The following is a 72,089-nucleotide window of genomic DNA, read 5'->3' as shown; positions in this document are numbered from 1 at the left end:
ATATAGCATTTAAAAGGAAATTAAAGGAATTTCTTAATGGCAACTCCTTCTACTCATTAGATGAATTTTTGGATATAGTAAGTGGGTAATTTCCCAACCCCACAAAAAAAAAAAAAAAAAAAAAAAAATTTGAAAAAATTTAAAATATTGAGTGTCATGTAATATTTTGTCTAATGTAATATCTTGTATCGACACCTTTTATTAACCTGACACGTTCCACATCACTACGAAGTGTCGTATTCATGATCTATGGAGCAAGTACTAATCTAATCTAATCTAATCTAATCATAAGTAAATTGCTTACGGTGCATTTCTGCAATTTGACTTCACACGTTCTCCCCATTGTATACACTTCAGATTTATGTACAACAACAAATGTTGCGTCCTAAGATAGGAATTTGTGAGTATCCTTACATGATGAAATATTGTCTTATATGAGAAAAATATAAGCATTTACGATGAACTGAAGCCTGACATAGAAAACATAAACAGCGACTGTAACTTTATGAAAAGTATTTTTAAAACAGCAACAACAACCGCGAGACAAACAATCTTTGTAGTCGAAATTACGTTCGGTCCACGCTCGTATATATGTTAACTCCACATGCGACGGAGCAATACGTTATCGATCGGAGTTGGACGACCTAGTTGCACCACTTATTCCTAATCTTAATTGTGCTGTTTCGACATATTACGAACCTCGACTCTTTATACCGTATGCTGTAAAAAATTTACGTGGGTGCTGGATTCGCCGAACAATTAGAAACTGGTTAAAGATGGCTATAGGCGAATAGCGCAACGAAATCTCATAACGCACTCGTATTACGTTGTGGCAAGTTCCAGTAATAAAAACAATGTAATTCTAGCTCTCTCAAGCACTTCACAGCGCATGTTATACCCATTAGACATTGTCACGTCAATTACGAGGATGTGGTGAAAAGTAATGCCTCCTAATTTTTTATCTGAAAATTCTCATGACTTTTTAAATAAAACCAACGTTGTTATTATTTTACATCTTCATTCTTCATGTCCACACATTTGCAACCCTCTGCCACTAGAGGGCTCGTAATTGTAGTTTGTAACATGGCGCTGTGCGTGAGAAACTACGTTTTGTAATCGTATTTCTAATTCGAAGAGCTCCTCCACACGTGGATCGCCCTCTTCATCAGCATGGCAATGTCAGGTCACACACGAGCGCTGCGACATCTGAACCAAATCAGAGACTTGAGTTCAGTCTTCGAATGTCCCCCATTCAGTCCCGACTTGGCCCCATTTGATTTGATCTGTTTCCAAAACTTAGAGAACACCTTTGAGAACTGCCGCGCTGGATTAGCCGAGCGGTCTCAGGCGCTGCAGTCATGGACTGTGCGGCTGGTCCCGCCGGAGGTTCGAGTCCTCCCTCGGGCAAGGGTGTGTGTGTTTGTCCTTGGGATAATTTAGGTTAAGTAGTGTGTAAGCTTAGGGACTGATGACCTTAGCAGTTAAGTCCCATAAGATTTCACACACCATTGAGGACTTCACTTTGATAGTGATGAAAAGGTGCAACCAGAGACGAGGTTATGGCGTAGTCAAAAAGTCAAACACACTACAGTGATGCTATCAACAAACTGGTCCTTCATTGGGAAAAATATGTTCTTCGCCAGAGTGATTACAATGAAAAACAATTATGTAGGAATGAATAATAAAGATGTAGAATGTTAATAACGTTTGTTTTATTTAAAAATCATGAAGACTTTTCACATAAAAATCGGAGGCATTACTTTCCAGCACGCCCTCGTAAACACAGCTGCAATGAAATCCATATTAAATTTGTTTACAGTACTCGGAACTGTGACTAACTCTTTTTATCGATGCTGTTAAGTTCAGTTTAAGACTTAATTATGTGAAGTAGCTGTCCACAAAGGAAAAACTATAGCGATAAACGACTATAGTCGCTGTAAGAGATAATGCATACCACTTCTATAATCAAACTAATTCCTTGCCTGTAAAAGTAAAGGTAGTTCCAGCCTTACTTACTTTCCGCTGAGCTCCAGTAAGTCACTAACAGCAATGTCTCATAATTTGTTCACCGAAGTCTTACGATATGCCTCGTCCCCGACTCCTATTTTCTTATTTCTTTTTCTGTATTTTATGTGTTTATCCCAAAAGTTACATGCAAAGTGGATAGAACTTTATCTCGTAATTTCATTGGTTTTTAATAGACACACAGTTCCACGTATCGTATCAAAGGAGATGTACCTGGTCTGATGTAAACAGAGGGCCCAAATGGCGCAAGGAAAGCAAACGCATACACAACATTGAATTACATATAGGAGAGACCGGGGCAGCAAATTTTTGAGGTCTCTGGGAGGAAGAAACTATTTCGGAACAGTTCATTCGAACGTTTTTGTAACACAATTAACTAAAGAAGATACCATAATATATTTCGTTTGTTATATCAACGTGTACGGGGCGGAACGGACTCCTCCCCCTTTTTTTCTATTTCTTCGATGACACATAAATAAACTGGGCTTCATCGTCCTCACTATGTATGGCGCACACGAATTACGAGACCACTGGGTGAACTTCTGAGTGCAATTCAACACTCAGTTGAAGTGGAATATAATTCCTTGCAATATATGCAACCCTCCTCTTCGTCGTCTTCGGATGCTTCATTTCCTGCAGAGTCAGTTTCTCTTTCTTTTGCCTTTCTTTTCTTTGGTTGAAGATCTTTTCCTTTCACTTTTTTCTTCTCTTCTCGAACTAGCGGCCTGATATTTGCTCTATTCTCTTTAGCTTCTTTAGCTCTCATGTAGGTTTTGACCGCTTTTTGTAGGGCATTCATGTAGTGAGTTGCTGTGAGAATAGAGACTTTACCTCTCTTTCTTGTCTTTCGTTCCTGTCACGTGTAACTCTGGGTACTGGTGTAACATTTTCTGAGATAAAAGTAGGAAAGTTTGACCCAATGGAGTTATTGATGGATGCGTGTTCTTCGTGGACCAATTTTGCCTCTCCGGTTTCCATATACAATGACACAGCATTTGCAAATTAGAAAGACAAAACAGGCTGTACAATTCGTCAAATGAAGAATAAAAAGCGGCCGAGGCGAACGAACTCTACCGGTATACTATTGCAGCCCAAACGCATATCTATTGGGAAAATACTACCATAAATAATTTTTTCTCAACTGAAATGTATACAAAGATAGCTAAGAACGTGCTGAATTAGGTGAACTAAACGTTGATTGTGAGGAAGAGACTATGACAGACTTGCCTTAGTTGGAAACGGTCCGGTAAATCATAATAGAACAGCGAATTCGCTTACTTTTATAGAAGGAATACATAACTAGGCCACAACAGTAGCGACCTTACTAAACCAAAACAGATATTACAGATATTGGTTTGGTAACCACTTGTCAGTCAAATGGCACTCTAGCACCTCTAGACGAAATTAGACCACCGAGGCCGTGCTGTCCCGGTAGTTCAATCCGCCACTGTCATCCCTACGCTGTGATCACTGAACTACGATCAGTTCTACTAAAACTTGAGCAAACTACGACCAGTTTCGGGATTTTAAAATACCATCTTCAGGTGTATGAAATTATTGTATTTGGTAGCAAATAACAAGACGGCGCTTCCAAACCTCCGGTGTGGTCCTTCACACAGTAGTGGTTGGCGATTCCACAGTGCGGCTGCCCGGCGGCCAACAGTTACCGCCAACTTGCAATTATTGGAGCTCTGTCACTGACTGGCCCGTGTTACCAAATACAATAATTTCATACAACTGAAGATGGGATTTTAAAATCCCGAAACAGGTCATGAAATGAAAAAATGTTAGTACAACTGAAGCGGATCTCAGTTGCGGATGTCCTACGTACCAAATCTTGTACGACCAGTTCTCTAACATGCTGTACTCAAGGCTTCTGTCTTCTTCGCTGTTGCAGGTGCTGTAACAAGACGAAGTAGCAGCCTAGTGGTAGGGTCAGCTACACTACTGCGGTGGCAGCCTCCACTGTCTAAGTCGACATGTTGGGTGATCGATTGGGGCATTTATAACGATCGCTCAAGCACTCCACAGGATTATCATGTTATACGTTAGATGTGGTTGGGAGCTTGTGGAAGAAGCATGTGTTTTTGTTTTTTCGCTGTGTACTCTAACATAAAATTTGCAAAGGTAGAAATGGACCCTGCAGAGGTCTCAGTACTGTGACTTTTGAAGACCAGCAGTCGTGTAAGATCGAAACTCTACACGACAAAAACCCGACAGAAATGGTTCAAATGGCTCTGAGCACTATGGGACTTAGCTGAGCACTATAGAACTTAGAACTACTTAAACCGAACTAACCTAAGGACATCACACACATCCATGCCCGAGGCAGGATTCGAACCTGCGACCGCAGCGGTCGCCCGACAGAAATCTACAGTTCGTTAAGTGAAGTTTGTGGTGCGTTCACAGTGGACCGTAGTACAATTTCCCATTGGGTTATTCGTTTTCTTTGTGGCCCTGTGGGCATAGACGATGATCGAAGACCCGAAGGCCAAAAACTTCAACCGATAAACGAAGTCTGAAACTTGTCGCAGATTCTCTTGAAGAAGATCGCTGTGCGACTTGTGAGAAACTCTCTGAATCCACGGGAATTCCCCCGACATCAGTATTTCGTATTCTGACAAATATTTCGAAGAAGAGAAAAGTTTTTGTGAGATGTGTCTCACTCTATTTGACTGCTGAAGAGGAGCAAAAACACTTGGACATTGCAACCGTGGTCAAACAACGATTCGACCGTGGAGGTTAAGGATTCTTGAGCCGAATTGCCCCTATTGATGAAACGTCGTTTAGATACTTTGAACCCGGAGTTGAAATCAAAGTCAGTGAGTGGAGAGCTTCAGATTCTCCATGTCCAAGAAATTCCGACGCGCTCACTCAAATTTCAGGTAAATGAAGATATGATCACCAAGGAATCACCATCACTAATAGATTCCCATGTGGAACAAGTGTCTCAGCAGTGTGTTATAGTAACTTAATGCAAAACCTTGGCAGAAAAATATACAAAACCCGACCTCAGTTGCTCGAGACTGGGTCACTCATTCTCCACGACAATGCTATCCCTCATATCTGGAATGTTGTAGCCCAAAAACTACGCGAATACGGATGAGAAATGTTCCCGCTTCCTCGCTACAGTCCGGATGTGAATCCAACAGATTTCGACTTGTTCGCGAGGTTGAAAAAACCGATACGTGGACGTCGTTATCTTTATCTGGAAGAGCTTTCTCCCACCGCTACACGAGCCATTCGGCAGATGAACAGGGAGAAATTGAAAAAAAAATGTAAGTAAGGAAAAGTGCGCATCATTTATGAACTGTCCCTAGTATTTCAGGCATGATTAAAAGTGAAGTGAATCAAGATTTTTAATATTTTTTCAGAACGTCAATGCTGAGAAATAAATGAAGGTAGAGAAAAATGCTGACGTTCTAAAATCTTATGGCGGTATCATATGCTTTATCCAATGCCGTAAGGTATATCCTCACTAGCAAGGACAAAAGGACAGCCAGAGGCGCAGAGGTCTTACAACAGGCGTGGTGTTGACAAAAAGGGACAGAAAGAGAACTGAAACCATACCGATTACACTCATTGTTTACAACTTTAATGACAAAATCTTAGAATGTCATCAAAACAATATCAGCTTATTCCCAAGAATAAGCAGCCTACTCGGCAGAAATCCAACCTACGTTTGGATCGGACTTCAACTCTTGTGCAGAAAGGTGTGCAGAATACTGCTGCATCCATTTTCAATAAGCTACCACTAGAATTAAAAAATCTTAGCAGTAATCCACGCGCATTCAAATCGAAACTGAAGAGTTTCCTCATGGGTCAATCCTTCTATTTTGTTGAGGAATTCCTTTAAAAATTAAGCTGATGCTGCCTTTACTGAAACTTATGGCTTGACTTTTGTGGGGTCATAAACATTTTATTTTTTTCTGTTATTACTTTTAGGTTGTAATTTCATGTACTGACACTTTCCATGACCTTGGAGAATTGCTCCTCAATTTGGTCCTACGGAACATGACAAGTCAGCGCGGCAGAATGCCATGCAAGAGGCTCGGTTCGATTGTCGGCTGGGTCGCAGATCTTCTCCGCTTGGATGCTGAGTGTTGTGTTGTCTTCAACATCATTTCATTCTCATCGACATGCAAGTTGCCGAAGTGGCGTTAACTTTTTATACGCACCAGGTGACCGGTCTACCCGAAGAGAGGTCTTATCCACATAGACTTTTTTCACTGAGGTGGTACAAGTCATGGGATAGCGACAGGCACGTACAGATATGGCCGTGGTGTCGCTTTCACATGTATGAAAGGTCAGTACATTGGCGGAGCTCTCATTTGTACTCAGATGATTCATGTAAAAAGGTGATTATGACCGTATAAAGCGAATTAATAGACTTTGAACGCGCATCGGTACTTGGAGTTAGAAGCACGGGACATTCCATTTCGGAAATCGTTAAGGAATTGACAGTGTGCCGATAATTTCAAATTTTAAGGATTACTTTTCAAGACGGGAAACGCAGTAATACGAACGAGAGCAGTGGCGTTTGCGTAGAGTTATCAGCGCCAACAGAAAAGCAACACTGCTTGAAATAACCGCAGAAATCACTGTTGAACGTACGTCGAACGTATCCCTTATTAGAGGGCGGCGAAATTTGACGTTACTGGGCTACGGCGGCAGACGACCGACGCGAGTGCCTTTGCTAGCCCTACGACGTCGCCTGCAGCGCCTTTCATGGGCGTTTCATGGGCTCGTGATCCCTCTTAAGTAAATTAGAATATTATGGTGTCACCGGAAATGCTGCGAAATGGTTTGAGTCTTATGTAACAGGAAACAAAAGGTGTCGTAAGTGTGCAGTAAGCAGTCTTCATCTGTCTGGGAATTAATTACATGTGGTGATCCTCGGTTCCATCTTGGGTCCATTGATTTTTCTTGTGTACATTACTGACCTCTCATCTGTTACATTGCCAAATGCTAAGTCTGTTTTGTTTGTTTGTAGATTATATAAACAATGCAGTAAGTAGCAAGTCAAGTACTGATTTAGAAATAGCTGCTAATCAATAAAGGTTAAAATGGCTCTTAGCGCTGTGGGACTTAACATCTGAGGTCAACAGTCCCCTAGAACTTAGAACTACCTAAACCTAACTAACCTAAGGACATCACACACATCCATGCCCGAGGAAGGATGCCGTAGCGGTCGTGCGGTTCCAGACTGAACTGCCTAGAACCGCTCGGCCACACTGGCCGGCCTGCAAATCAATATTTCACTGACATTAATAAGTGTTTTAAAGCTAGTTCACTCTCATTAAACTTTGAGAAGACCTACTATACTCAGTACAGAACCTGTAAGAGATTTCCTTCCAGCGTTTGTATACCATATGAAGACATGCAGATTGAAGAACTCGACAGTGTTACATTTCTGGGATTACAACTCGATAATGAATTCAGTTGGGAAGGGCATACCACAGAATTGCTTAAGCGCCTCAACAGGTGTGTATTTGTAGTGAGAATGATGTCCGATGTAGGAGATATAAATATAAACAAAACTTGCATACTTTGCTTCATTTCATTCTAATACGTCATATGGGATCATATTCTGGGGCAACTCATCAAACCGAGTAAAAGTTTTTAAGGTGCAAAAGCGTGTGATAAGAATCATTTGTGGTGTAAATTCAAGAACATCATGTAGAAACTTGTTCAAGGAACTTTGTATTCTAACCACTGCTTCTCAGTACATTTATTCCTTGATGAAATTTGTTGCAAGCAATACATCTCCATTTCCAACCAATAGCTCAATACATAGTATCAATACTAGGAATAACGACAATCTACATAAAGACTAAAATCATTTACCTTGGTCCAAAAAGGGGTCAAATATTCAGGAACACACATTTTCAATAAATTGCCAGCAACCATTGAAAACTTGGTTACAGATAAAGCACGGTTTAAACAGACTTTGAAAGAATTTTTTATTGTCAACTCCTTCTACTCCATAGACGAATATCTTAATAGAGAATGTTAAGCCAGCTTACGTAAAAATATCTGTTAGATTTCAGTTTTTACAGCACTTGGTCACAAAAGTGAAGATTAGGTATTTTGTGTATGATAAATTTATTGATAGTGCATAACAATGTTTCACTCTGACAGCTTGTTAATTCTGTAAATATTAGCTGTTCCAGTTTGTATTCCCCTATTTTTACAGTCTCCTGACAAATTACCGGGGTACTAAGTATTATATTCAAATGTTTTACGTTTTTATGTTATACTTTCTGACCTCTTCCACGCCCACGAAAATCATATCATTTTTTGGGTCTATGGAACGCAAACTGAATCTAATCTACTCTAATCTAAACCTGTGGCCTGGTCAGATGAGTCCCGGTAAGAGCTGATGGCAGGTTTCGAAAGTGGCACAAAACCCTCGAAGCCATGGGCCCAAGTTGTCAACAAGACACTGTGCAAGCTGGTGTTGGTTTCATAATGGTGTGGACTGTATTTGCATGGAATGAACTGGGCGCTCAGGTGAAACCGAACCTGTCATTGATTGGAAATGGTTATGATCGGCTACCTGGAGACCATTTTGAGCCATTGATGGACGTTATGTTCCCAAACAACGATGGAAATTTTATGGATGAGAATACGCCATGTCACCGGGCCACAGTTGTTTCCGATTTGTGTGAAGAACATTCTGGTCAATTCGTGCGAATGATTTGGCCACTCAGATCCCCCGACGTTAATCCCATCGAATATTTGTGGGGCATAATCGGTAAGTCATATCGTGCACAAAATCCTGCTCCGGCGACACTCTCACTATTGTGGATGACTGCAGAGGCATCCTGGCTCCATATTTCTTCCAGCGACTTGTTTAGTCCATGCCACATCGAGTTGCTGCACTACGCATGGCAAAAGTAGGTCCGACACGATGTTAGGAAGTATTCCGTACCTTTTGTCACCTCAGTGTATTACTGTGCCTGTATGTTCTCAGAAGTTGCTAATTTTGCAGACGCAAAACTAGCGTAATTTTTAACTGCCGCAGACCGGGTTCTGTAATTTCGTCCCCTTCATCAATAGAAGGCAAACTTCGGCACAGCGGCGCCCTCCACGGCGCCAAAGTGGCCGCCAGTTGACCAGGAGGAGCTCGCTAATCGCCGCGCCTGTTGTGAACTTTAGCCCCGCGCCGGACCACCGCCTGCCCGCCTCACCCCTCTCCCCTCACCGCACAACCAGGCCGCCTTCACCAGCGCCAAATGTTGGGCCCTCCGCCTCGTCGCCGCCATAGCGCGCGCGAGCGCGCCGGTTAACTTCCAGTTCCCAAACAAGTCCACAAACTCAATTTGTAGCTGCAGGCGCGCCGCTGCCTGGAAAGGAGGTGGAAATTGGCGGATGTGCCGGGGAATTACACACGTAACTGGATAAAAACTACACTCCTGCACTCTGCAGGCGGGGGCGGCCGGGCGGCGGCGGGGGTGGACGTCGCGACTCGTTTGGCTGGGGCACAGGGACAGGGTTGAGCTGCTCCTTAATCGGCGCACAGGAAACAAATGATGGGAGGAAATCATTTTTAAATGCGAGTGCGAATCTCGCGAACCCGCCCCCACCTACCGCCCCCACACAGAGCCGCGCTCGCCGTCCCGACGCCCCATCTGGCGTCTGCGTGACCACCCTCTGAGCCCTGCTGCAGCTTTTTATTTTTTTTTTCCACCCTGGTTCTCCCCCCGCCTCACTCCCCACCCATTCTCCACTAGCCCATCCCTCCGGTTTTATTTTCTGCCAGCAGACTTTCAATTTCCCTTCTAGGTGATGGGGAAAGGGGAGGGGGGAGCTCCGTAAAATTCAATTTGCGATCTCATTTGGCCGAGATATTGTTTATGTTGATATTATAATTTCATTTCGTACGTCGTACGGCCGTGGAATGGGAGAGCAGCAGAGGTGAGCAGAAGGGAAGATGATTATGGGGCCTGTTTTTAACTACATATACATAATAAATTAATAGGCGCTGGACACTAATAACGCAGCGATGACGGTAAGTGAAGATAAGCGATTAAAGTATAACTTTTAGAAGATTAACCAGGCAAGCACGTCATTACTTAAATTAGAATGGAGAATAAAAAAGAACAGTTAATGAACCACACACTCACGGGGCACCATAGCAGCTTGTTGGGTTAAGAGTCCGACACCCATTCAACATCGAGTCATTAGATACTCAGTGCAAAGTCGTAATGGAACTTACTAGTCAGAGTACCGGTGAAGGAACCTTCCCAGTGTCTTACCAAAATGACTGCTAGAATCCTTAGAAAACATAGAAAAGAGAAGTTACACAGCAATAAACCCAAAACCTTTGCTGCGCTAAAACAGTTATTCAGGAGCTTATCGACAGCATCGATGTTCCGACACTTCACAGGGTCATGCAAAATTTCGCTATTTTTCTGCGCCACATCATCTCCAATGATGGCAGGCATATCGAACATGTCATAACCTAAATCCGAACATCTGTAGTGACGTTTACACGTTGAATAAATTGTGTGCTCGCCATAGTTTGTAACTAATTTAGGTTTTTTTTCATATAGTTAAGTGATTGTCACCCTGTATGTTGTTATATACACGGAAGCACTAAAGAAACTGGATGAAAACTTGTCATAGTACACTGCAAGTTTCCTTCAACCAATGGCCAAAATCGCGCGAAGTTTTTCGTTCAGTATGACTTCAGATTTTTTGACTTAATGTCTAAAAATCGGGTTGTTACCACACGTGGCTGTGCAAACACGTATTGGTGAAAGAGGCTGGCCATACATATACACCGAACGCTATCCATGGTGAAACTTCTCTGTAGATCCGTCGATCTCTGACCTTCGATTTTGTTGGAAAGGTACGTGAAGAGGAACGCTGCAATGAACTGTCGAATGAGAAAGAAGGAAAGTAAACGCCCCAACGACGCGTAGGTCATTAAAGACGTTTCTATAGCTCAGTTGGCAAAAGATAGAGGTTGGAAACGGCTTGAAATCAGCGTGTAACCTGGCTGATGGAAGTAGATAGCAAGGAACAAACTTAGATCTCGCTATTAACAAAGGAAGAAAAAATTTAAAAAAGGGAATGTGAGCTCGCGTTGTGGAGATATAGAGAAAGCCATCGACAATGTAAATTGAAAAAAAAAAGTTTAAGATTATGAGGATAAGGAGGATAATACAAGCGACAGACAAATAAGTGAAGACACATTCAGTAGTCTGCTTGGCACACTAACGGCAGACAATTAACGGCAACAACCTCTTGATAAAATAAGCATGTTCTCAACGCTGTTTTAATATGTACGTCAAAGAGGAAACTAAAGGTGTTAAATAAGTACAGAGTGGTACTGAAAGGGTAAGGAGCGCAGACACCAAAACTAATGTTCGAAGATGAAAGTTGTGGCTGAAACTGAGGACGACATGTGATAGCTGTTTGATAAATCTCAAGGAAACAATGCATAATTAAGAACGAAAGAAACTGAGGTAAATGTGAAACAAAATTGGAGACAAAAGGTGGCAACAGCATAACAGTCAAAACTGAATAAATTGCTGTGAAAGGACTGGAAGAACCAAGGTGCAGGTTCATACGAGGTGGCGAAACCAATAAGCTTATGGGTGTAGGTAGAGAAAGCTTCTTCTTCATAATAAAATAGAGCTAGACGCAGTTGAAGCTGTACACTTTGTGCTCAGATTGATAAAGATTCATGTGACGGTTAAAGAGCACGATGAAGATGTATTACAGAGAACAGGAAAGCATTTTTTAAAATGCCTCCTGGTGCTGTTCTTCAGGAACCGTGCGTTAGTATGGCGTCTCTGGCGATATATCTCCTTTGTTGTTGCATTTAAGTTATGGCTATTTGTGTAAGGTAAGCCACCCCAACTCGAGAAGGTCCATGGCTTATGGAAATCACAACAGTTTGGGATTAAGATCATAATCATCCGTGCTGGATCTGCGTTTATACTGCATCACCACGAGAACCATGATAATGCTGGCGAGCTGTAAGGCACTGCAGGAATTTGTCATAGAACTGGTTCAAAGATGTCCGTGAAATATCTTATCTCACAACTTTTTGTTCATTTAAAACTCCATCGGACTGATACCTGTGATGATTGTTAATTTTTGTCTACTTTCAGTATGGAACCGCGCGGCCGCTACGGTCGCAGGTTCGAATCCTGCCTCGGGCATGGATGTGTGTGATGTCCTTAGGTTTAAGTAGTTCTAAGTTCTAGGGGACTGATGACCTCAGATATTAAGTCCCATAGTGCTCAGAGCCATTTTTGAACTTCCAGTATGTCCATTAATTTACCTGTATGCATTTGTACTCGTAGCCCTGTATACATGCTACTAGACACAGAATCCCTACGGCACATCGTTGGCAAAAGTTGGTTGTACTAACACCTTCCGCGAATTGTCAATATTTGCCATCGGAGATACACTGATGATTCAAAATGTAATGACGACCTGCTTAATGGAGTGTCGGTTCACCTTTGGAACATAAAACAGCAGCTGTTCTGAGTGGCATTGATCTGACAAGTTCGTGGTACTTCTCTGGAAGTATATGGCACCAGATGTCTGCGTAAAAGCCATTCAGTTCAAGTAAATTTAGGGCCGGTGGATTGTGGCCGCCGAGATAGTGTCCGATAGCGTTCCAAATAGTTCCCAGTGGGTTGAGACCAAGTGAAAGTGGTGACCACGACGTCAACGTAAGTATCATGTTCCCTAAATAACTGCACCATGAATCCTGGCTTGTGAGTGGAGCAATTATCCTGCTCAAAGATGCCATCGCTGTCGGTGAAGAAGGCATCAAGCACGAAACGGGTCCAGGTGGTCCACAACAATTTTAATTTCTTAACAACTGTCGCGGTATTTAGATTGCTACCACAGCTCCCATGGAAGCACAGGTGAATGTTGCTCACCACGTAATATTGTTCTCACCAGCCTGGGCCCGTGGCACAGTGCGTGTTTAAAGCAGCCTTTCTCCTGGTTGACAGCTTATCTGGATACGACCATCGACCAGGTGTAATGTGATTCATCTGACCAGGTGACACGTTTCCATCGATCCACAATCCAATATCGACGATCCCGTCTCCAAATTAGTCATAACTGACAGCGTAGCTGGGGCAACATGGGAACACATACGGATCGACTGCTGCTGAGCACTGTGTTGGACGGTGTGTTCTGAACAGTGTACTCCGAAACTCTTGTGCCTGAACCAGCATTGTCTCCGTCGTCAGATGTGACATGGATCGACGCCTATCACAGGCAGAATATCCGATCTCAACGAGATGCCAACGAATCTTTGGGAAAGTCTAAGAGATTACACCTTGTCTTCTATTTGTGAATTCACGATTCTTCAACCACTTTTCCACAAAAGCTCCCAACCGTAGCAAACGAACAGGCGACCAGCTCGTCCCAGGCACCTGGTCATAATAATAACCATTTGTTAAAGTTGCTTACGTCATTTGATTTCCCCATTTTTGCCCGTATTGTCCTTGTTTGTTTCTACTCCATTTATATATTAGGTTGGTGCGTAAGTTCGTCGAGTTTTCGTTTTGCATGTTGATATTCCGGTTGCTATGTGCTTATTTATCGGTTGTCGTTTTTTTTTTATAGAACGCTGTTGCTATTTGACTTTACATATTGCCATTTGGAGAAGGTGAGTGGACGTTATAAAACTGAGTGCCAAGTGAAGAAATCGGAACATTTCCGATGTATTCTTCTGTTTCAGTTCAATAGAGAGGTGACAGTACGGAGACAGTGAGAAACATTTGCGTCGATTCTGGGCATAATTCCACTGGACAGAGCACGGCAAGAAAATGGTTTTCTCGATTTAGGGAGGAGCGTTTTGACGTTAGTGACTTTCCACGTTCAGGAATACCTTTGGATTTGAAGAAGGTCATTTAGATGCGTTAGCCGACAATTTTCCACATCAGAGTACTTGAGAATTGGCAGATGTGATATATTGTGATCGTTCCACCATTGTGCGACATTTGCATGCTATGGGGAAGGTTCAAAAATCTGGTTCATGAGTACTGCCCGCCCTAAGCCAAAATCACAAAAATGTGCGGGTGGCCATATGTGCATTTCTGATTGCTCGTCATCAGTTACCTCGTGAACAACACAGACCATTCCTGCTCCGTATCGTTACTGGTAACGAGAAATGGTGACTTCATGCTAGACTTGCTCGCATCCACAAAAGATAATGTTATGCATTTGGTGGAACAGCGATGGTGTGATGTACTACGAATTGCTTCCCCGAGGTGTAACCGTCACTGCTGGCGTTTAATGACAAGAACTGAACGTCTTACAGACGCAATGCTAGAGCACTAGAGCAACGACCAGGAAGACTGCGGAAAGTGAAGCTACTCCACGATAACGCCCGCACGCATTCTGCTAGAGAGACAAAAAATACTAGACAGGAGCTGGGTTGGGAGGGTTGGCAAGTCATTCCACACCTATCTAATTCACCTGATCTTGCTACCTCAGGTTTTTATCTTTTCCACTTATAACAATACCTCCACTAACAGTTAATTAGTTCAAAAATTATCACGTCACGCGCTCAAATTATGATCTTTTTATTGCGCAACTCAAAGGTCTTTCATGTGGTAGGTATTGCTACATCAATTGATTAAAGTCACTGAAGAAAATTAACAATAATATTCCCCATATTTGCAATCCAACGACGACCTCACTATGGCTTTGGCTCGTAATTAAAAATGTTGTCTAGGTAGCATGACTATCGCTGTTGGTGCTAAAGGCACCTGGATGTTAATTACGCCGACTTGAAGAACTTACAAAGAAAATCTTTCAGGATTAATTTCATGATTTATGTTCTTCATTGCAATGTGCTTCATACTTTTTTAAACAATGGTCACTGAAAATAATTCTTCACAGTCACTTTTCACAAAAATTCTCATTTATTAACCTTTTTTTTTACTTTCGCATGTTCAAAACATTACTTCATCATACAGTTACGCAGCCGTTACTGCTCTTAATAAAACTCACAACATTTTTCATTGTCCACAACTCAGACTCATCTTTTCGTTTCAAACACAAAGTCAAGACTGTTCGTACTCAACACAAAAACTTGACCATTCTGTACGCTTCCGAGCCAAAAGTCACAAACCAGCATCAAAGATAACAATAAGTACAAAGATATTCACACTAGATATTATATCGATTTCAACATCTCAAAATATCGACGTGCATATATATAAAAATGAAACAAAATTTCAAAAGAGTGAAAAATATAAGACATTACGTAGAAAAATATTCATTAATCTACGGTATCGAAAAATAGCGTTGGCGGGTGGTAATCGTTTCGCAAATAAAGAACCATTACACACTCTCTATCAAATAGTCTTCAAGGAACTTCCTTTTCGGATGTAAATGCGCTCAGAATCTGGCTCGATGACTTCTTCGCCTCAAAACCTCGTGATTCCTACATTTGCAGAATCGAAAAGTTACCCCAGCGTCGTCAGACTGTTATAACTAGCGAAGGAGAATATGTTATTGATGACCAAAGTCTCTATTATTTGTGTATGTTGTGTTTATTAAACTCATGGAAAAACGCTACGAACTTACCCACCAACCTTTACCTCGTATATCGGGGGGCAATTGGCACAATTTTTTGTCTCAGTGGTGTATTTTGATGATCAAACAACTACAAAATATATGTACTAAGTAGTTACATCTAGCTTGACATATTCTATTTAGCTACCACTTTTAAATGTATCTGAAATGGTGAACTGGATATGTAATATAGTTTTATGAAAATCCTTTTAGCAGCGTATTCGAATATTGCGTAAGACCGAAACTGTACAACAGTATTAAAATAATCTAAAAGCTAACATTTGCAGTTATCAGCAAATTCGTTGCAACTGTGGACTCAGGTTCATGGAAAAAAGAAAATAGTAATGGATATTTGACATGATGTCCGCTGTGGCACCCACGGGTAATTACTATGGCAGGGGTGGCACTGGGAAGAGAAAAATTGTGAAGCGATGTTTTTACAACAAAACTGTAATATGAGACCCAAAGAATTCAATATGTCCGACCCACCTCCATACCAGTTTAATTACAGTGTCAATTACGTCTTACCCTCCTTTCTATTCACTGATCCATTTGATTTACTATTCCTCCTGTCAATTCCCAACATGCATTCCTTCCCTGCACCCAGATTGACCCTCAGTTTATGACCAGATTATGCAACTGAAACGCGTGTCTCACCAATGTTAAGTCAAAACTGGAAATACGCACTAATTGTTAATTGAAAGCTTGGATCTGAAATCTTTGTGTATTTTACGAAATATAGTCCATACCATTTTTACTACACTGCTAGTTTACTCCTCTGTTCATGCTTGTCAAGTCGTTGTTCTTGACTGCCCCATATACAGAATCTCATCGATATATTCAAGTCCAAACCTAAAACAAAGAAAATGTCTTATTTGGCTTCAAGACTTCGGAAGGAACTGAAGAGTACTTACATTTCTGCAGAGTGTACAATTTTATAGTTCCAACGTGAATCAAGATGTCCAGATTAAAAAAGAGTACGGAGTTTCAAAGATTCGCTTTATTTACCAAAATGGTAACGGCAGCTCAAGCCAACATAGACGCAATCTATTACACACACCAACGGTCACACACATGTACTTTAGATCTTCAGATTTTGTCTGAAATATGCCGTCCTAAAAACATATTAAAGATAACTCCGAACTTCCGGTTCCCTCCAAGGGTCTTAGCAGGTTTCCCTTGGTCGTAAGGTAAAATCTAAACTGGTAATCCCCTCCCATAGTCGGAGGTCCTATAAATGATTCATTCGTTTTCAGAGATCTGTATTTTAGAAAGTATTACATGCAATTATGATTCATGTACGAGCATAACCGTAAACTCAACAAGTTTTCATTTTGAACTCTAAAAACCTTGTGTGAGTGCCCTTCTGGTTACCTGTCATACGTTCAAGCGGTAGTCAAGTTCGTTTCATACCTTATGTAGCAACTTCCTATCAGTGGTCATCACAGAAGCATCGATGAGTTCTCTGAGCATTCCAGTGTTCGTGGAAGTGAGGGTACCTAAACACGGGCCTTGACGTATCTGCAGACGCAGGAGTCACAAGTCGTTTAAGTACTGACAAACATCGATGCTCTACTGAGGGGGTTACCTGTCTTGTTGGAAGATGGTTCAAATGGCTCTGAGCACTGTGGGACTTAACTTCTGAGGTCATCAGTCCCCTAGAACTTAGAATTACTTAAAGCTATCTAACCTAATGATATCACACACATCCATGCCCGAGGCAGGATTCAAACCTGCGACCGTAGCGGTCGCGCCGTTCCAGACTGCAGCGCCTAGAACCGCTCGGCCACTCCGGCCGGCTGTGTTGGAAGATGAAATTCTCGGAATCAGCTGTCTGTTGTGGAAACAACCATAACTGCAACAAATCAAGATAAGAAGTACCCATCTTAGTCTTTTCATAAAAGAAAAACGGCCCATATATCTTCGTCTCTGACACTACAAGAAAGACATTAACCAGCGCCAAATCTCATGCATGCGGCACAATTACATGAGAACTTTCAGTACCCCACAGTCTCATAGTGTGGTGATAATTCTTTCCAGATAGCTGACCGGAGTGGCCGTGTGGTTCTAGGCGCTCCAGTCTGGAGCCGAGCAACCGCTACGGTCGCAGGTTCGAATCGCTCTTTATCAGCTTGGCGGCGAAATGTTCAGCCTCAAGTGTTTACAACATTTTCGATGCAAAACTGAAAGTTCCGTCCATTGTCTTCCGGTTTTAATTGTAGCACGATCTGCAGACGGTGCGGTTTGAAATGTAACCACCGTCGATAATTCTTCCACGGAGTTTGCTTACGGTATTTCAAGTTCGTGGCTTGCACGAAAAGTTAATTTTTTGGACGACATACGAAACTTTCCCTTCGTAGCTACATCTGTCTCGGTTGATCGACCGGTACTTTTCCGTTTAACAGACAATCAATGTCTCTCAATTGTCAATACAAAAGTACAGTATTTTGTTTATATGGCGGTTCTTGCCCATAATTCCTTCTGAATGCACTTTGCACTGTTGCAACACATATACATCCCGCATATTACAACACAAAATAACTATTTTCTTGGACCGAACGAGGTGGCCCAGTATTATCACACTGGACTCGCATTCGGAAGGACAACGGTTCAAATCCGCGTACAGCACTCCAGATTTAGGTTTTCCGTGATTTCCCTAAATCGCTCCAGGCAAGTGCCAAGATTGGTCCTTTGAATGCGCACCCATCTTTGACACATTCCGAGCTCGTGCCTCGTTCCTCATGACGTCGATGTCGAGGGGACGCTAACGCCTAATCGTCTTCCCTTCTTTTATTGCTTTGTCGCCATTTCGTCAAGGCACTGTACTCTTAACGCCTAATGATGGGCACTAGCGGGCACTCGGTGAGTTTAGGGCTCTGTTCATGCAGCAATCACATTTAAAGTTGTATTACTTTGGTAAATAAATAAGACGAATGAATCATTTGTAGTAGCCCTGTATTTACAATTACAATTACAATTTACACACGTGAACACATCTGTCATAGCCCCTAGTGAACGGTGCGCGGCTCGTGTTCATGCCGTTTCTTGCTTGACAGCGTCTCTTTACGGAACTGTCACCTCGTTTCTTATTCGATTTACCGGCGTCACTAAGTTGCTGGCTTGCCTGCCAGTGAGTGGCAGCAGCAGCGCGTATCGATAAGAGTACTGTCGTATTGTCTTTGAAGATACCGCTAGCATTTCCGGCTCGTCGTGTGTCGGGTGTTCAGACGGGACGCAGCGCTAGTGAAGTCCGGACAGCCGGTACTCGCCGACCGCTTGCGACGCACGTGCACTTTCCGACGAAAGGGGACTGGAGCGGGAGCGACCGCTGGTTGGTCGTTCGGTCGGTCGTCTCATCGGGCGAGGTGTATTTGGTCTTTTGACCGTTTCTGGGTATCGCCAGTTGGTCATCTTTCCGGACGTGGGTCGGTTCCTTCCTTGTGCAGAGATGTCGGGTGGCCAATGGGCATGGTAGGGTCCGAGTCAGTGTGCCCAGGTCACCGTGTCTCCGACTACCGAACGGACATGGAGTTGAGTCGGGATGGAGCTGCAGTGAGGTCCGGGCAGCCAAGACTCGCCCGACTATTGCTGACACACATGACTTGAGTTGGGGCTACCTTGGTTGGTCGTTCGGTCGGTCGTCTCATCGGACGACGTATATTTGGTCACCGACCGCTTCGGGTTCTCTGTGTGTGTCGACTTGTCATTCGTCCTGGTTGTTCCACAGTGATTGTTTTTACGATTGTTCGAGTTCTTGTGGAAGTGTTTTCGTGAAACTGTGTCTAGCTTGTGTAATTTCGACTGAGCAGTTATGTTAATGCTGTCTGCGTACTGGAGTAGGCAGTCGGTCGGTTGGGACACAGCAGTGAGGAAGTTTCCGCGGCGAGGCCATTAGCGTAGTGTTCCGCAGTGTGTTTTTCCTCGCCGTGTTGATGCTGTCCGTACCGCGTGTAGTTTGACAGTCTTTGGTGTTCATATTTTTGAGTGGTTATTGTGCCTTGGCTGTTTTTAGACGCCAGTTTTGAAGACGCAGTGCCGCTGGTATCTTCGTCCTCGGCTGATATTTTCCGTTGTCGTGCCGTTGGTGGGCGCAGCGCAACTGATTAGAGTTACCTCCTCAGGCCGAACCTTGGAACGCTTCTGAGACCATTGTTCTGTAGATTAGATTAGATTAATACTTTTTCCATAGATCATGAATGCGACACTTCGTAATGATGTGGAACGTGTCAGGTTAATAAAAGATGTCTGTACAAGATATTACATTACACAAAATATTGCATGACACTAATGTTTAAGTTGTTTTTTTTCCTCCCTTAATTTATAACTAAAAATTCAGCCAATGAGTAGAAGGAGTTGTCATCTAGAAATTCTTTTAATTTATTTTTAAATGTTGGTTGGCTATCTGTCTGTTGTTTTTAGATTGTGATTTTTGTCTCAAGTACGGTGCAAGGCCTTCAGCCGCCTATTAATTTAGTGTTTTATTTAATTTTAAAATAAGGCCTTCAGCCGACTTAAGTTAAAACTTTGAAGATTCTTGTTTGAACTAAATATTTTTTAAAAGAAAAAAATAGGGGAATTTTGCCCTATCGCAAATCCTTGTCATCCAGGCCTTAAGCCGTGAGGTGTTCTATGTTCCGAATGTGGCCTTCAGCTGAGCTTTCATGTCAAATATTTTTAAGATAAGGTCTTCAGTCGTCTTAAATTAAAATTTGAAGATTCACTTGTTTAAAACCTTTCTAAATTTTCTTCTCTATTGGACATTCTTGTTACTCAGGCCTTAAGCCTCAGTTCTGTGTCCAGTGTGTGGCCTTCAGCCGAGTATTTACGTAAGATTTTCTTTTTTAAGTAAGGCCTTCAGCCGCATGTATTCCTAAAGCAATTGTAATAACTTGTGTTCGTGCTTTCAGTCGTATTGTTTTGAATCCTTCTAAGGGCATGTGTGATTAAGTGTTTTTAGAAAAATAAAGTTTGTGTGTTTTGTGCAACAGACAGTAACTGATTCTGGCCCCTTTCCACAACCGTAACCTGACCCGCTCTGTCCTGCGAAACCAGATTTCACGTAGCTTAACGTTTGCTTTCGGATCTGGTGGACTAGAAGGACACCGAGTACCTGGAAACCAAGAGGATGGGGGGATAAAATTCTGGTCGGACTACGGATATTTCAGTCTGCATTTTAACTTAGACTTCACCTGTCAACCATGTGAGGAGTCACCAGAAACGACAGAAACGACATGCGGTTCGTATTTCACATTAAACTGTAGGTTTCCTTTCCCCAGTTGGATAACTGAAGTAGATCAGGGACACCCAAGTCGCTAAAATGAAGGGGCGCCCAATAGAAGGACTTACAGCAGTACAGCAGTCAAACAAACTACATGAAATTCTTGTTATTTTAATGTTTGGTGTGACCTAATGCATAGCGTGGTGGTAGGGCCAACTTTCCTTCGCAGGGGAAACTATTGTATGTATTGACACCTCCCCAAAGGCATATGACTCTCTCGCGTAGTAATGCATACGCAGCACCAATTTGAGCAGTAGCTGGCACCACAGTGACACAACCAACTGTTAGAAGTCGGTTACTTCAAGGACAGCTCCGACCTGGACGCCCAGTACTGACGCCAAATCACCGCCATTTGCGACCTCATTGGTGTCAAGCGAGAGCTCACTGGACGGCAACGAGAAGGTCGCTCTGTTTCCTGATGAAAGCTGGTTCTACGTCGATGCCAGTGATGGCCACGTGTTGGTTAGAAGGAGGGCAGTCGCGGGCTGCCAATCAACCTGTCTCCATGTTAGACTCTGATCCCACGCACCCTGACTGCGAAATTACATTTGGGGTCAGTAGAAGGCACACTACAGCAAAATTGTACCTCAGTCTGGTAATTCGGACTGTTGTGCTGTCATCCTACGGGGTGCTTTCCAACAGGATAACGCTCGTCCATATGCCGCTGTTGTACCCCAACGAGCACTACAGTGTGTCGACATGTTACGCTGGCTTACTCGATCACCAGATCTGTCTCCAATCGAGATTATATGGGACCTCGTGGGATGACAACTCCAGCGTCTCCACAAACAGCAATAACCGTCCCTCTAGCCAAAGCCATGGAACTCTATCCCACCAGCTGACATCCAGTACCTGCAACACTTTGCATGCACATTTGAGTGTTTGGTTTCAACATTCTGACTGTTACACCGTTTATTAATGTTTGAGCATTTCACCTTTGCAGTGGCTTTGTCGCGTTTAACGTGTGATCCTACACTGATCGTCACCTAAACATGTTACCTAGACAAACGTATTTCTGAAATTCCATTTCTCTTCATTACTTAGTTTTTGGTGTAGCGATTTCATCCCGTCAGTGTATTTTCTGCTGCCTGATATTCGATTTGAATACCCCAGGTACCTGAATATTATTCATACTGTAGATTACTGATGTATTTATTAGTTATCAGAACTGCAAGGGCCCGGGTTCCCGGGTTCGATTCCCGGCGGGGTCAGGGATTTTCTCTGCCTCGTGATGGCTGGGTGTTGTGTGATGTCCTTAGGGTAGTTAGGTTTAAGTAGTTCTAAGTTCTAGGGGACTGATGACCATAGATGTTAAGTCCCATAATGCTCAGAGCCATTTGAACCATTTGAACCAGAACTGCAAGGTCCCGTCCGACGTCAATGGCAGTTGTGTGGGATCCAGCGGTCCCAATGGACCATGCCCGCTGAACCAAACCTCCTGTGGATCTGCACCGCATTCCTCCTTTACTGCCACGGTACAGGACGCGGGCGTCATCCACTTAGCCCACTCACTCATGGAGCCTCTTCACTACACGATGCTGCGCCGGCGCCGCCTCGTGCGGCGAGCCTTTTCCCTTGTCGACACTCAGAACTGAACTGCTGCATTATTTATAAAGAGTCCTCGTACGCTTGGAGAAACGCAAGTTACGTAAATCCCCTGTTCTCGTTCGCTAATCATTTCTGCTCCCATCCAGCTTGTCTACAATGAATTTGCCACACTACTCTGTAGCTCATATCTCCTTATCATTGTGTATGAAGCTGCACACGACAGAAACCATAAAAGGTGGGAAATGTCTGAAAGACGCCACGTGTTTTTCAAATGTTTATCACGACACAGAAAATTAATTAAGGGCCAGCCACACCCAAGGTGAATTACTGTGAACAAAAGGCTTAATTAATCTAAAGAATTTATGGCTCTGGCTATGGATCCTAAATTGGAGAACTGCTTAATATTGAAAGTGAGGTTACCTTTCGATGTTAACAGAAACAAGATTTAAATGAACACGTAAATTTATTGTTTTAAAACATAATAATGACATGCATGTGACAGTCAGACAGACTCAGTTACTATCACAAAACTGCACTGCATGGATTACATAAAGTAAATCTGCTGGTTCCCTGAGTTACTTGAAAGTCTTGAGAATCTGCCCTTTAGATGCAACTGAGGTTCTAAAGTGACCCATGTACTTCTAACTAAACAAACACAGTAACTGTTGGTCTGATCATTGGACAGAGAAATGTGTGTATCTATCAAAGCAATGCTAAACTAGAGACAAATACTGCAATGATCTGAGCAAGTTTTGGTCAAGGGTTGTCCTGTGGTGCGGTGCTACTAATAATGATGACCGTAAACTCTCGGCATGAGGAGTACAGAACATTGCCGTCGCGATTGTCTCTCTGAAGTACAGGACAAGGATGGTGCTTCCACTCGTCGATCCACCCTCATCTCCATCTCTGGATGAATTCACCAATCCGCACTCACCTCCGTCCCTGGATGAACTTTTAGATCTCCACTCGCCCTCCTCCATTTATAGCTAGATTGTACAGCCTGCTCCTTTCTTCCCACCAAACAAGAAATGATCACCAATCGCAGTATAAGAACACTCAATCCACCAATATCGTGACTGCTTCTTCCGAAAGAATCTCAATAAGAAAAACGCGTAGTGTTAAAAATCCAATGCCTTTTCGATCCATCCACCAATTCCAAAAATATTCCTCCTACGATCTGTCTTATTGGTGTCATAAACATTTTTATCAACCACCCGTTTTCATACTCAGCAGTTAGACTGGCATCAGATGCCCTCAGAAAGTACAAACTGTGCTTGAGGATAGGCTCTTATTATGTAGCATGCTAGTTTTCTTTATAAAAATGCTAGACTATTATCTGCTGAAGGCACTCTTGAGAAAGTGGCAGAGCCCCAGTCTTCCACTGATAAAAGTTTCTCCCCTTGGCACTGTTGAGCTGCCAGACTGGAGACTAGTCGTAAACAAACAATGACATTGGTCTGCCGGCGCTCACTCGGTGATGCAACTTTCATGGAGGCAATGCCTTAGGCCATCTGCTTGTGCAAGTGTCAGAGTACCCACTTTTGCGTTATGTTGGACACTGTCTTGCCTGTCCCAAGTCCCTGTTCCTACATACTCTCAGAAATCAAAGAAAAGAAAGGCTCGCATCCTTTTAAATGCAGTTAAGATATATGAGCCATGCGTAGCTCGTGTCCGCGCCATCCCATCTCTTATTTTACATCTTGTTTTTTTTTGTTTTTTTCTTTTTTTTACCATAGTGCCACCTCGTTATGTTGGTTTCAATTTCTGTTGTCATGAGTTGCTGGTTTGTCTCCTCGTGAGCGGCAGCGCTTATCGATCTAAGCCCTAGCGATTATCTTTGCTGGACTGCTACCACTGCCCAGTTGTCGTGTTTTGGGAGGGAGTTGGTATCAGGCAGTGAGTTGCAACGCGCCAGCAGTGGAGTTCGGACCTGGCAGTCGGACAGTTGGGACGCGACAGGAGTCGGTCGGGTTGAAGCGGCAGTGAGGTTCTAATAGCCATGACTCGCCCGACCGTTGCCGGCACACATGGTTTCAATAGGGACGGTCTTGGTTGATCATCGGTTGGTCGTCTTACGGGACGACGTGATTGCTCGCCGATCGTTTATGGGTTGGCGATGTGTGTGTCTCAACTCGTGGTTCGTACTCGTCACTGCATAGTCACTATTTTTAGCGTTGGTCGCGTTCTTCGTCCAAGTGTTTGTGATATTGTGTGTAGCTTGGGATGTCGACTGCCCGGTTATTTTAGTGTTTTTTCCGTCTTGATGTGTAGTATTTGGTCGGTTGGCCCAGTCGCGGCGTAGCACCAGTCGGGCATGCAGCGTCAGGAAGGTGCGAATAGCCATCACTTGCCCGACGGTTGCCGACACACGTGTTTTGAGTGGCGACGTCTTTGGTTGACCGTCGGTCGGTCGTCTTGTTAGACGACGGCTATTTGGCTGGCGATTGCTGATGGGTTGGCTGTGTGCGCCGACTCGTGGTTCGTTTTCGTTATTGCACAGTCACTGCCGCGAGCATCGCCTTGTGCTCGTGCAGATGTTCGCGGGGCTATGTGATTTTCGGTGACAAATTTATTTAAGTGTTGTCGGCGTACTGCCTCTGAGTTAGTCGGTTTGATTAAACGACGTGGGTTTTCGGGATCCGTTCTTGTTTGGTTCCACAGTCTCTGCTGTCAGGATCGTTGGAATTTTGGTACAAGTGCGGAGCGGAACCTTGCCTTGAGCATTGGTCTGTTGACTGTCTGTCGGTTGGGCTGCCGTCGGATTGAGGATGGTTGGGCTGACTGCCTGTCTCACCTAAGTAAACGTTAGTATTTCAAGTGCTGGCCGAGTGCCCCTCCCCCAACTTCTGAGCGCCGTTAGCTGCACTGCCTTTTCTTATTTTCTATTGTGTGTACTTGTATGGCTCATAGCTGATGGTTTGAATTAAAGTTGAATTGTTTTTAGTTGTGTTTTAGGCCATGGGCCTTCAGCCACTTTACAATTAAGTTTCATTACTTATCAAGTCTTAGATTGTTTGGGCCTTCAGCCTGTGTAAAATATTGTTTGAAGACAAAGCCTTGGGCCCTCTGCCTTTAAAGGTGATTTTAGTTGTGTTTTAAGTCTTGGGCCTTGAGCCGTCTTGAAATTAAAGTTTCTTGCTTGTCAAGTGTTAGATTGTTTGGGACCTTCAGCCTAATTTAAGATAAGGCTTTGTTGTTTAAGTTTATTTTACTTTGAGTTTTAAGTCACGGGGCCTTCAGCCGGTTTTAAATTAAAGTTCTTGTCTTTCAAGCATCAGACTGTTTGGGGCCTTCAGCCTTATTGAAACTAAGACTTTCTGCTGTGTTTTTTTTTTTTTAATTTAATTTTACCTTGGGTCTTAAATCAAGGGCCTTCAGCCGTCTTCAAATTAAACTTGTTTGCTTTTCAAGTGTTAGATTTGTTGGGCCTTCAGCCAAATTATATAACTTACTTACGTGAGGCCTTCTGCCTGCTAAATATTCTGTTTTGGGTCTGAACCTTAAATTAATGGCTTTTAGCCGTTTTTAAATGTAAGTAGTTGTGCCCTTACAGCGTAAGTGTGGCGTATTCAGCCGATAACAGAGTTCAAGAATTTGTACAGTAATGTTTGTTCAGATAAATAAAGTTATATGTGTTCGAATGTAACTGACAGCCGTTCATTTTGGCCTCTTTCCACAATTGCAAGTACCTGTCCTGTCCTGCTGGCTTAGCAGGGCGTTTCAGTATATAGTTAATTAGAAGTGAGTATGTACTGTCAGTGCAGTCCAGTCCGCTTTTGCAAGCCATTATTGTAATCGGAATGAAATTTTCACTCGGCAGCGGAGTGTGCGTTAATATGAAACTTCCTGGCAGATCAAAACTGTGTGCCGGACCGAGACTCGAACTCGGGATTCTAGCCTTTCGCGGGAAAGTTCTCTACCATCTGAGCTACCCAAGCATGACTCACGCCCTGTCACAACAGTCGGGACCTTTGCCCGACTGGCGGAAGTAAGGCTGTGAGGAGGAGGCATGCGTCGTGCGTGGGTAGCTCAGTTGGTAGAGCACTTGCCCGTGGAAGGCAGAGGTCCCGAGTTCGAGTCTCGGTGCGGCACACAGTTTTGATCTGCCAGGAACTTTCATTATTGTAATATTCCATCACCCCATATCTTCTTAGCAGAGTGTAACTCTCATATTAAATGAAAAAGGACGTGCCAAATGGCTTACCACTTTTTCATTTTTATCTCGACATTCTCGAACAGTACCCTCAGCCTCAGGTCAAAGAACTGCATCCGTCCATCATCTTCCAGCATGACAATGAACCCCCATACTGGAGACTGAATGTGGAAGATGTGCTGAATGACACATTTCATGGGAGGTGGATGGCTCGCGATGGACCTGTAGCTCTTCCGATGTCACGTCATTAGAATTTTTTGTGAGGTTACGTCAAGGATCGCATGTCAATGATATCAGTAAATAACACTGCTATCGGTCATGCATGAATCAGTGAAACAGAAAGCGGCTAAATGTTTTACAATAAACAATGATGCTCTGTTTCTAATAGTTCCCAATCTATGGTTTTTTTTAATAATAGTGGGACAACATGGACACACCACTGAGGGAACCCATTCTCATTTTAATGTGGCATGCCTTTTCATTCTGCTTCAAGCAGCTCATTCCATAGACACTTGTTGGTCTGTGTGAGGTATACAACTAAACAATTTTGCATTGTAGAACTTACATAATTAAATTTCCCTTGAGACATATCTAATGGTTGACGTAACTGCCTAGTAAGCAGGAGACACAGGTTCAGGTCCCGGCTGTGCCACAAATTTTAATTCATTTCTTCAGCTTCTACCATTATCGTAAATTTTGCATCAGTTTTCAGCAATAAATTTGTACGTAATATTCCTATATAACCCTAGGATTTCCTATCCTCCTGCATATAATGCAATAGCATACAACTTGTATTCATGTACGTAGAGAACTGATTATTTTACAAGTTATCAACCTTTTTACTATTTTTTCTTTGCACTTACAAGGAAGTTATACTAGCAGAAATGAGCGTATGAGAAAACAGTGCAGGTAGCGATCCAGAGACCATTGACATGACACTCTATCACAATGGTGTTGCAGCTCTTGTTGTGCCGAAGTATTGTTGTCCTGTTCCTGCCAGTAGTAGTTCTAGAACCGAGACTTGAAAAGCTCTCGATTCCAACGTGAACTCGCTATTCGCGACAACTGATATCAAGCATTTGGATCCCACATCAGAGAACAAGACATCGCTTTTCCCGCTGCGGATCAGCTAGTGTCATCTCTCTGGACCGAAGCAAGAACAGTTGCTGAATTTTATTGTAAAATTTTGTTATTTCTAGCTGATTCTCACATGGAAATTCGGACAACGGCTTTCCCCTCTTCACTTGTTATGTTTAAAAGTAACGTTTCACGTTTCTCTGAAGTTCTTGTCAAAAAATTAGATTATAAATCAAAAGAAAAATGAAGAATAGTTTATCTTCTACACTCAAGGCAATTATAACACTTATAGCAAAATACAAGAAAAAGGGCAAGTATATACGTATATTACAAAATAGAGCATTTTAGCTAGATAGTTAAGTTCAGAAGCAGGTGACCTCAGTTACATTAGGAGTTGCTGGCAGGAGGTTCTCAAGGTTGCGCGGAGTGTGGCAAGGAGGACAGGAATGCATCGCAGTTGGACAGGTTAGACCGTACTGGGTACCGTAGCAGCACCAAGGGCTGCAATAGTTTCAGTTCATAGATAGAACTTAGTTTAGTTCTTGTCATTAAGAGCTTCTCGAAAGAAGTACATTCTAACTATGTATTTTGCTGTGTTGATTAGTGTGTACTAACGCATTCTAAGTTTTTCCCCAAACTTTTGTGTGTGCTGACTTTGCAGGACAGTAAAAACCAGAAATAGCGTAGCAGCAGTACTTGCGCTGCTTCCACTGACTGCCTGGATTCGTGTTATATTCCTTGTAGTGCAGATGAACTATGATTAAAGATGAATATCAACTGTGCTCCTTCCTTGTGGATGTAGAGGGACTTGGCCGCTGTTGTAAACAGCTGGCCAGAATCGGCAGGCTTGAGGCTGGTGCTGCGGAGACGACTGTTTTGGCACCTGCAACGTGTACGCACGCTACACTGGACTAGTAGTTGCGTGCTTCGACTTCCCTTTATCAATTAATTGCACGCCAGGCGCGTATCGCTACAGCTGTTTAGATTAGATTAGATTTACTTTCATTCCAATTGCTGCGTAGTGAGGAGGTCCTCCAGGATGTGGAACATGTCAGAAAAACAACAATACATGACAAATATTTACAACTCAAACAGATAAGCTAATGTGCGATTCCACAGGTCCCAAGTGGAATGAGCGTCATTTTTTAATGAACACTATACGAGTCATTTTACAAATACTAATGCACTGAATTTAAAAAAGTTTTTTATTTATTTATAAGGTAATAAATATGTAATACAACTACTACAATACTTATTTACAATGAACACATTACTGCACTGAAATGGTGCAGAAGTTATATTCTACTTACACACACACACACACACACACACATATTTACAATGAACACATTACTGCACTGAAATTGTGCAGAAGTTATGTTATCAGTTGGTTTTACTGAGAAATTCATCAATGGAGTAGAAGGAGTTGGCCACCAATAAATCCTTTAGGGTTCTCTTAAACTGAGTTTCATTGGTTGTTAAGCTTTTTATGGCTGCTGGCAAGTTATTGAAAATGTGTGTTCCTGAATAATGCACACCTTTTTGTGCAAGACTAAGTGACTTTAAATCCTTGTGAAGATTATTCTTATTTCTAGTATTGATTCCATGAATTGAGCTGTTGGTTTGAAAAAGCGATATATTTTTAATGACAAATTTCATTAAGGAATAAATATATTGGGAAGCAGTAGTTAGTATCCCTAGTTCCCTAAACAGGCTTCTGCAGGATGTTCTTGTGTTCACACCACATATAACTCGTACTGCACGTTTTTGTGCTCAGAAAACTTTAGTTTGGCTTGATGAATTACCCCAAAAATAATCCCATATGACATTATGGAATGAAAGTAAGCATAGTATGCCAGCTTTTTCATTTTTATATCCCCTATGTCTAACAAAATTCGCATTGCAAACAGAGATTTGTTAAGACGCTTCAGCAGTTCTGTGGTGTGCTCCTCCCAGTTGAATTTACTATCAAGCTGTAATCCCAAGAATTTAACACTCTCCACTTCTTCTATCTTCTTGTCATCGTATGTTAGACATATACTCGTGGGACACCCCTTACAAGTTCTGAACTACATGTAGTGTGTTTTTCCAAAGTTTAGTGACAAAGAATTGGCTAGGAACCAGTGATTAAAGTCCACAAATATTTTATTAGCTGATCTTTCTAAGACTACACTTGATTTGCTATTTATTACAATGTTTGTATCATCAGCAAACAAAACGAACTTGGCATCTGGTAATGTTACTGGTGAAAGGTCATTGATATACACAAGAAAAAGTAAGGGCCCCAAAATGGAATGGAACCTTGTGGGACCCCACATGTAATTAGTTCCCTGTTGGATGATGCCTGACAGCTTGATACATGTCTCTTTCCTAATAACACCGTTTGTTTCCTGCCAGAGATATAAGATTTGAACCATTTTGCAGCATTTCCTGATACACTATAATATTCTAATTTACTTAAAAGGATATTGTGATTTACACAGTCAAATGACTTTGACAGATCACAAAATGTACCAGTTGCCTGCAATTTTTTGTCTAATGAATTAAGCACATTTTCACTGTAAGTGTAGATAGCCTTCTCAATATCAGAACCCTTTAGAAATCCAAACTGTGACTTTGACAGTATGTTATTTGAGATAATATGGTTGTAAACCCGAATGAACATTACTTTTTCTAAAATTTTTGAGAATGCTGGCAACAATGAAGTTGGACGGAAGCTGTCCACAGTATAATTCATATTAGGGCTGCAGATTCTGTTTATTGATGAGTCGTCGAGAGCTTAGTGGTCATTATGTTATTAACAGCCAAGAAATATGTATCGTTTAGTATTGGTCTGTCATTATGTCGGTCTAGAGGTAACTGAGACTTGCGACGTCGCAAACTCTGAGTCGTTAATTAGCTATCTTCAAGCAGATGCAAATTATTTTTTTAAATATAGTGCTCACTATGATCGTTTTGTGTATGGTTAATTACGGAACTTTTCACTTACAGACAATGTCGTTCTCCAGGCTTGCGACAAATATAGAAATGTACAGTATTAATTTCCAGCTGTCGTAAGATTTTGCACCCGTAGATAACAAAAAACTTTCATTTTAGCGTAGTAATTTAGTTTTTAATACTGAATCAATATTAGCAACTCGTTGGTCTTGTTAGTAGGCATTTTTTTCGATATCTTCATTCACGTAATTTCAAAAGAAATCATAATACCAACACCATTATATATACTCCAGAATATAAGACACATTTATCACGCAGAGCTATGTACAGGCAATGCAATTTCATTGAGACTATAAGTGAATCAGTATGAGTGCAAAGGCAATCGTGGCTAGATCAGGACTGAATGCTGAACACATGTGTACATTTATCATTTCATTTTATAAGTATTTCTTTATGTGTTTTAATTCTCACAGTAGGGGCTGGTTCGCTGCATCTGGCTATTTTCTGTGACTGGCGGCTGTCGACTAGGGAACACTGGCATCTGGCGTTGATGTCGGCCTACGACATGAAGATACGTCACATCGCCTCCCCCAGACACTACGATGAATATGGTTCAAATGGCTCTAAGCACTATGGGACTTAACATCTCAGGTCGTCAGTCCCCTAGTCTTAGAACTAGTTAAGCCTAACTAACCTAAGGACATCACACACATCCATGCCCTAGGCAGGATCTAACCTGCGACCGCAGCAGCAGCGCAGTTCCGAAATGAAGCGCCTAGAACCACTCGGACACAGCGGCCGGCTACGATGAACATGAAACAGATCAAACAAACAAATCATATGTTTGTTGTACATCATTTTAAGAGTAAAATACGTGAATAACAGTGAATTCACTAATTATCACTACTTACAGAACTATGTATCGTGCGGCGGAAAAGATTACAGTTGATACAGCATGCGTAAGTGTTTATGCATCATGACACAACTGTGGTGCGTCTAGCGTTACCTGGGACCCCTTGATCTCCAAGCGCGTTCCGATTTGCTCGTTCTGGCCTGTCAACAGTTACCTTGTGGTGGATAGCGAAAGGGGCTTACTCGCGAATCTCTACGCGAAAGCTGAAATTGGGTACTGGGCGCATGGCTGTCATCCTACACCTCAGAAGAGGACCTGAGGTATTGCCCACAGCTGAAAATAACTCTGAGTCATAACAGGACCTGTTGGAACTGGTGCCAATGTTCCTGAAATGTCCTAACAAGGGCAGAGGGTGGGATTACTTGTCATTGGGAGCTCCAACGTTGGGCGAGTTATGGAGGCTGTTAGGGAAATAGTGGGCAGGTAGTAAAGGAAGGAAGGCCAGTGTCCACTCTGTTTGCTAGCTAGGAGGTCGCGTCCAGGATATGGAGGAAGTTCTGCCGACAGTGACTGAGCGCAATAGATGCAGTCAACTGGAAATCGTGACTCATGTCGACACGAATGACACCTGCAACCTAGGTCCGGAAGACATCGTCGATTTCTAAAGGCGACTGGCTGCTTTCGTGAAGACTGCTAGCCTTGTGGCGCGAGGTTCAAGTGGAACTAAGGTTTGCACCACCTTTGAAAGGACCGATCCGAGTCCTTGAGTTTGGCGCCGAGTAGAAGCTTAAACCAGATGCTCAGACGATCATGCGACGTACTTTGATGTGGCTTTCTCGATTCCGCTATCCAGTGGAGAATTATTGGACATCCTTAATAGGTCGGGCTTGCCTGCACGCAAGAAGTGACTAGTACGTTATCGGAATACTTGTAGCGTGCATATGCGAATTTTTGTAGGACAGAGAAATCCCTGCAAACGCCCAATAAGATATGATCTGATTTCAGGCAGAAATGAATATTATCCCTATCAATTAAATGGTTCAAATGGCTCTGAGCACTATGGGACTTAACATCTGAGGTTATCAGTCCACTAGAACTTAGAACTACTTAAACCTAACTAACCTAAGGACATCACACACACCATGCCCGAGGCAGGATTCGAACCTGAGACCGTAGCAGTCCCGCAGCTCCGGACTGAAGTGCCTAGAAACGCTCGGCCACCGCGGCCGGCGATCAATAAAAGAGAATAACATTTGTCAAGGCAGCTCGGTGAAAGAAAATGTTTCTGTAATATTTGTTAACTGCAAGAACGTGGGTGGAAATGTCCCATAATTCATCCGGCTTATAAACGGTAACATTGCCAACTAGTACTAGGGGAAGGAAACTAATTGAGACCAGATGTTAACAGTAAAGAAATTCTAAATTGTGTTTAGAATCTTTACAACAAAAACAGGTTGAGACGTGATTATCGCTGTAAGAAATGTCTAAGGAGATTAGTACAGATTCAGAATGCCAAAAAATTTGGGTCAAAATAAGATTTAAAGCTGGATCAAACATGTTTGTCGGATGCTTCTATAGACCCCAAGTTTCAGGAAGAGTAATAGTGCTACATTTCCGGAGAAACTTGAAGAACATTTCCTGGTCATGTTATACTATTAGGTTGAGGATTCATCTTACCAGCTATGACAGGAAGACTGAAGTGATTAAAGTGGGTACTAGGGACAGGGACTCACTTGAAATTGTTATAAATGCCTTATCCGAAAATTACCTTCAGCAGCTTAGTAGAGAATCGACTTGAGAAGGCAACTTGTGAGATCTTCTGGTCACGAGCAAGTCGAACTTTTCACTCAGTTAGCTTATAATAGGAAATCACTGATTATAAAGCGGTTGCAACATTACTAAATACGCTTGTAAACAGGACTGTGAAGTAAGGTAGCCCAACGCCAGGCACGGCAGAGTAACGACAAATCAACGCACCAGGATTAAAGTGATGACGACTATTGAGGATCATGCTCTGCACAGATGTGCATGACACTTGATCTTTGATTAAACGAGAACTTGAGAATGGGCAGTGCCTAAAACTGGTAGTACAAATAATAATAATTACTTTTTAAATACGCCCCATTGAAATAATGCCCTGCTTCAAATTTACTAAGGCTGTGGGCCCACCCAGAAGAATGTGAACATGAACGTAATCGGTTGGGTCCTTTTCAGAGAACTATTCAGAGGAACTATCCCCTATGGTCATGAGAAACTAAAATTCTCCACACGGCATGTCTGCTACAGCTCGTCGTACCCGATGCATAAATACTTGAATTCAACTTCATGTACGTTCAATGTCATCATCTTGTCCATTGTTATTATCGGCACCATCATCTTCTTCTCTTACTGTCATTTCTTTCTTACTCTTCCTTTTGTTTTCTTCTGCACCTGCCATCGTTCATTTTGTTTACACGTTTTTTTCCGTTATCCTGCATCCTCCGTTCACTTCTTGCCCCTTTTGTCTCCCTTCTCTCTTTTTATGTTTCTCTTTCTTTTACCCATCTCAATCTTCTTCTTCTTCTTACTTTTTTGTATGTTTTCGTTCATATAGCTGGTGCATTACCTGGTTCGCGACTGGTAAGACGGGAAGAAAAATTTTTCAGCCTATAGGTCGTTGTCGCGGCCTTCTGTAATTAAGATGTCCACACATCTGCCTTTTTCGCCAGTGTCCCACGATTACGTCGACTTACCTTTCACTGCTCCTGGTGAAGACACTGCGAAGGCGTTGTGCAAATAGATTAGAAAGCTTAAAATGACGCAAATGTTGTGCACCAAGGTAACTTAAAGCTGCATTCCCAGTCGACGATCTTGAGAATTAGTTTGCTCTTAATTAATAACTCCCCATATTTCATTAAAAAGACGTTGCGCACATGGAGTAGTAATCGGTTACTTAGCTAATCACGTCTTGGTTTTCAAAAGAGCCAGTTTACTAAGTCATCTATTTATAAATTTACTGAGCAAATAATAAAATCGTTAAATGACGAAATATCACCAGTTGGGATCTTCCGTGAATTATCTAAAATATTTACGTCAAGTGTAATATTCTATAAAGGGAGTTCAGTTTTTGTGGAATACGTAGTTCAGCGTATGCCTGGTTCAGTTGCTATTTAAGAAACAAACTTCAGAGAGTTACCCTGTGCAAGTAACACAAAGAAGGACCCCACACCATGTGAGTCCCACAGATATCCATCATTTGCTCACTACTATTCTTTCCTTACGTTAATAACTTGCCATTTTACGTGAATCAGGAGGAGCTATTCGTCCTCTTTTCAGATGACACAAGCATTGTTGTGAAAACGCGAGAAGTCTCAATAGAGAAAATAGTAAATAACGTGTAATGTTGCTGCTTTAGGTAGTTCTGAAAGCGGTGCTGATATGCAAGACAATAAAAGCGGGTTAAAAGCTGTGAGCTATCTGGGGAAGTTAACCTTGCATTACTGAGCAACTGTTTCACCAGATATCCAGTCCAGCTTACCAAATTCCCAACCACACTAACATTAAGTATAATCTTTTAGTAGTCATCTTACGATCGGTGAATATATATATATATATATATATATATATATATATATATATATATATATATATATATAAAGACAATTTAAATAAAAAGAAATAAATCAGTTTATATTTAGACATTTATTTTAACATTGATCATTGTTCCGTTAAAATTTTAGCATATTAAACTTGATTCATAACTAACTGGTGCCTTATTTAGGATTGTGAAAATGTGAGTTTGTAATCTTACGGAACACATCAAATATGGAGCCAAGATTGGGAGACTTCATACAACACTGCATTCGTAAAATAACACACGAAGAACGTTGAAACATATTCAAGAGGAAATTAACCACAACCAACCGATTCAATTTTTACCCAAAGAAGTTATGTTCGTAGCGCAGTCCTGTCCGTTATGAAATTACCACACACTGGTATACTAAATTCATACTAATTCTCTGTGAAATCTTCCCAAAAAGAATAGCTGAGGGCTACTTTGATGATTACATTACATGCTTCACGTGGTCAATTTGGTTTACACTAAGAGTAGAACTCCACAATAATTTTGATAATTAAAATAAATTACATCGAAACACAAATTACAAAAGAAAAACCTCGAACTGGTTACTACCGTCTTACTATTAATCTGATGGATCAAACAATTGTATAAGCACGTGGTATTGGTCTCACAAAGAACACCCCACGTAAGTTGAACATAAAGAAAAGTTGCTATATTGAAAAACATTGTCAAGACGAGACGTTATAATCTCAGGCACATTCCCATTTAAGACTGATGATCTTAGTTAGAGTTACGGATCATTCACACGTGGTTCCACTTTACTCACAAAGTAGTGACAAAGCAACTACTGGAAGATATTCTGAACTTCACCCTCGAATTACACTGCGTTACAATTTAAGATAACATTAGATATTTTAGATCTAAACCTGAAATAAAGGCTATTAAATTTTCAGTTAGGCTGAACTTAAGTAATCCATTGTCCTATGGACTTTGCAGAGACGCGCTTAGCCGGAGATCTTAACACTTCAGACGCTCGCCGCAGACAGACTGGCTTGGGCCCCTACGGAGGGTGCTTCCACAGATACAAACGGAAGTGACCAGAGAGGCAGCTTTCTATACCAACATGACAAGGGACGGACAGGACCATACTGAGAGTAGAAACCGCTGTGCTTTTAGAAAGCATAGCTACCTGTTCCGACGTTGGTCATACTACTCTCTAGCAGGCAGGCTTGTCTGCTACCATCAAGCATGCAACTAGAAATACATTTGCTCATTCATCCTTTCACACAGAAGGGAAGGGGGATGACAGTATCTTATCATATACACTACATAAAAAAAGCGCATGTAGGTTCCATATGAGACTGTGTGACATGAATTACATATAAACAGTGTTTTAAAGTGTAGCAGTGTGACAGATCGTTCTTGTTTACGTGTAAAAGTAACACGTTCCACTGCTCAGTCTCCTCCCAGATGGAGTCAGAAACACCACAGTAAATTCAGAAGTGGAATGAATGCCGTAAATGACAACAGATTTAAGAAATTAACATGAAAGGAATCCAATAGAGACCTTTCAAACGTTTCTGGGATAATCAGTGACTAGTTCTGAAAAAATGGGCTAACTTTAAACATTGAAAAGACCTAGTTCTTCCAGTTTTCTACTATCAAAAATATCCTATCTCTTATTAACTTTGTATGCCAAGAATAAACAATAAAGAAGTTATAAAGGTTTAAATTCTTAGTTGTACACATAGATGAAAAAATAAACTGGGAAAACCATATACTAGATCTGCCTAAACGTTTAGCGGCAGCTACTTTCCCCATATGAATAATTGCTAGTTTTGGGGATATACAAGTCAGTAAGTTAACATATTTTCCATATTTTCATTCGCTGATGTGTTATGGGATAATATTCTGGGGTAACAACTCACTTAAACGAAAGTATTCATAACACAAAAGAAAGTAATTAGAATAATTTTTAGGGTTCACACACGAACATTTTGCAGGCATCTCTTTAAGCAACTGGGAATAACAACCATAGCTTCACAATACTTTTATTCACTTATCGTGGATATGATCTGTGGAACGAGTAACTAACTAATATGTAATTCTAATAGTGTGATATTCTGACAGTCTTCAGTCCACACAAAGGCTTGTGAAATTTGTCGCTTTAATTTTTCTCTGAAATGTACTTACCACTTTAACTCGAAGAACATGTTCTAGGTGCTCCCTTCCATGGAGTCTTTGACATACACATACGGGGACCGGCCCAACGTATACCTTTATATTTTCTATGGTTTCTTTTCCTATTCTTCAAACTTTCCTTCAAAATGTTGCACCTCTGTGTTACTGCAGCACTAGCTGAGATGCCAAGTCGTCATATGCAACCATTGTCATTGTTACTGTGCATGCCATTTTGTGTTGCGAAATTCGTAAGTGATGTGTTTCACAGTGATTCCTAAGTCCTACATCTTAAGAGAATTATTCACTTGCGATATTTTCTGCCGTGTCTGTTTCGAAATTCGTGTATACCCTACTCTAATAAATTTTCCAACTACACTATCTGTCGCAATAGTGTTACACGAAATCTGTTTCCGCCTTGCACACCTCTGACTGCACCTCATACAGTCTCAGAAAGAAATCTGTGGCTAGCGTACTCACAATTGCTCCACGTTCTTCGCCTCTCCTCGACATTTCCTGGTGCATCGCTGAGTCCTGTTCACTGTCTCTGTTGAGATTTCCCATTACATCCGTCATCCTCACTGCTGATTAATGAGTCTAAGCGACGGGAAATCCGCTGAGGTTTCTGTGATTAATAACTTAGCAGGGGAGTGAACTGCAGGGAAAGAAACAGAGGAGATGGGTCGATAATTACGAGAGTGAAGACTCCCATTACTATGATCAGGATTACGAAGATCAGTGTAGACTGTAGTGCGTATTATTTCTTAGCACAGTCACCGGTGCTTTGTGTCTTTTAGGTGTTGTTAGATTTCGTGACAAATTGGCATACTCCTTGATGTAACCACTTTATTAAAAAAAAATTGGACATAATGTAGACAGTTACTGATTTCTTTGCTACCAGTATTTCCTAAACTTTTAGAGAAAGCAATGTGTACGAGAGTAGTGGCGCATCTCAGTACACATAATAAATGTACCAGCAGACTTGCAATATGGCTCCAGGAAAGGTGTATCAGCAGAAGATGAAATTTACTCTTCCGTGGTGAGACACTAGCAAGATTAAATGATTGTTTGAGGAGAGTATGTTTTTTTCTTTAATTCAACAAAAGCATTCGATCTTGTGACCACACAGTACTTTCGCATAGGACGAAACATCATGCGGTTTCATTAAGGAAAAGCACGGTGACTGTCCCATTCATATCTGGAAAGAAGGAAGCAGAAAGCCATCCTCCTCTGTCAAGGAACGGTGAAAAGTTCTGAAATGAAATAATTTCTCTTTGCAGATAACACAAGTTATTATACAGATGTGGACTAATATACCTAATCTGTTTCTATCAGACGACAGAATAATGTATAACTGCAACGAAACGCCGTGTATATATCTGCTCAGACGCAACTTGTGAAAGGGAAATTTTATTGTCCTATGGAGTCAACAATCAGTGCAATCTGCTATTTCAAATTCGTCGAACTGAAGGTGTAGATGAAAAGCTTTCTTGGAAGTATTGTTTTCAAGGTCTTGTGCAGATACTGAGTGTTACTGTTTTCACCATAAGAAAAATCTCCACTGTATCAGAAACTGAAAAGCGAAGGAAGGTTTAGTTTGGTTTCTTTCGCTCTTATTTTTTAAGGTATCACATTTTGGAACAACTCACTCGTAATATTCTTAGGAGAGGAAAGCACAGTCGGGCAGGTCTACGGAACCAGTCAGCTGTAGGCTGTTGTTCCACAGTCTCGGAGGAGAAGATAAGTAACGTTCCGTTGACAGCGAGGTCATTGGAGACGGAACACAAGCTCGGATCAGGGAAGAATGGGTGTAGGAAATCGGCCGTGCTCTTTCACAGGAATCATCACGGCAATTGTCTCAGGCGGTTTAGGGAAATAACAGCAAACTTAAATCTGGTTGGTCGAACGCGTGTTTGAACCGTCGTCCTCCTGAACGCAAGGCCAGTGTGTTAACCACTGGGCCAGCTCGCTGGGTACAGTCTCGGAATTTTGGCACTATTATAATTGGTAAAGGGTGGTCTAGGATTAGCAGGCATGGTAGCTCAGCGTGTTCGGTCAGAGGGCTGCTTGCTCTCTCTAATAAAAATAATAAAAAAAAACTGAGTGAATGGATCATCGATGGACTTGAATGGGTGTCATGTGACGTGTGCTCCGACCAAAGTCAACGAACAATAGCGAACAAAATGAAAAACAAGGAATAAGGGGGTAACGTCTTTCCCTAATAATAAAAGCGTCCGGGGCCCACGCTCGAAACCCTCCATTGCTAAAATTTTGGATAAAAATCGGCACCAATGGTGGCGGAGCGCTTTCGGCATAAAAAATCAACCTCGTTGTGCCCATGGCCTTGTCAAAGGGGGCCAAAATGTGAAGAGAGTTTCAGGACAATCTCTTGCCCTTGAGGTGGGAAATAGCTCCTAAAAATGGGAACAATCAACAATAATCAATGGCATGAGGAGGCAGACTGTAATGGGAATCACTGCATTGAAAACACATAACTCCCATACATATTGCACCCATGGCCTAGGGACGCCGGCACGGTAGCTCAGCGTGTTCGGTCAGAGGATTAGCCGCCCTCTGTAATAAAAAAACTGAGTTACTCGATCAGCAACGAACGTAAACGGATGTCTTACGACGTCCGCCCCGCGCAGATGCAACGATCTAAAGCGAACAAAATGAGATTAAAAAAAAAAAAGGGGGGGGGTAGCGTCTTTGATTAGTAATCAAAACGTCCTCGGTCCCAGGTTCGAATCCCGCCAGTGCTTAAATTTTGATTAATAATCAGCATTGTAGGTCGAAGGCTTCCGGCATATGAAGTCACCCTCGCTCTGCCAAGGGCCTTGTCAAAGGGGGCAGAGGAGCGGACAGGGGTTCAGCGCACTCTCTTGTACTAGGGGTAGGAAACTAACCCTAAAGTCGGAAGAATCAGCAGTGATTAACGGCATGAGGATACAGAAGGCAATGGAAACCAATACATTTAAGACAAAAATGTTTCAAATGGCTTTAAGTACTATGGGACTTAACATCTGAGGTCATCAGTCTCCTAACTAACCTAAGGACATCACACACATCCACTGACGCAGGATTCGAACCAGCGACCGTAGCATTAAAGACACGTAACGTGTATTCACAGGACATATGGCCTGTAATTGAAAAGTGTTATGATGATCTGTCCACTGACATTCCGGAATAGTCCCCAATTCGGATCGCGGGGAGGGAACTGTCAAGAGAGAGGGGACCATGAGAAAAAGATTGAATAATCAACGAAAGGATAACGTTCTACGAATCGGGGCGTGGAATGTCAGAAACTTTAATGTGGCAGGAAACTAGAAAATCTGGAAAGGGAAATGCAAAGGCTCCGTCTAGATATTGGGGGGTCAGTGAAGTGAAATGGAAAGCAGACAAGGATTTCTGTTCAGATGAGTATAGTGTAGTATCAACAGCAGCAGAAAATGGTATAACGGGAGTTTGGATTCGTTATGAATAGGAAGGTGGGGCGGTGACTGTGTTAGTGTGAACAGTTCAGTGAAGGGTTGTTCTTATCAGAATCGATAGCAAACCAACGCCGGCAACGATAGTTCAAGTATATATGCCGACGTCGCAAGCTGAAGATGAAGAGACAGAGAAAGTATATGAGAATATTGAAATGGTAATACGGTATGGAAAGGGAGACGAAAACTTATTAGTCATGGGAGACTGGAATGCAGTTGTAGGGGAGGGAGTAGATGAAAAGGTAACAGGTTATTCAAAATCACAAGAGGAGGAAGTATAGTTGGAAAAGGCCGGGTGATACGGAAAGATTTCAGTTAGATTACATCATGGTGAGACAGAGATTTCGAAATCAGGTACAGGAGTGTAAGGAATACCCAGGAGCAGATATAGAGTCAGATCACAATGTAGTAGTGATGAAGAGTAGGATGAAGTTTATGACATTACTCAGAAAGAATCAATACGTAAAGAGGTGGGATACAGAAGTACTAAGGAATGACGAGATACGCTTAGAGTTCTCTAAGGCTATAGATACAGCAGTGAGGAATAGCTCAGTAGGCAGTACAGTTGAAGAGCAATGGACATCTCTAAGTCGGGAAGAAAAACATAGGTACAAATGAGGTAACTTCGAAGAAACCATGGATAATAGGCGAAATACTTCAATTGATCGATGAAAGGAGGAAGAACAAAAAGGTTCTGGGAAGCTCAGGAATACAGAAATAGAAGTCGCTGAGGAATGGAATAAATAGGAAGTGCAGGGAAGCTTAGATGAAATGGCTGCATGATAAATGTGAAGTAATTGGAAAAGAAATGATTGTTGGGAGGACAGTCTTATCATTCAGGAAAGTCAAAACAACCTTCGCTGACATTGAAGCAAGGGTGGTAACATTAAGAGTGGGAAGGGAATTCCACTGCTAAATGTCGAGGAGAGAGCGGATAAGTTGAAAGAGTACATTGAAGGGCTCTATGAGGGGGAAAATTTGTGTGATGGGATAGAGGAGAAAACAGAAGTCGATAAGTCGATTTAGAAGAGATAGGGGATCCAGTATTAGAATCAGAAGTTAAAAGAACTTAGGAGGACTTAAGATCAAATAACGCAGAAGGGATAATTAACATTCCATCAGAATTTCTAAAACCATGGGGGGATGTGTCAACAAAACGACTAATCACGTTGGTGCGTAGAATGTATGAGTCTGGCGACATACCATCTGACTTCCGGAAAAATAATACCCACACAGTTCCGATGATTGCAAGGGCTGATAAGCGCGAGAATTATCGCACAGTCAGCTTAACAGCTCGTCCATACAAGTTGCTGACAAGAATAATTCACAGAGGAATGGAAAAGAAAACTGAGGATGCGCTAGGTGACGATCAGTTTAGCTTTAGGAAAGGTAAAGGCACGAGAGAGGCAATTCTTACGTTGTGGTTGATAATGGAAGCAAGACTAAAGAAAAATCAAGACACGTTCATAGGATTTGTCTACCTGGAAAAAACCTTCGTCAATGTAAAATGGTGCAAGATGTTCGAAATTCTGAGAAATATAGGGGTAAGCTGTAGGGAGAGACGGGTATTATACAATATGTACAAGAGTCAAGAGGGGATAATAATAGTGGACGACCAAGAACAAAGTGCTCGTTCAATCTATACATCGTAGAAGCAATGACAAAAATAAAAGAAAGGCTCAGGAGTGGAATTAAAATTCGAGGTGAAAGGATATAAGTGATACGATTCGCTGATGCATTGCTATCCTGAGTGAAAGAGAAGAAGACAATCTGCTGAACGGAAGGAACAATCTAATGAGTACAGAATGTGGTGTGGTAGTAAATCGAAGAAACGCGAAAGTAATGAGAAGTAGCAGAAATGAGAACCGCGAGAAACTTAACATCAGGATTGATGGTCACGAAGTAGATGAAGTTAAGGAAATTAACCAATGACGGACGGAGCAAAGAGGACTTCAAAAGCAAACTAGCACTGGCAAAAAGGGCATTCGTGGCCAAGAGAAGTTTACTAACACCAAATATCGTCCTTAATTTGAGGAAGAAATTCACTTAGAAAATACATCTGGAGTACAGCATTGTATGGTAGTGAAACAAGGACCGTGGGAAAACCGGAACAGAAGAGAATCGAAGCATTTGAGATGTGGTGCTACACACAGTTTTTGAAAATTAGGTGGACTGATAAGGTAAGGAATGAGGAGGTACTGCGCAAAACTGGAGAGGAAAGGAGTGTGTTGAAAACACTGATAAGGAGAAGGGACAGGATGATAAAACATCTGTTAAGACATAAAGGAATGACTTCCATGGTACTAGAGGGAACTGCAGAGGGCAAAAGCTGTAGAAACTATAGAGAAAGACAGAGATTGGAACACATCCAGCAAGTAATTGAGGACGTAGGTTACAAGTACTATTCTGAGAGGAAGAGGTTTTCACAGAAGAGAAATTTGTGGCAGACGGAATGAAACCAATTAGAATACTGATGACCCCAAAAAAAATGTCTATCCACAGAACATGTAGCCTGTAACTGAAATAGTATCATCATAATCTCTCTATTGGCAAAAGATTCTGGACTAGTCCCCCATTCGGATCTCGGGGAGAAGACAGCCAATGGGGAGGTGACAATGAGACAGAAACTGAATAACCAAGGGAAGGGTAGTATGCTGCGAGACTGGGCGTGAAATGTCAGAAGTTTGAACTTGGTAGAGAAACTAGAAAATCTGAAAAGGGAAATACTAAGACTCGATCAAGGTACAGTGGGAGTCAGTGATGTGAACTGGAAAGAAGGCGAGGAATTACGGTCAGGCGAGCAGCAGAAAATGATATAACGGGAGTAGGATTCGTTATGAATAGGAATGTGGAGCTGAGGATGGGTTTACTGTGAACAGTTCATTGATAGGGTTGTTCTGATCAAAATCGAGAACAAATTAGCACCGTCAACAATAGTTTGGGTATACATTCCGGAGTCGCAAGCAGAGGAAGTATATGAGGATACTGAAAGGGTAATTCAGTAAGTAAATGGCGAATGGAATGCAGTTGTAATGGAGATAGTAGAAGAAAGGGTTAATGGAGAATATGGGCTGGTACTAGAAATGAGAGAGTGGAAACACTAACTGAGTTTTTAATACATTTTTTTCCTGGAGTAACCACAAGCGCCGGAACGAAGACGAAGATCTCAAGACCAGAGAAGGCAGTGAAACGACGTCAGCCAATGGTGCGCAGAATAGGATCGCACCACGGCAGGAGCGCTTTCAAGTCGAAGTGAATATAAGTGCCGCTCCTGCCACCCTCGGGCGCTCAGATCGGTTCAGTGTACGGACTTTAGTGGACAGTATAAGCACAGCTGTAGATCAGCACTCTCAGATCAGTTATCAGTGACGTGAGTCAACTTGCAGGAACATTGTGTACAGCAAGAACTCGGCTTATGTTTTATGTCGCCCATCGTTAGCGAAACCTTTGTAAATGCAAGTTAAGCATTGTCAATCTACTTTATAGAAATAAAACTACTAATGTTATTTGCTTGAATTGTTGTATAGCATTCCGAGAACGCAGCACCCCTTAGGCACCCTATACGAGACAAGTGGGCAACACCCAACACATTTTAGTTAGTAATAGCGAACACCCTGCTCATAAGTCACAAGAGGGGGGAGGCAGACTTGGAAAACGCCAAGAGATACGGAAGATTCTCGTTAGATTACATCATGGTCAAGCAAAGATTCCGAAATCAGATATTTGACTATAAGGCACACCCAGGAGCAGATATAGACTCAGATCACAAATTAGTAATGATGACGCATGCGCTGATGTTTCAGAAACTAGTCAGGCAGGATCAATGCCAAAAAAAAAAGAAAAAAATAGGATACGGAAGTCTTAAGGAACGATTAGATATGGTTGAAGTTTTCTGAGGCTATAGATACTGCGATAATGAATAGCCCAGTAGCCAGTTCAGTCAAAGAGGAATGGACAGCTCTAAAGGCGGCAATCACAGAAGTTGGGAAGAAAAACGTAGATACAAAGAAGGTAAGTGCGAAGAAACCACGGAAACAGAAGAACACTTCGATTGATTGACGAAAGCAGAAAATGGCTCTGAGCACTATGTGACTTAACTTCTGAGGTCATCAGTCGCCTAGAACTTAGAACTAATTAAACCTAACTAATCTAAGGACATTACACACATCCATGCCCTGACGAAAGCAGCAAGTACAAAATATTTTAGGGTGCCTTAGGAATACAAAATTACAAATCACATAGGAATAAAATAAATAGGAACTACAGGGAACCTAAGCCGTAACAGCTGCATGAAAAATGTGATGAAATCGAAAAAGAAGTGATTGTCGCATGGACTGAGGCAACATTAAAAAAGTCAAAATAATCTTCGGTGAAATTAAAAGCATGAAGAAGAAACAGGAGTCGATACGGAGAGGATAGGGGATCTAGTATTATAATCAGAATTTAAAAGAGCTTTGAAAGACGTGGTGGATATAAAATACTGAATTATTTAAAAAAATAATTTTTGCTGAAATATGTTTATTCGTACGTGTACTGTTATAATACGCACGGACTTTGAGATATTCGGAAGAGAAATATAGAAAAAAAAATATAATTAGTTCAGCTGAATGTCTATGGAATATGGAAATCGTGAAGGACGAGTGTGTGAATCATACTGCGAACCAACTTGGGACAGGACTGAGAAATGTGGTGAAGAGCACACGGGCACAAAACGTGATTCTCGGTGGGAAATAACATTGAATTTGGAAAGAAGAAACAATTGTAAAGCTGACTCATTATTATAGAAGCACCATTGTTGACAATGCTCCAGACACTACGGCAGTGAAGAGCGCAATCTATGCAACCCTAATGAGCACTGATGGGCAACCGCCACACATGAAGTGTCCGGAATGTGACAATTCTTGATGTTTATTTAGTCGTTCCCCTGCTAAATGAGAACAAGCAAAATTACCCAAAACTGCTATCCATACTGCTCTGTGGCCATCCGTTGTTGTTAGAGTGGTATTTGTTTATCAGAGGCTTCCATCTGATACAATTCTCTCCATATGCACCGCTGGAAAGAAAATACAAATGAGTGTCTGTGTAGTGTAATCTGATTGAAGTTCCCAAAGAATGTTTTTGTACGGAAAAGAAAAGTACAACTAGCTGTTAGAGAATCTTTTTCACAGTTCAGTCAAGGGTGCTACCTGACAGAAGCAACAATAGACCACTCCACTGTGAGCAACAGGGACGTGAAGGAACAAAGGTAGAGACGAGCGAACAAGGAAGCAAAAGGCCTACAATTTGAAAAACGAAGAAGTCATGCATCCAAATTGACGGGCACCCAAGTTGAGGAAGCTCAGAAGAGAGCAGGAAGAACAACTTACAGCCTAGGCGGGTTTTAAAGCAAGTAACGGGGAGTGATTGTGTTGCGCAACTTTGACTGCGTTTATCTCTAATTTGTAAAACTGAACATTCAGATATAACTTTTCATAGTAAATATTCCATAAAATAGATGAAATTTTTAGAGAAAACACTTGCTACCATTGCTAACAGTCTTTAGTATGATTTTGAAAAAAGAATTAGAAAAGGAGATATTGATGGTGAATATTTCGATTGTTTCAATAAAAAGATTCAGAATTTTGAAAATTAATTTTAAGGTCGTCGTAATAGATATGCAGAAAAGTTAACAAAAACTGTCTGTCTATATTCCTAAATACAGTCTTCAATTTTTGAAGCACATTAAAGTAAATTTTGTATGGAAAAGAAGATTCTCAAAAAACCCTTCAAAATAAAACAATAATTTATAAAAAACTGTTGTATAGATCGAGTTGTAACTTGTAGTTATATTGAGAAATATGCAGCAACTGTATGTTTAAAATTTGAGACCAAAGATTAATTATAGAAAAAGTTACATTTCTTTTTTACTCGATTATTCCCTTAAGAAAAAAAAGGCAGAAGGGATAGATGACATTACATCGGAGTTTCTAAAATCATTAGAGAAAGTGGAAAGAAAACAACCAATCACGTTGGTGTGTAGAATGTATGAGACTGGCGATATATCAGCGGAATTTCGGAAAAACATCACCCACACAATACCGAATACTGCAAGAGCCGACAAGTGCGAGAATTATCGCACAATCAGCTTAACAGCTAATGCATTCAAGTTGTTGACAAAAATAACATGCAGAACAATGGGAAAGAAAACTGAGGATGTGCTACATGACGGTCAGTTTGGCTATAGGAAAGGTAAAGGCACCAGAAAGGTAATTCTGACGTTGCGGTTGATAATGGAAGCAAGAGAGAAGAAAAATCAAGACACATTCATAGAATTTGTCGACTCGGAAAAAGCGTTCGACAATGTAAAATGACGCTGGATGTTCGAAATTCTAATAAAAATAGTGGTAAGCTATAGGGAAGGACGGATTAGACCCAACGTGTACAAGAGTCAAGAGGTAACAATACGAGTAGAAACCAAGAACGAAGTGCTCAGATTAAAAAGGGTGCAAGACAGAGATGTAGTCTTTTGCTTCTACTGTTCAATCTATACATTGAAGAAGCAATGAGGGAAATAAAACGAAGGTTCACGAGTGGAATTAAAATTTAAGGTGAAAGGACATCAACGATAAGATTCGCTGATCTTATTGCTATCGTGCGTGAAAGTGAAGAAGAACTGCAAGATCTGTTGAATAGAATGAGCAACTTAATGATTACCAAATGTGGACTTAGAGTAAATTGAAGAAAGACAAAAGTAATCAGAAGAAGCAGAAATGAAAACAGCGAGAAACTTAACATTGGAATGGAGGATCAAGAAGTAGACGAAGTAAAGGAATTCTGGTAGATAGGCAGCAAAATAAACCATGATAGGCAGAGGACATAAAAAGCAGACTAGCACTGGAAAATTGGCATTCCTCGCCAAAACAAGTATAGTAGTATCAAACATAGGCCTTAATTTGAGGAAGAAATTTCTGAGAATGAACGTTTGGAGAATAGCATTGTTTGGTAATGGAACACGGAATGTTAGAAAACGGAAACAAAAAAGAATCGAAGCATTTGAGATGTGGTGCTACAGACGAGTGTTGAAAATTAGGTGGAGTGATAAGGTAAGGAATGATTAGTTTCTCCGGAGAATTCGTTGGAAAAAGGTGTAAAGGGTAAAAAAAACTGTAGAGGAAGACAGACACTGGAATACACCAAGCAAATTATAAAGGATGTAGATCGCATGTGCTGCTCTGAGATAGATTGGCACAGGACAGGAAATCATGACGGGCCGCATCAAACCATGCGGAAGACAGGTGACCTTTTCTTTTTTTTAAAAAAAAAAGCCAGTTTCTTTTTCAGTATGTAGCTTACGCATTATCTTACTATAAACGATATCCAGGCCTATTTTGAAACTTGCTGTATTGAGTTCTTTCATCCGCTATTGAAGTTTATCTGTACTTCATACAAACGCCTTTGTCTCATCAGAAAAATAATAGCAGTTCAGATGTTTTCGATTACTACTACATATTCCTTCATCATTCTCACATTGTTCTCAATTCTCAACATTGTGATGAATGCAATTGATAGCTCTGGTATTGACGTGAATATTCCGCAGCGTAGTAACATAGATTGAATCAATGTCTTTTGACTGTGGCGCTAGAGACTTCCTTGATTCTATTGAAAATCTTCCCAAACCCTTTGCATTCCGAAGAGTTGTATTTGACGCACGTTGCTATGTTCTACAGCTTCGTTCTAGGCTTGCAAATTTTGCGTTGTGCTATTTCCTATTTGATAGTCTGCTTGTTTTTTGTATTATTAAAATTTTATATATGTTTTTCTGGACGGTTGAATATAATTTTAGTGAATATCTTGCACGTTAAGTTTAGGAAGCTGGTAAGTCTATGGGGTTTTACGATTCATCTGCACCCTATTTGTGAAAAAGAATAACAGCAGAATTTCTCTCGATTTTGGGGAATTGTCTATCACAAACACGTTCTGTATTTATGTATAAGCCCAAAGAAGCACTGTCGACTTACTTATATGAAAAGTTCGTTAGTAGATTCGTAACATGAGATTTCGAAATTTTCTTCTATCGGCTCAAAAGTTCCCTGAAGTTTGTAATCTTCTTACTCAGTCGCCATCGGATGTCGCCCCGTCAGACTGTCCGTGAAGACCTCCCTGAAAGCCAATCGAAGCTTACTGTCGGCAGAAGGCACCAGGATCGGTCTTCCGTATTTGGTTTCTCTGCGAAGAAACCTTTACGAGTGATTAATGTCCCTTTTCAGACGCCTATCAATGCAAAAGTCAAAATAGGTAAGTCGGGCCAGTGATCTGTAGACGCCTTGCATATAAGGGTGCTACCTAGAAAGCTGAAACGTAGCTTTTAAAGTAGCTTCCTGGGCATAAAAAGAGATGATAACTCTCCAGATTAAGCTTATAACCCACACGGCATCCGCGTGAGATTAATGATTATAGGTAAGCAACTGAGCGACACAGGTTAATAGGTAATATTTTACTCAAGATTACCTAATCCTACTGACATTTTTGATAGCTTTCGTATTGAGAGAACCGATTTCCCCTCAGCAGTATGGTCTACAGAAGAGCAGTTTGGATTTCAGTTAGAGTGCAAGATGTTTAAAAAGCTTTTGAGAGAGCCGTTTGTTACGTAGCTTCTTCAAACGTCGGCAAATGCAACACAATTCTGCCAGACGTGAACAAATGCGACATACCTAATACAAATAGTACTGACCGTGTGAGTGTTTCTTGCCTGACGTATTAAGTAAAGACTTTTCAGTGCAATCACAGAGAGCAAAGAACGAGATATTTTTTTCTTTTTTCGAATGAAAATTTTGTTATCCTCTCATATCATCTGTGTTTCTACTATCGGCAATCGACGACTACACATTCTCCTTCGAACCATCTGATATTCTCTAGCGCAAGAATTGTAACAGAACCTGCGACTGCAATGAGGAAACTGTTGTATTCTACTTTATATAAGCAAAATTAGCTAGGCATCGTGGAACAGAACTAAAAATGTAATGAGAACTTAGCCAAACTGCCCGGCGTCACAATGTAGACGGCGGTACTGTACACAGCAAACTGGGCTGCGGTTGGGAAAAAAAAGTTTTGGAGGTCAACTCGTCAGATGTCTCTACAGGAAAGCCCGTTAACCTTTGAATATTTTTTACTTCACGGAGTAAGGTAGGTAGAGAGTTAAAAATTAAAACACATGCTTGAAATGGCGTGGGGTTGTATTGAAAGCAAAGACGTGCAACAACTAGCTTAACAACTGATTTTAAATAAAGACGATATTCTGTATAACGAATGCTCAACATGTCGCCCGTCATTCATCAACAGTACCTGTAGGCGAGGGGCAGTGTTGTGATCGGAACTGTATACTGGTGAATAATTGCCGCCGGAGGCTGTCTTTTAGCATCCCTAATGAGGTAGGACGATCGCAGTAGACTTGCGAGTTGAGGTAACCCCACCACCGACACTTACACAGACAGGTCTGGGGACCTGGGAGACCAAGCATGACGGAAGTGGCGGCTCAGAACCAAATACTCACCAAACGATGAGCGCAAGAGATCTTTCACACACGTGGCAGTATGGGATGGAGCGCCATGCAGCATAAAAGTCGTATCTTCCAGCAGGTGTTTAGCAGCCAGTCTAGGGATGCGATTCTATAACATATCAACGTACCTCGCACCCGTCACGCTGAAAATTTGAAAAGCACCACACACCCACCTGTTCTCCAATTCTTGCACTCTTCAATAAAATTCCATGTTATTTCAGGCATGCATGGCAGTTTATTCCTAGAATTAGTACCCTTTTAAATGTCATCGGACTTGTGGGTCTTTCTGCCTTCTACAGATGTGTAGTTAAATCAAAAACGTACAGTTAGTTAAAAACTATTCTGGAGTTACACTGGTATACACGTCGTTAGAGTAATAAAATAAAATACGTAAAAAAGAATGAAATGATTTTTTTCAGTTTTTAAGAAGGAAATGAATAAGTGGTAGCATGTGATGCTGAAAAAGATAATAGCGGTAAATTTACATAACGGTAATGGCATAGGTGACACAAGCAGCATCACAAAATAAAACATATGTCTAATATGCTCTACATGAGGTAATAGCAAGGAAAGATACACATAATAAAGGAGTTAGATTATTAATTCATTTGTGCAATGGAATCCCATCTATTATCAGGTTGGTCAAAATCACCCTCTGGCACTAGTCTTGCCTTGACTGGCTGAAGATATTCTCCAGCGCTTGGCTTACCGCATCCTGCCTACTCATCTTTGTCTCCCTCACCACTGCGTGTCATCGCCTGCGCATCTACAAGTTCGTCTTCTCATTGTCGCTGTGCGTCGTCGCCACTCGACGGTCTACGTGTTCATTTCCTCATCGCCGCTGCGTTTCGTCGCCTGTCCGGGTACGTCAGTTTGTCTCGTCATCTCCTCGCCAGTCTCCGCACCTCATCGACTTTGTATCTCGTCCTTAATCAGTAACTCATAATTTCACCAACGTAACTCCCAGACAGCTACAACTTTTATCTACGTATCCTTTCTCCTGCTTCCTGGTCCCCTGTCATAACAAGGACCACTTCCCCTACCCCACTGTCCTGTATCTCCCCTCACCCTCCTCCAGTCTCCTCTCCGGATCCTCTCTTATACAGAAAACGTGTGAGGTGTTTATGTAGATGGCACTTTGTACGGCCTATTACTTATTCGTAACAAGCGTGAATTAAAAAAGCCGTTCGCTGCGTATTAGGAATTGCAGCACGTCTCTCGATGTTCAAAAAATGGCTCTGAGCACTATGGGACTTAACATCTGCGGTCATCAGTCCCCAAGAACATAGAACTACTTAAACCTAACTAACCTAAGGACATCACACACATCCATACCCGAGGCAGGATTCGTACCTGCGACCGTAGCGGTCACGCGGTTTCAGACTGAAGCGCCTAAAACCGCACGGCAACAACGGCCGGTGTCTCGATGTTCTCCGCAGTTCAAACCTACCTAATGTTGGCTGCAACATGCATGCAAAGGAATAAAAATTTTGTCTTACAACGGCAGTTTATTGCGATAGCAATTTCGCTGAAGGCAGAGTGTATTCAGTTAATTGTACTCGCATCAAATGCAACGTAGACAGCGATTACGTGAGCATTAGGGAATTGACACATGATCTTAGGAAAAGTGCAGGATTTGGTGTGGATGGGGCCTTACTCAGTTACCATTGGTTGCTCAGTTTATCTTTTTCTTTAATTACATACACTTTATTTGGAACCAATTGCAAATATGGTTGACAATAAGGAACAATTATCAAATTTGACTGTTAAGACACAATGTCTAACAGAAAAAAAATTCTTAAGCAAGTTGCACTCACGGCTGAAGGCCTTAGTGACCAGAAATTCAAATTATTTGTCGGCTGAAGGCCCCAATAGTAATAACTCAAATTTAATTTAAAAAAAAAAAACAATAATCACAATATGATCAAACCAAGGTTCAGCCTGGGCAAGTCGCTCAACTGCGTAACCAATGAGACAGGCAGCCAAGAGTTGTATTCACTTAACCGGATGACAACTAAAACTAGTGACAGTTTAAACGCAGACCAACACTCTTGCAAAATCTACCTAACGTCTGATCACCAATACAACGATGGAATAACCCATGCAAGGTAGAACCGGCGGATAGCACTGCGTCTTCAGAATCCGGGGTTTAGAACATCCAGAAGCAAAAGGAACCACTACGACCTAAGCAGTCCAACAGAAACAACATATCCGAACCACAATGAAGGAGGCTGTCTGACTACATGCCTTACCGGACAGCAGCGGGAAGGCGAGGAAAGGTACACTGCCGCGAAAATACGCTAACCTCCAGGGCAGGTAACCGGGGCGTTAGCGGCCACAACGAAGAAAAATACCGCTGGTTGAACTTCACCAATAAACACAAGGAGATCAATGATAAATAATAAGAAGCAGAGGACGGCTAACTAATTTCGCCAACTCCAGACACTCCACTCGTTGCTCTTCGTCTCAGCGACCCCGCGAGCAGCAATGCGCGAAGAAACGGCGTGATCTCAAAATAGTGGAGGCTTCACTACTGGGTTAATGTTCAGTCAACTGAAACGTCCTGGGTCCGGTGGACAACTAGGTTGTGGCCCTCGCTACTGCAGCCCCTCGATCCGGCAGTGCCTGCGTGCCGCCAGTGGTCCCGGTATGTCCTTGCACTGCCGGACCTCACTGCTGTTCTGTCCCAACCGAACTCCCCAACACGCTCTGACTCGGAAAACACTTGATGTCCTTCCAAAGATAGTATGACGGTACTAGGTATCGATACCTGCTGCTGCTGCCATTGACGGACAGACAACACTAACAAGTGCAGTGGCGTCAGTAAACACAAGAAGAAAACGAGGCGCCACTATCTCTATTACACGATGCCAACCTACCAACGGCACCAACGCGAGCCGCAACATGGCTCAGGAATTGAGGATGAAACTCGTAAAATTTAATAAATGGCTTCAACGTATATTAATGAATACATAAGCATAACAATTCACTAACAAAGCGACGAGGGGCGACATGGGAATACAAACCCACATACTACAGAAAAACAGAACCGTAAAACAGAAAGAAAAAAACGCGTGTATTCTCAAATCCCTCGATATTCCTAAACGAATGGGAAAATAGCGTGAAACTTGACCTGCAGCCACGTATTAATAAGAATTCTGCAAGATACTTCTACAATGAACAAAATCTGAATCGTTAACAAAATAACACATTTGCAGTTCCGAAAAGAATATAACCCCAAAGCACGGTAGCAAACAACGATCTCGCTATGAATTCCTGAATGTTGTGGCTTAAACTGGGCCACCTCGAGAAATATGAACATGACAGAATCGTCTGAACTTCAGAAACAGAACCATGTTCGCTGCAAGTGGCGCCCACGCGAAGAAGCAGCCTACAGCCAGGCCCAGTGTCAGCGGAAGAGAGACTTTGTATGCAAATCTGAACGATCAGACGAACTCAGACTTTAACTCATCCAGTTACCTGATTGTTCAGCATGGTTGCACACTTACACTGCACCCGGCAGATATGCTACTACTGTGCAACTACAGATGTGACTTCACTGACAGACGAAAACAGTACATGGAGAATCTTTGTACCATGCTAATGATTCACAACTCGCATAGTGATATTTAATATAAAATACGTTTTTAACAGACGGCATTCAAACTACTGGCACATTAAGTCAATTTCGTTTTTAACAGCTTCGACATCGTAACCGAACCCATCCCAGCCCTCATCACTCCCCAAATATAAGTAATACCGTCCTGACGTCTTACATCCCTTCCGTCAGATTTAACCCGATCCGCACGATCTCTTCCCGCGTTCGGGGCTACCCTTCCGTCCTATTCCTCGTGTTTTGCTTCCTCTTGCCCTATTTCTGGCCCCCATCCAGCCATGTTTTCGAACCCAATATCCTGTCGCGTTATACCTTCACCCACAACCAAGCGCAACTGAACGAAGCAGCTACAAGAACACTCGAACTACCTCAACGGTCCTTTCACCTTCCCTCTCACCATTACTGTTCCCCAGTTCAGTCTTTCCCAGTTCAGGCCCTCTCATGAAGTGGTGATTAAGTTTACTGCAGTGCAACGTTTATTTTAATGTTCTCCCAACTTATTTTTCAGTCTCACACAATGGTCTTTTGTTTTAATATCATAAATTAAAAGAGACCTTGTAATGAGTTCCTGATTTCAAAATTAAATATCGCGAAAACTAAGATCGATAAACGAGTGAAACAAATGGTATGTTTATTGTGAAAGCTGTAGGAATTTTATACAGAAGTTTCGAAATAGTTCGAAAAGCTGCTAACAAGTGGTGCTGTAATTGCAATATGTAGCTCCTGTAAATAGTGTACAGCAACTCAAGCTGTCAGTTCCAACGCTGAAACATAAAAGGTGGTTAGCGCACTAAAGAAAGAGGCTGAAATCATTCCTTCCACTAAACATCGTGTTCTTTTGGTACTAGAATACCACAGGTCAGAACATAGTCCTACGGCAACAAGGGCCAAGTTTTCGAATACTGAGCCTGCACGTACATTCATTTAAAATCCAAAACCCCAGGCCATACGCACAAAGGATTTAAGGTTGGCTACATCTGGTTCATGCACGCTTACCCCTGAATGGAGTCGTGTATAAACAGAACTGGCGATTTTGGGGTTCCGAAAATCCCTATTTTTGTTGAAGCGATATCACTGTATTCTCTCAAAGTTACTTCTTCGGCTGCACTATTCAACAGAAGCGTTACTCACCCTTTTTACATGTGGGAAATGATCACTAGTGAAAGTTACGTCGTCCGCAGCTCGTGGTCGTGCGGTAGCGTTCTCGCTTCCCACGCCCGGGTTCCCGGGTTCGATTCCCGGCGGGGTTAGGGATTTTCTCTACCTCGTGATGACTGGGTGTTGTGTGCTGTCTTTAGGTTAGTTAGGTTTAAGTAGTTCTAAGTTCTAGGGGACTGATGACCATAGATGTTAAGTCCCATAGTGCTCAGAGCCATTTTTTTTTTGAAAGTTACGTCGCTATTTCAGCCTAGTTGGAGGATCGACCCAGGCACTGAGTGGTTCCTGGAAGACTGGGCCAGGCCACATCGCACCGAAGAGGTTTCTTGATGAATCCTTATGACACAGATTCATTGTGTTGGATTATTGAAAATCTACTGGCGCAGGGATGGTTTGGCCTTCATATTCGCCCGATCTCACCACTTGTAGCTACTTTTTGAGGAGCACATTGACAGACACTGTCTATCAAAACCATCTCAGCACTCTGGACGAACTTGAATCGGCGTTCAGTGTAAATCCGAATCCATTTCTGTTGAGACTACACAATATTTAATGGCAAATTGTGATATATCCGCACTTCGAGTGGTGGACATTTAGAAAAGATGTTGATTAAAAAAACTGCTTGCAAAGGGCTAGTTTTACTACACGCTGATACTGTACAAACTGCACAGCGTATGGTGCCATCTATTAGCAGCTTTTCGAACTAATTGGATACTTCCGTATGGTTTGTATACAAATTCTTACAGATTTCACTGTCAACAAACGCTTTGTTACACTCGTCTTAGTTTTCGAGATGTAGGGAGACTCCTTCGCTGGACACCCTGTATTTTAAAAGCACTGTAAATAGCTCCTCCTTTTAAATTTTTTTCATCTCGTCATTGTATATTTTAAACTCTTTTGGGGAAAGAGTGGAGCATCGTTCCGCTGAAAGCCAACCCTCGCTCCTCTTGAACGATTGAATAAGATTACAATGAAGAACAAAAATATCATTAATTTACACTAACATCCACTACAGACGTCATTACCCAGAGCAGTCGGAAACACTTACAGTTCTGCTCTGAATGAAACCTGATAAGACACCCTCAGAGACTTCATCCCATCGACCTATCAGCCTCAGATTTCGGAAAAATCCCTGAAACCTTCCTTACCCACGAATCCATCAACACCTTGCAAGACACCTACCCATTCCCAGCACCCATTGGGGCTTTCACCCCAATTATTCCATCGACGACCTACGTCTTTACCCTACGCATCTTCTACATCTACATCAAATCTCAGTGAGCCATCTGACGGTGTATGCCAGGGATTCCTGTCCGAAAGAACAGACACCACATACATATAATTAAGGGGAGGATGGACAATGGTCTCTTCAGTGTGGATGCACGCCGTGGTCTAACTCTTATATGAGTCGGCGAAATACCGCGAGTAATAAGGATAATGGGCAAGTGGCACTTCGTTAGTAGTCCGTCGGTAGTTGAGAATTTGGGTCTGACGGGAGGCTTACTAGTGTAGTCCATGTAGTGGACGCTGAACGCTGTGTCTGGATGGCTTAGTGGTCAAAGGGAGGTCGCTCAGCACTTGTCATCAGAGGGCTGGCTGGCCCCTGGAAAAAAATCGTTTGTGGCGTAACAAATAAGCTGCCAGAAGTGCTATTTCGGTGTAATTTGTCAGATGGACGTCTTGTTACTGCCGATAGGCAACTGTATTTTACGATGGCGTACAAACATGCTGCGCGCAGTCCGGAAAGAACATAGCGGCCGTCTGAGCACTGGTGACCTGTTTGCGGTGACACCTATTAGCAAGCCACGAAACTGTGACTGCGCCAGCGCAGTCCCGTAATTATAGGCGCCAAAAAGATTACATAACTTCGTTACATATTGTTTATGCCTTCATTTGCTGCAATATTTATTAGCGAATAGCTAAATTATTTTAAGACACAAAATGCAGTTTGTATTCTGAACATTTAATAATGTTGTCATAAACAATTTAGAAAACAGTATTTATGTTTATATGTGCACTGTTTGAATACCAGCTTTGGGAGGTACGAAGTTGTGGGAGCTTCTATACTCCCAGAATAGAAGAAGAAGAACACTGTTTGATGCTTCCATGGCGACGATTACCTCCCGTTTTGTTACTGCAAATTGAAGTGTCGATCAATCAGAGATTGCCACAAGGTGGTTTCGTACAGACCAAGCAGTTAATCGACTTACAGACGTAGCACAGAATTTAGTCAACTACCTTGTTCTTTCCCAATTCAGAAGTATCACACCAATGATATTCTTTCAAAGTCCGTCTTACTTTCAGAGGCCAAATATCATGGTAATGAGCCATTTACAAATACTGGGCAGGTAAAACTAAATGCATGAAGTTAACAGATAGCTTATCACTGTGAGCAGCTAAAAGTAGCTGAAAACTACGGCCTTCATATTTCCCAAGAACATGCAGCTTACCGCACTGCTTAAGATTGACGACAACCTCGTGGATAAAATATTGCAGAGGTGAAACAGAATAGTTCATCATTCAGATCTCCGCAGAGGGATACTTATGAGGATGTTTTCATTAGGAATAAAAAGAGAAAAAGGAATTGGCGATCTACGGGCCAGATCATGAAATGTTAGATACCTTAATCAGATTGGTGGATTAAAGATCTTTTTTTTTTTTAAAAAAAAAGGGAGAGATGCGTAGGTTATGGTTCGATGTAGAGGAAGTTACAGAAGTGTGAAGGCATCTCTCATCATATTTGTCCCTCTCGATTTGGTCAGATGTGGCGTTCTAGACTATTTTTCAAGCTACAAACCTATGTACTCCCAGTTGACTACGTGCGCCATACTCATCCTCACCACCGTCCTACATTTGACCTAATCAACCACCTGCTCCGACGTATTTCACCACCTCACTGCAGATATCTGACTGTGTCCTGTCTCTCCTTCCTTACATCCTTTAGACATCCCACAGATATTCACAAACCACCACCCTCCACCGACCTTGTGCAATACGGTGATGACCACTCCTAGCTAAATGCACATCGCACCTTGCAACTCTACCAGGCCTTCCTTCAGCGCCACTAGTCAAGTGGTGCAGTACGTGGAATGTATAAGGAAATCCAGAGAAAAGCCGTTCCACCTGCTTTGGTCGCACCACTCAGCGTCTCCGTCATTTCTGCCTTCCCGTTTACAAACAGTCCATCCCTCTGTCTAATACAGTAAAGGATTTATGGCTAACTATCGACAGAAAACTAACATGTAATGCACACCTCTTTACGATCCAACACTAAGCTCGAAACCAACTGAAACTACTAACATGCCACAATTGCTGTGTACATTCTTCTAGCATAATCCTCACCTATAAAGCCCCCATATACCCCAATATGCCAGTACTGTCTGGATTTCTGCCTCTTCTATGTTCCACAAATCCCTTGAAATACTGCGAAGACAGGCAGTCTGCCTCGTCTTCCGCATCCGCCTACCTTCTCCAGCTCACCTCCTACACTAATACACCCACTCCCCACTCCTTCTTCTCTACTTAGAGTACCTTCAGAAACAAATGAACCGCAAAGTTCAGTCCTGTTACCCAATGTTATATCAACTAATCAACAATCCAGGTACACTGCTGCGCCATTACACCCACATCCGACCTTCCATGTAACTTCATGCCCTATTCATCATCTCCCTCAGAGTCCGCCCCGATAGCTGAGTGGTCAGCGTGACGGGTTGCCGTCCTACGGGGCCGGATTCGATTCCCGTTTGGGAATTTTCTCCGCTAATCATTTCATCCCCATCCGGCGCGGAGGTCGCCCAACGTGGCGTCGAATGTAATAAGACCTGCACCAAGGCGGCCGGACCTGCCCCGCAAGGGGCCTCCCGGCCAATGACGCCAAACGCTCATTTCCATTTCCATCCCCTCGGAACTTCAACCAACCCACACTACCCAAAGATACTGTCCGTCTCGAGATATCCCTTCTGCCCAACCCTTGTTACAACGCTTCACCTGACACCATCCTTCCATTTTCATCCATCCATCTTGCTCCCTCTCACTGACCATAATAGCTACTGGCGACTTCACAACGCTCATCACTCCCATTTCTAGCAAGATAAATTCACGTGCCATCACTATTATACGATACCAGCATAATTATCATCACTGATTGTAAGTGTAACAGAAAATCATCGAAAAAGTTTTACAAATAATAAAAACTGTCCACCAAAGTAATATTTAAAATACATTCATTTTCATATTATGTTTTATACATTTTAAAAACATCTGTTACATTGTTGTTGTTGTGGTCTTCAGTCCTGAGACTGGTTTGATGCAGCTCTCCATGCTACTCTATCCTGTGCAAGCTTCTTCATCTCCCAGTATCTACTGCAACCTACATCCTTCTGAATCTGCTTAGTGTATTCATCTCTTGGTCTCCCTCTGCGATTTTTACCCTCCACACTGCCCTCCAATGCTAAATTTGTGATCCCTTGATGCCTCAAAACATGTCCTACCAACCGATCCCTTCTTCTAGTCAAGTTGTGCCACAAACTTCTCTTCTCCCCAATCCTATTCAATACCTCCTCATTAGTTACGTGATCTACCCACCTTATCTTCAGCATTCTTCTGTAGCACCACATTTCGAAAGCTTCTATTCTTTTCTTGTCCAAACTAGTTATCGTCCATGTTTCACTTCCATACATGGCTACACTCCATACAAATACTTTCAGAAACGACTTCCTGACACTTAAATCTATACTCGATGTTAACAAATTCCTCTTCTTGAGAAACGCTTTCCTTGCCATTGCCAGTCTACATTTTATATCCTCTCTACTTCGACCATCATCGGTTATTTTACTCCCTAAATAGCAAAACTCCTTTACTACTTTAAGTGTCTCATTTCCTAATCTAATTCCCTCAGCATCACCCGACTTAATTTGACTACATTCCATTATCCTCGTTTTGCTTTTGTTGATGTTCATCTTATATGCTCCTTTCAAGACACTGTCCATTCCGTTCAACTGCTCTTCCAAGTCCTTTGCTGTCTCTGACAGAATTACAATGTCATCGGCGAACCTCAAAGTTTTTACTTCTTCTCCATGAATTTTAATACCTACTCCGAATTTTTCTTTTGTTTCCTTTACTGCTTGCTCAATATACAGATTGAATAACATCGGGGAGAGGCTACAACCCTGTCTTACTCCTTTCCCAACCACTGCTTCCCTTTCATGCCCCTCGACTCTTATAACTGCCATCTGGTTTCTGTACAAACTGTAAATAGCCTTTCGCTCCCTGTATTTTACCCCTGCCACCTTCAGAATTTGAAAGAGAGTATTCCAGTTAACATTGTCAAAAGCTTTCTCTAAGTCTACAAATGCTAGAAACGTAGGTTTGCCTTTTCTTAATCTTTCTTCTAAGATAAGTCGTAAGGTCAGTATTGGCTCATGTGTTCCAACATTTCTACGGAATCCAAACTGATCTTCCCCGAGGTCGGCTTCTACTAGTTTTTCCATTCGTCTGTAAAGAATTCGCGTTAGTATTTTGCAGCTGTGACTTATTAAACTGATAGTTCGGTAATTTTCACATCTGTCAACACCTGCTTTCTTTGGGATTGGAATTATTATATTCTTCTTGAAGTCTGAGGGTATTTCGCCTGTCTCATACATCGTGCTCACCTGATGGTAGAGTTTTGTCATGACTGGCTCTCCCGAGGCCATCAGTAGTTCAAATGGAATGTTGTCTACTCCCGGGGCCTTGTTTCGACTTAGGTCTTTCAGTGCTCTATCAAACTCTTCACGCAGTATCTTATCTCCCATTTCGTCTTCATCTACATCCTCTTCCATTTCCATAATATTGTCCTCAAGTACATCGCCCTTGTATAAACCCTCTATATACTCCTTCCACCTTTCTGCCTTCCCTTCTTTGCTTAGAACTGGGTTGCCATCTGAGCTCTTGATATTCATACAAGTGGTTCTCTTCTCTCCAAAGGTCTCTTTAATTTTCCTGTAGGCAGTATCTATCTTACCCCTAGTGAGACAAGCCTCTACATCCTTACATTTGTCCTCTAGCCAACCCTGCTTAGCCATTTTGCACTTCCTGTCGATATCATTTTTGAGACGTCTGTATTCCTTTTTGCCTGCTTCATTTACTGCATTTTTATATTTTCTCCTTTCATCAATTAAATTCAATATTTCTTCTGTTACCCAAGGATTTCTATTAGCCCTCGTCTTTTTACCTACTTGATCCTCTGCTGCCTTCACTACTTCATCCCTCAGAGCTACCCATTCTTCTTCTACTGTATTTCTTTCCCCCATTCCTGTCAATTGTTCCCTTATGCTCTCCCTGAAACTCTCTACAACCTCTGGTTCTTTCAGTTTATCCAGGTCCCATCTCCTCAAATTCCCACCTTTTTGCAGTTTCTTCAGTTTCAATCTGCAGTTCATAACCAATAGATTGTGGTCAGAATCCACATCTGCCCCAGGAAATGTCTTACAATTTAAAACCTGGTTCCTAAATCTCTGTCTTACCATTATATAATCTATCTGATACCTACTAGTATCTCCAGGATTCTTCCAGGTATACAACCTTCTTTTATGATTCTTGAACCAAGTGTTGGCTATGATTAAGTTATGCTCTGTGCAAAATTCTACAAGGCGGCTTCCTCTTTCATTCCTTCCCCCCAATCCATATTCACCTACTATGTTTCCTTCTCTCCCTTTTCCTACTGACGAATTCCAGTCACCCATGACTATTAAATTTTCGTCTCCTTTCACTACCTGAATAATTTCTTTTATCTCGTCATACATTTCATCTATTTCTTCATCATCTGCAGAGGTAGTTGGCATATAAACTTGTACTACTGTAGTAGGCATGGGCTTTGTATCTATCTTGGCCACAATAATGCGTTCACTATGCTGTTTGTAGTAGCTAACCCGCACTCCTATTTTTTTATTCATTATTAAACCTACTCCTGCATTACCCCTATTTGATTTTGTATTTATAACCCTGTAATCACCTGACCAAAAGTCTTGTTCCTCCTGCCACCGAACTTCACTAATTCCCACTATATCTAATTTTAACCTATCCATTTCCCTTTTTAAATTTTCTAACCTACCTGCCCGATTAAGGGATCTGACATTCCACGCTCCGATCCGTAGGACGCCAGTTTTCTTTCTCCTGATAACGACGTCCTCCTGAGTAGTCCCCGCCCGGAGATCCGAATGGGGGACTATTTTACCTCCGGAATATTTTACCCAAGAGGACGTCATCATCATTTAATCATACAGTAGAGCTGCATGTCCTCGGGAAAAATTACGGCTGTAGTTTCCCCTTGCTTTCAGCCGTTCGCAGTACCAGCACAGCAAGGCCGTTTTGGTTAATGTTACAAGGCCAGATCAGTCAATCATCCAGACTGTTGCCCCTGCAACTACTGAAAAGGCTGCTGCCCCTCTTCAGGAACCACATGTTTGTCTGGCCTCTCAACAGATACCCCTCCGTTGTGGTTGCACCTACGGTACGGCCATCTGTATCGCTGAGGCACGCAAGCCTGTTACATAGCCTGACAAAAGAAAGTGAAGCCCCAAGAGGAGATGGAGGAAAGGAAATACAACATCATGGGTTGATGGCTATGTTATGTAATTACAAAACCGAGACAAAGTTATAAACGACTTTGAAATATGAGCCTACTTATCACTATGATGTCGCACCCCTTCTAGCTTGGTTGCAAGCATTGAAGATGTTGGGAAGGGTGTCATAAAGCTGGTCAGTCCCCTCGTGGGGCTCGCTGGCCCACAACTGTTGTAACTAGTCTTTTATATCCTGGATACTGGACCGAGACAGAGCTGGTACCGCACTTGTTGTATGGGAGGTAGATCTGAGCATCTTGCTCGCCACGACAGTACCTTAGCATTACACACACAAAGTTCGTGTCGTGGTGCTAACGGTAGCATACGTTTGGGACGGTAATTGACGAGTCCGGCTGCTGCTAGTCTCCGGCCAATGATGTAGGATGGCACAGAATGTCACTTGGAGTGCAGTAGTTGTTCAGATATGTTAGATACAAGTGCTCGGTGCACAGTAGGCTATCCTCGCATGTGGGTGTCAGACGTAGTTTACCGAAACCTTGACTTCGAGTATGCTTGGCCTCACATTCACATGCAGTCCGACATCAAGTTACTGTCATATCTTAATTCCCCACAAATATGGACCAACCGGCCAAATAGAGATCTACTACGAGGCCTCTTTCAAACTCTTTTAGACGCAGGTAACAGATAACACTGTCTCATATGGCTACACAACATCTCTGTGCCGTTCACCATAATCAACAGATGACGCTGTTCACGCCCCATATACAGGCTGTTAAAAAAAAGTGTCGAGTACTCTGAGAGATGGTAGCACTCGTCGAAACAAGAAAAATAAGTCCAATAAAACATGGATCCGGAAACGCATACTTTCCTAGATAAACAAGTGTTTGTAGGAAAGGGCTGCGCGAAGCTTGGTTGCCGATATCAGCACAGTCGTTGCACTGGCGCGCCGTTGGATGTTGTCAGCAGGGTAAAAAAAAAAAAAAGGTTCAAATGGTTCTGAGCACTATGGGACTTGAAATCTGTGGTCACCAGTCCCCTAGAACTTAGAACTACTTAAACCTAACTAACCTAAGGACATCACACACATCCATGCCCGAGGCAGGATTCGAACCTGCGACCGTAGCAGTCACGCGGTTCCAGACTGCAGCGCCTAGAACCGCTTGGCCACCGTGGTCGGCTCAGCAGTGTACTATGATGTTTTATTCACAATACTCTACCTACCATTAGGTGGTCTGCAGTCAGTTGTGCGGTTCGAGTTGTGTTGTAGGCTACGTTAGTTATCGTCGTGTTTGTGTGCCTTATTGTACAGTACTGTCAATTCTGGGTACGTATCATAGTGTTTCACCTTCTCACAAACGGATTCACTTATGCGTATACTGTTATTCTGCTGTTTGCAGCTGGCCGAAGTGGCCGTGCGGTTATAGGCGCTGCAGTCTGGAACCGCGAGACCGCTACGGTCGCAGGTTCGAATCCTGCCTCGGGCATGGATGTGTGTGATGTCCTTAGGGTAGTTAGGTTTAACTAGTTCTAAGTTCTAGGGGACTAATGACCTCAGCAGTTGAGTCCCATAATGCTCAGAGCCATTTGAACCTTTTTTTTTTTTTTTTTTTTGTTTGTACATACAAAAGGCGTAGTGCATTTACATTTTCTCTCTTCCAACACTTGTTAGCAAAGCAAGCCTCCTACTCGACAAATGAAATGGCAGATATGATATTCTGCTATGTTTTAGCAAATGGACGTAGCCTGCGAGCCAGTGTCCCCAACGCTGAAAAGTACCTACAGCGCAGAGTGCTCTCTGACAAGCTGTTCGGCAGACTTTTCCAGCGTCTGGGGAACGCAGGTATCGTTCCACCTCAGAAGACAGAAACCGCACAGCCCACACGCCTGACATGGAGGAGCGTGAGTTACGGTTGGTGGAAGAAACCCCTGGAACCAGGGTGCGACGATTAGCAACAGCAGAAGGCGTGTCTACTCTCTTATCTGTGAGGTAATTCATGAATAATTGCTGCACTCATATCATCTACAGAGCGTTCAGGCCCAAGGCCACAGGATCATCATGGCAGATGACGGTTCTGTCGATGGCTGTTGCAGAAGTGTGCTCCAGATCCACTGTTCACATCCAAGATTTTATTTACCGATGAGGCAGGGTTCACAAGATATGGTGTTGTGAATTTCCATAACCAGCATGTATGAGCAGATGTAAACCGTCAGACATTTCAGGAAAGAGGGTATCAACGTCGATTCTCAATCAACTAATGGGCAGGCGTACTTGGCGATAGATTAATAGGGCCATACGTGCTGCCACAACAGGCGCATTATCAGGATTTCCTCATTAATAGCCTGCCTTGCTGCAAGCTGTGCCATTTCAGCAACGAATAGATATGTGGTTCATGCATGATAGCGCATCGGCACACTTTCGTCACAGTGTGCGCGAACATCTGACGCACGCATTTCAGGACCCCTGGATTGGTCGGGTTGGCCCCATACCTTGGCTTGCTCGTTCCCCAGACCTCAATGCCCGAGACTTTTGGCTATGGGGGCACTTGAAGTAACTGGTCTATGTCACGTCAATCAACAATGTGTGGATACTACAGGGGTGTGTTCAATGCGTGCCAGCAAGTACAACAACAACCAGGTATGCTGCGTCATTCCTTACGCAGGAGGGCAGAGGGTTGCTTTGTAATGAATGGACGCAACGTTACCACCTCCTGTAAACACATGTTTATCGCAGAAAGTACACATTTCCAGATCCATGTTTATTGGACCTGTCTCAGGAAGTATGTGTTTCCAGACATACGTTTATTTTTCTTCTTTCGATGAGTACTACCACCTCTCATAGCATTCGATACTTTTTTCGAACACCCTGTACGCAATACCAAACATGGCAAGAACATTAAACATGTCACACAGGACTTCAGCTCTAATCGTTCACATACGCACTGATAGTGTGTGCACGTACAATGGTATACCGATGTCCAACGATATTTTCTACATGTTTCACCCTTTCTTTGGCAGTGTAAATGTGTAAAACGACTGAAGAGATGTTTTATCAGTTGCCAGCCCACCCCTTTAGCTGCTCCAGCAATTTGCACTCTTTGGAGAATACGCATACCATTCTCAGTGCTCTCTATAGTATCACCGGCCTCCGCTAAATGCAGCCTCAACACAATTTGTTACGTGGTTCTTGATGTTCCTTGTGCCTCTTATTAAAAGAGCGATCGGTTTGACCGATTTAGAACTTACCATAATTATTGAGTTCAACACAGCTTTTGTGACCATAGATCTAAGTTAAAGAAACATATGAGGAGCGCCGTTTCAAAACATATTAAATGCAGCTGAGATCAAAATACGGTTTGATGAGTTTTCTTCTCGTTTGTGGTATACTCTTTAACAATGTTAAGTCAGACTGGACCATTTAGTATTCTTTCCCATAGTAATTTAGCGTTGGAAAACATGACTTTGATCGTATTGTGTGCACTGCAGTCGGCGCATTATGTTCAGGGCAAGTTTCCCAGTCTGCGTTATAAGCTCGCTCTTTTGCTTATTGTTTCCGCTATTTTCATCTTACAACTCACAGTGTGGTGTTGATTACGTGACAGTACACTTTCGATCATCATAGAGGGCTGTTTATCCGTGGGAGAGCGATCGAAAGGAAGTAGAATGAGAATTAGAGCTGCGGAAACTGAAAACAGCTTGTAAAGGAAGCTCAGTAAGCTATAACACTTGATGTATTTTACGAATCGTCATTTTCAGTTAAACTTGTAATGACGGCTTGTTGCTGTGTTATTCGTGTTGATGTTTTTGGAATTTGACCTTTACTATCTGTAATTATGGTGCGACGAAACGTATTTCGTCTTAGGGAGTTCAACCGAGATACACATTTAAGTAATTTTGAGCCGCTTTGCAATCACGAAGAGGGCAGACTGAGGTGTGAATGCATCCCATTATTCTACCTGACGAAAACTAAAAATTAAGTTAACAGCGTACCGAACAAAGCGAACAACATCGCAGACTCAGTTATGTGGTGAAAGATACATCTCCAAAGGCACGAAGGACTGGAATGCATTATGCAGGAAACTGCAGTCGAAATTTCTCTGCTAAACCGAGAGAAGTACCTGACGCTAAGAAACTGGATAAAGATAAATTGTCGAAAACAAGATTTGGAGACAACTGGAAAGAGGTTGATTGTTTGCAGTTTTATGTTTCGGCATTAAACATCGCTGCGACGTCAATCGATAGGCCGACTCTTTAGGACGATGACCGTGACTGGTTGCACGAGAAAAAGGGACTGAGTGTAGAGACTGTAACACATCGATTCACCGTCAACGGCATGTTGATAGTTTCCATTTTATTACGTCATGGGCTGTGTCCGACAGTAAAATCGATAAAAATTGAAGTGAACCTTTCAAATCATATTATGTGAAAACTTTTTTTTAAGTGAAATGGCTCGAAACATGTTAAGCGCAATTTAAAAATTAAAATGGTACCTCCTTTCGGTTGGGCATGATTTCAGTTACGACTGATTCTGGAACAAAATCTAAATACCTGGGTCCGGCCGTCGATAATTTTGATTTATTTCTTTCAGTTAGAAAGAAATTTTAAATTTGTGGTAAGGTATTATGGGAACAAACTGCTGAGGTCATCGGTCCCTAAGCTTACACACTACTTAATCTAACTTAGACTAACTTACGGTAAGGTCAACACACACACCCATGCCCGAGGGAGGACTCGAACCTCCGACGGAAGGAACCGCGCGGGCCGTGACAAGACGCCGGTTAGAAAGAGAAACATTTTTTTTTTTTATTTTCGCTTCTTGTAAAATTCTGATCTGCGTACTTGACACGATTAGAAACGATACTTCTCATATCCTATACTTTATTAATGGTGTGCTTCCGGGTATAGGACAGTTTCCATTTATTTTTCACAATATTATACGACGGACCCAGTCGTAGCTAGCTTTGAATTTGTGTGTACTCGCGAGTTTGGTATGTGACGACGTGGCGTCTAAAGAAGACGACTCAGTTTTCGTTGAAGTATTGTGAAAAAGCTTTAATTAACACCTCGACAGTATACCTGAAAGCATACAATTAATCAATCACGACCATAAAATCTGAGGGACAGTATCAAATTCTATATGATATGAATCACTGTTTTTACTCGCGGTTATGTCGCACCTTGAAGTTATACAGGGTGGTTCATTAATCGTGACCGGGCCAAATGTCTCACGAAATAAGCATCAAACGAAAAAACTACAAAGAACGAAACTCTAGCTTGAAGGGGGAAACCAGATGGCGCTATGGTTGGCCCGCTAGATGGCGCTGCCATAGGTCAAACGGATATCAACTGCGTTTTTTAAAATAGGAACGCCCTTTTTTATTACGTATTCGTGTAGTACGTAAAGAAATATGAATGTTTTAGTTGGACCACTTTTTTCGCTTTGTGATAGATGGCTTTGTAATAGTCACAAACGCATAAGTACATGGTGTCACGTAACATTCCGCCAGTGCGGACGGTATTTGCTTCGTGATACATTACCCGTGTTAAAATGGACCGTTTACCAATTGCGTAAAAGGTCGATAGCGTGTTGATGTATGGGTATTGGGATCAAAATGCCCAACGGGCGTGTGCTATGTATGCTGCTTGATATCCTGGACGACATCATCCAAGTGTCCGTACCGTTCGCCGGATAGTTACGTTATTTAAGGAAGGATAGTTACGTTATTTAAGGAAACAGGAAGTCTTCAGCCACATGTGAAACGTCAACCGCGACCTGCAACAAAAGACGATGCCCAAATAGGTGTTTTAGTTGCTGTCGCGGCTAATCCGCACATCAGTAGCAGACAAATTGCGCGAGAATCGGGAATCACAAAACCGTCGTGTTGAGAATGCTACATCAACACCGATTGCACCCGTTTCATATTTATATGGACCAGGAATTGCATGGCGACGACTTTGAACGTCGTGTACAGTTCTGCCACTGGGCACAAGAGAAATTACAGGACGATGACACATTTTTTGCACGCGTTCTATTTAGCGACGAAGCGGTGACTTAAACCGGCATAATATGCACTACTGGGCAACGGAAAATCCACGATGGCTGCGACAAGTGGAACATCAGCGACCTTTGCGGGCTAATGTATGGTCCGGCATTGTGGGGGGAAGGATACTTGGCCCCCCATTTTATCGATGGCAATGTAAATGGTGTAATGTATGCTGATTTCCTACGTAATGTTCTACCGATGTTAATACAAGGGGTTTCACTGCCTTACAGAATGGCGATGTACTTCCAACATGATGGATGTCCAGCACATAGCTCGCGTGCGGTTGAAGCGGTACTGAATAGCATAATTCCCGGCGGGGTCAGGGATTTTCTCTGTCTCGTGATGGCTGGGTGTTGTGTGCTGTCCTTAGGTTAGTTAGGTTTAAGTAGTTCTAAGTTCTAGGGGACTGATGACCATAGATGTTAAGTCCCATAGTGCTCAGAGCCATTTGAACTGAATAGCATATTTCATGACAGGTGGATTGGTCGTCGAAGCACCATACCATGGCCCGCACGATCACGAGATCTGACGTCCTTGGATTTCTTTCTGTGGTGAAAGTTGAAGGATATTTGCTATCGTGATCCACCAACAACGTCTGACAACATGCGTCAGCGCATTGTCAATGCATGTGCGAACATTACGGAAGGCGAACTACTCGCTGTTGAAAGGAATGTCGTTACACGTACTGCCAAATGCACTGAGGTTGAGGACACAATTTTGAGCATTTATTGCATTAATGTGGTATTTAAAGGTAATCACGCTGTAACAGCATGCGTTCTCAGAAATGATAAGTTCACCAAGGTACATGTATCACATTGGAACAACCGGAGTAAATGTTCAAACGCACCTACGTTCTGTATTTTAATTTAAAAAACCTACCTGTTACCAACTGTTCGTCTAAAATTGTGAGCCATATGTTTGTGACTATTACAGCGCCATCTATCACAAAGCAAAAAAAGTGGTCCAACTAAAACATTCATATTTCTTTACTTACTACACGAATATGTAATAAAAATGGGTGTTCCTATTTTTTAAAAGAACGTAGTTGATATCCGTTTGACCTATGGCAGCGCCTTCTAACGGGACAACCATAGCTCCATCTGGTTTCCCCCTTCAAGCTAGACAGGTCTCGTTCTGTGTAGTTTTTTCGTTTGATGCTTATTTCGTGAGATATTTGGCCCGGTCACGATCAGTGGACCACCCTGTATAGATGGGTTGGACACAACTATGGAAACACTGCGGAAAATGTATTCCTGAAAGTAAATGCAGACACTAGCCAAACCTGCGGGTTGCGCTGTTGTATTTGACCATGAATTATGTCGGTGCAATCCCATCAATACGTTGCAACCGTCAGCCATGGTCCGAACAGTGTTCTGTGCAGTTGTGAGTGCATTATGTCGGACGTAAGCGAATTCGTGTGTGTGCAAATTGTAAGTGCTGGTATCGTGGGTGGTTTCGTAGCCAAAGATGCTGAAGCGTTTGGTGTTTCAGGAAGCTCCATACCGAAGATTTATGCCGCATACAGGGAAAGAAGAAAAACATCATCCACTAAGTCATAACGCGGACGAAGAAGTGTAATTGAAGAGGATTCTGACCAAAAAATAGAGGACGACGGCTGCAGAAGTCGCTGCAGAACTGAAGGTCGCACTTGCAAACCCTGTCAGCACCAAAACGACACAAATGGAGCGCAAACAGGCAGGTCGAGCTGGAATTCCAAAATGCGCGTAACTGGAAAACGTGTTGCCGAAGCCACAAAACCGGGATTGTGAAGCAATGGAGAAACCCATTCGGTTGTTTCAGACTGTTTCCAACTTTTGACCGAGTTTGTGTTCCAAGAATGAAACGTCGCGGGATTCCAAACGCCCCACGGCTGTTCTGCAGGGCGGCATTAATACCATTACGTGATCATTTTCGTTGATCAGGTCAATCCCACGATGCAATATTTGTTCCACAGTGTTGATAGTGTGTTCCCAGACGAAATGGCCCCTGTCCGCACAGTTCGCATCATCCAGAACTGGTTTTGTGAGAACACGGAGGTATCGTTTTGTTTGTTTATCGTTTGTTTGAGAAATTATTCTTTAACTTTCATGTGTGTCGGTATTGTTATGTTAATCTGAACAATGCATCTGGTATGCTTACGTAAATGGAAAAAAGTTGAAAATTCGTGGTGAGATCTTATGGGACCAAACTGCTGAAGTCATCGGTCCCTAAGCTTACACACTACTTAACCTAAATTCAACTAACTTACAATAGGGACAACACACACACCCATGCCCGAGGGAGGACTCGAATCTCCGACTGGGGACCCGCGCGAACCGTGACAAGACGCCTAAGACCGTTCCGCTACCCCGCGCGGCTTACGTAAACACTGTCTCATAAAAAGAGTCGCCAAATCGATGTGAATCTGTATAATTATAACAACACTGTATTTGCTTTTGTATTGCGTAAGCTTTTACCCGAAATAGTTAGAAAACCTAAAACTGTATACTGAATAAGGTGTCTGGTGATATTATGTATAATATAGAGCAGTAAACAGTGCTACAGTGCGTAATGTAACAGTGCTTGTCTTACAGTTACAACCCGCAAAACTAACAGAATAAAAATTCTGCATAAAATTAAAAATCGAATTTTCAAAGAATAAATTTCCACAATGCTTCTGCGAAAATGACCTGTAAAATTATGTACACAAACTGAGGAGATAAAATTCCAAACATTAAATGACGCACACGTGAACATATAACACTGCACTGTAAGAAGAAGGCATCTGACAAAGAAATGAAATCAGAACTGAGCTTATCTAAAGTGATCCTGTAGATAGTTTGGAAATGCTACGCTTAACTGCAAATGATCTTATTATGTCTTGTCTGTGATGTTAAACTGGGTCTAACAAGTTTTCATAAATTACCTTGCGGCAATGAAAACTCGGTACAGCTCGAAAGTGGTGAATATTAAAATACAGCGCAGCAGAAAAACAGCTAAAGAAGCACCTGCCAAGTGCAATGTAAGGAAAAGCAGCTGTGCTAAGCATGTCATGCCTTACGGTTTGAGCAACTTTGTTCTGCTAAGTGCAATACGGCGACACACAATCACAAAATTAAACTTTCGTGAGGAGACGATGAACGGAACTTGGTGTACTAAATGATTGGAAAGAGATTCTAAACTGTATTGTGAACCTCATTCCTTAACAGTTACAAACAATTTTACAAAATTCATTTCTTATTAAAAAAACAGCACAATTATGGCATTTAATACATCATTAAAATGGTAAAAGCAGCGGTGAGACTATAACTCTGAGTGTAAGCTACGCGAGCGGATAACTTTAATTACGACTCGACAACCAAACTAACTGATCCGAACCAATAAAGTAAAATCGTGCTAAAAATCTGCATCTCTCAAATTCGTGATAAATTACGCGCGAGCAAGCAATGCAGCAACAAGATTACCTGAATATCTTCCTGTTCTTGAAATCAATCTTTACAAAATCATATCTCCAAAAAGTAACATTCTCTGTGTTT

This window comes from Schistocerca cancellata, chromosome 6 (assembly GCF_023864275.1).
Source record: "Schistocerca cancellata isolate TAMUIC-IGC-003103 chromosome 6, iqSchCanc2.1, whole genome shotgun sequence".
NCBI classification, from domain to species: domain Eukaryota; kingdom Metazoa; phylum Arthropoda; class Insecta; order Orthoptera; family Acrididae; genus Schistocerca; species Schistocerca cancellata.
The sequence above is the reverse complement of the archived record's forward strand: the minus strand, read 5'-3'. Positions refer to the sequence as shown.